Genomic DNA, 72,089 nt, shown 5'->3' with positions numbered 1-72,089 from the left:
CACCCCTGGGATTCTCCAGGCAAGAACACTGGAGTGAGTTGCCATTTCCTTCTCCAATGCAGGAAGGTGAAAAGTGAAAGTGAAGTCGCTCAGTCGTGTCTGACCCTCAGTGACCCCATGGACTGCAGCCACCAGGCTCCTCTGTCCATGGGATTTTCCAGGCAAGAGTACTGGAGTGGGGTGCTATTGCCTTCTCCGTACTCTTTTCTACTTCCCTCCAAATTCCGCCTCCATGTTTCTATTCGGCACTGGTGAACACAGGCTGAGTTTCGGCTACAAGAATAGGTGTAGACCTGGGATTTCTCACTCCAGGCAGTTCCAGGGCAAAACACAACTTCCCAGGAGCCTCCTCTCTCCTTCACAGTGACTGACGCAAATGCCCCATGTGGACGAGATCAGACAGACACTTCTTTCTGCACTGTGCGCTCATTCATCTGAGGGCCAGGGAAGGCCTTCTGGAGAAGGTGACTTGTAGCAAGTTCTAGGAGAGGAGAGAGTGAGCCATGAGGGTCTCTGAGTGAAGGGTATTCCCCCGGTGCAAAGCCCTGAAATGAGAGAAGCTCTGGAACATGCAAGGACAAAGAGGAGGTCAAGTGGGCTGGAGTTAGCTAGGAAGACAATGCAGGAGGTGAGCTTACAGAGGGGACTGGAGGGCATCTGATGCAGGATCACTTGGTTTGTACTTAGAGATGGGAGCCATGGGGGAGTTTTAAGCAGAGGAGTGCTTAGTTGCTCAGTTGTGTCCGACTCTTTGTGACCCTTTGGACTATAGTCCACCAGGCTCCTCTGTCCATGGGATTTCCCAGGCAAGAATACTGGAGTGGGCTACCATTTCTTTCTCCAGGGTATCTTCCTGACCCAAGGATCGAACTCGAGTCTCCTGTGGCTCTTGCATTGTAGGCGGGATTCTTTACCCACTGAGCCATCAAGGAAGCTCTCTAAGGAGAGGAGGGATATGACTTAACAGGAGTTATGAAAGTGAAAGAGGAGAGTGAAAAAGTTGGCTTAAAGCTCAACATTCAGAAAACGAAGATCATGGCATCTGGTCCCATCACTTCATGGGAAATAGACGGGAAAACAGTGGAAACACTGTAAGACTTTATTTTTGGGGGCTCCAAAATCACTGCAGGTGGTGATTGCAGCCATGAAATTAAAAGACGCTTACTCCTTGGAAGGAAAGTTATGACCAACCTAGATAGCATATTCAAAAGCAGAGACATTGCTTTGCCAACAAAGGTCCATCTACTCAAGGCTATGGTTTTTCCTGTGGTCATGTATGGATGTGAGAGTTGGACTGTGAAGAAAGCTGAGCCCCAAATAATTGGTGCTTTTGAACTGTGGTGTTGGAGAAGACTCTTGAGAATCCCTTGGACTGCAAGGAGATACAACCAGTCCATTCTCAAGGAGATTGGTCCTGGGATTTCTTTGGAAGTAATGATGCTAAAGCTGAAACTCCAGTACTTTGGCCACCTCATGTGAAGAGTTGAATCATTGGAAAAGACCCTGATGCTGGGAGGGATTTGGGGCAGGAGGTGAAGGGGACGACAGAGGATGAGATGGCTGGATGGCATCACTGACTTGATGGATGTGAGTCTGAGTGAACTCCGGGAGTTGGTGATGGACAGGGAGGCCTGGCATGCTGCGATTCATGGGGTCACAAAGAGTCGGACACAACTGAGAGACTGAACTGAACTGAACTGATTACACTACTCTGGCTTTGGTGTTGATGATAGATGGACAAATAACCAAAATAGCTAACATGTTTGAACATTTACTATGTACCATCAATTCAATGAAGCCTCACAACCATACAGAGTATTGTGGTAGTACTATTATATCCATTGGATCATAGAGGAGACTGAGGCTCAGAGAGGTTGAGTCACTTTCCCAGAATTGCACAGCTGGGCAGTGGAGGTGCAGGGATTCTAGGTGACTCCAGAGGCCTAGTTCTCAACGGTTGTGCTTTGGTGTTCCATCAGGGAGCTGGCAATCCCAGACCTCCTTGGTTGGGGTGGGGGTCAAGCTATGGATGGATCCAGGAACCTAATACTGAGAGGCCCAGTCTTGCAGCTCTACCTAGGAGGCTGGAAACACCAGCTGAACCCAGAGGATCCATACTCAGCCTGTACCTTGGGCATACGGTATCTCCAGAACTGGGTGTCCTGGGTGATGGCATTGGGCACACTCAGAGGTAAGATGTCAGCAAACCTCAGGATCTCATGGAGGACAGCATTGTGTGTGGCGTCTGGGCCCTGTACCCCTGGCAGGGCCACCTCTCTGGCCCCACTACACGGTCAATCTCTTGCTGTATGAGTTCTGCTCCATTCAGAAAAGGGTGGGAAAAAGGAGGTCCTGACCATGGGAAGGCTTGTCATCCTGGGCACACACCCCTACCCTCAGCTTCCCAGGCTTCAGGCCCAGGATTGCATTAATGGTAGTCATTTTGCATGTTCTAAAATGGATACCCTGTCTTCCCTGGGGGTCCAGTGGTTAAGAATCCAGCTGCCAATGCAGGGGACATGGGTTCGATTTTCCTGGTCCAAGAAGATTCCAAATGACACAGGCAACTAAGCCTGTGCAGCACAACTACTACCTAGAGCCCATGCTCTGCAAGTACAGAAGCCACCACAAAGAGAAGCCCACACACTACAAGAAAAAGGAGCCCCTGCTTGCTGGAGTTAGAGAAAACCTATGCATAGCAAGGAAGACCCAGGGCAGCCAAAAGTAAATTTTTAAAAATGGGTACTCCACTCCACCCCACTCCCCCAGCCTCCAAGCAAGGTGTTATTAGAACTTGATCCTGATACCCAGCTTAACAACATCAGAAGAGAAAGGGCTGGTCCTAACCTGTAAGGTTGGTGGGTACTTCAGGAGGACCAGGAGCCCATATCTGAGGGTGGTGCTGGTTGTCTCCACCCTGGCAAAAAAGATGTCGAGAGCACAACTGAGCAAATTCTCTTCACTAAATTCTGAGTGTGTGTGGGGGGTCCCTTTCCTCCTATATGCAAAAACACAGGATGCTGTAATTAGAGAGGAGCCAAAAGAGACTTTTCAGATAGCCAAAAGATCTATTCAGATCCCTGATTACACTTCTCCTTCTTGACTCTCTGACCACAGCAGGCATCACCAATCAATCACAGAACTCATTGATACTAAACCTCAGAATCCTTCTCTGATGAACAAAGTTGACACCCAAAATGAAGCCGTTTATAGTTCCAGAGCTAGAACAAAGGCTGCCTCATCAGAACTTCTATTTACTGATGGAAAACCAGAGGCTCAGAGACGTGGGGGGAATTGTACCCTCTCACACAGTAAACTGAAAGGCAGAGTGGGAAATCCGGGACCCAAGTCTCTTGAGTCTCATCCAAAGATGAGACCCTCAGACCCCAAGACCCTCAGCTCCGATAGATCCCAGAATGCACTTCATCTTGCTCCAAGTCTCACCTGCTGCATGTGAGTGAGGAAGGCATCCATGAAATCCCGGGGACTGAGCTGGGTCCAAGGAGACCTCATGCTTCCTCAATTCTCCAGCCACAAGCTCCTCCTATTTCTCAAAGACCTCAAAGAGGCAGTGTGGACCAGGAAAGTGGCTCAGAAAAGCAGGGAAAAGGCTACATATCTTGGGGGGAAAAGAGGCCCTGGAGAGAATGTGTCTTGGCACATGCTATTCCCTCTGCCTGAAATCCTGTTCCCCATCCTTCCTCTCACTTTTGCTGGCTTACTCCTGTTCATCACTGAGGTTTCACGTTGGATGTGATCTCCTCCAGGAAGCCTTCCCTGACCTCCAGACAATAACAAGCAGTTCTGTGCTGCCACGGCTGCGTGAGCATCAGCTACCCCCGCCCCCCCACCCTCTGACATGTCACTGTCTGGTGACTGTTCCATCTCCCCCTCTGGGATGAGAGTTCTGTGAGGGCAGATCCCAGTGAGATTGGCTGGGACCTTGGACCCTTTCTTTACTGGAGTGCTAGCTCTTGGACAAACATCTCTGGGAGCAACAGAAAACAAAGAAACTAGCAGCTGCTGAAAATAACTGAACGCATGTGCAGTTGGGGCAATTAAGAAGAAAAAGATACAGAGAGGCCACAAACCAAGGTCCACTTCTGAGGTGCACAGCAGGGTACTGTGCATGATCCGCCCCACCCACAGCACCGCCAAGGGAGTGGATAGACCACCTAAGCTACGCCTCCTGCCCAATCCACCTATCCGCCCTATCCTCACCCCGTTTAAGAAACCAGCTTGCCCCACCTTGGAGAGAGCAAAGGAACTTGTTTCCTATTTTCACTGTTTGGTATTGCAGCCTAGTTCAGTTCAGTTCAGTTCAGTCTCTCAGTTGTGTCCGACTCTTTGCGACCCCATGAATTGCAGCACGCCAGGCCTCCCTGTCCACCACCAACTCCCGGAGTTCACTCAGACCTAAGTCCATCGAGTCAGTGATGCCATCCAGCCATCTCATCCTCTGTCGTCCCCTTCTCCTCCTGCCCCCAATCCCTCCCAGCCTCAGAGTCTTTTCCAATGAGTCAACTCTTCTCATGAGGTGGGCAAAGTACTGGAGTTTCAGCTTTAGCATCATTACTTCCAAAGAAATCCCAGGGCTGATCTCCTTCAGAATGGACTGGTTGGATCTCCTTGCAGTCCAAGGGACTCTCAAGAATTTTCTCAAATACCACAGTTCAAAAGCATCAATTCTTCAGTGCTCTGCCTTCTTCACAGTCCAACTCTCACATCCATACATGACCACTGGAAAAACCATAGCCTTGACTAGACGGACCTTTGTTGGCAAAGTAATGTCTCTGCTTTTCAATATGCTAACTAGGTTGGTCATAACTTTCCTTCCAAGGAGTAAGCATCTTTTAATTTCATGGCTGCAATCACCATCTGCAGTGATTTTGGAGCCCAGAAAAATAAAGTCTGACACTGTTTCCCCATCTATTTCCCATGAAGTGATGGGACCAGATGCCATGATCTTCGTTTTCTGAATGTTGAGCTTTAAGCCAACTTTTTCATTCTCCACCTTCACTTTCATCAAGAGGCTTTTTAGTTCCTCTTCACTTTCTGCCATAAGGGTGGTGTCATCTGCATATCTGAGGTTATTGATATTTCTCCCGGCAATCTAAATTCCAGCTTGTGTTTCTTCCAGTCCAGCGTTTCTCATGATGTACTCTGCATATAAGTTAAATAAGCAGGGTGACAATATACAGCCTTGACATACTCCTTTTCCTATTTGGAACCAGTCTGTTGTTCCATGTCCAGTTCTAACTGTTGCTTCCTGACCTGCATACAAATTTCTCAAGAGGCAGGTCAGGTGGTCTGGTATTCCCATCTCTTTCAGAATTTCCCACAGTTTATTGTGATCCACACAGTCAAAGGCTTTGGCATAGTCAATACAGCAGAAGTAGATGTTTTTCTGGAACTCTCTTGCTTTTCCATGATCCAGTGGATGTTGGCAATTTGATCTCTGGTTCCTCTGCCTTTTCTAAAACCAGCTTGAACATCAGGAAGTTCACGGTTCATGTATTGCTGAAGCCTGGCTTGGAGAATTTTGAGCATTACTTTACTAGCATGTGAGATGAGTGCAATTGTGCAAATTTGGCCTTGGAATATGGAATGAAGCAGGGCAAAGACTAATAGAGTTTTACCAAGAAAATGCACTGGTCATAGCAAACACCCTCTTCCAACAACACAAGAGAAGACTCTACACATGGACATCACCAGATGGTCAACACCGAAATCAGATTGATTATATTCTTTGCAGCCAAAGATGGAGAAGCTCTACACAGTCAACAAAAACAAGACCGGGAGCTGACTGTGGCTCAGATCATGAACTCCTTATTACCAAATTCAGACTTAAATTGAAGAAAGTAGGGAAACCCCTAGACCATTCAGGTATGACCTAAATCAAATCCCTTATGATTATACAGTGGAAGTGAGAAATAGATTTAAGGGCCTAGATCTGATAGATAGAGTGCCTGATGAACTGTGGACTGAGGTTCGTGACATTGTACAGGAGACAGGGATCAAGACCATCCCCATGGAAAATCAATGCAAAAAAGCAAAATGGCTGTCTGGGGAGGCCTTATAAATAGCTGTGAAAAGAAGAGAAGTGAAAAGCAAAGGAGAAAAGGAAGGATACAAGCATCTGAATGCAGAGTTCCAAAGAATAGCAAGAAGAGATAAGAAAGCCTTCCTCAGCGATCAATACAAAGAAATAGAGGAAAACAACAGAATGGGAAAGGCTAGAGATCTCTTCAAGAAAATTAGAGATACCAAGGGAACATTTAGAAAGCATCACTACGAACAAAGCTAGTGGAGGTGATGGAATTCCAGTTGAGCTATTTCAAATCCTGAAAGATGATGCTGTGAAAGTGCTGCACTCAATATGCCAGCAAATTTGGAAAACTCAGCAGTGGCCACAGGACTGGAAAAGGTCAGTTTTCATTCCAATCCCAAAGAAAGGCAATGCCAAAGAATGCTCAAACTACCGCACAGTTGCAGCCTAAGCCCCCCAAAAAGCCTTGCCTGAAATTCTCCTCTGGTCTCTAGTCAATTTATATTGATTAACAAGTTCAAGGTTACTGGTCAGGGCCACTATGGCTATCTGGGCCACCCTTGTGTCTTCTGCAGGTTGGTCAGTGCATGTTGGCACAGGATAGCAGGTTCAGTGAGCATGGACTGAATGATTGTTAAATCTGTCATGGTCCTGATCCCTCTGGGCTATCAGGTTTGGTGACATGTCTGTCTACCCCACTGGACTGTGGCCCCATGATGACACAGCTAGGTATATCTGGCTCCTGGTGTGTCTCCAGTATCCAATCAAGAGCTGAACATGCATACAGGCTTATTTATGTTGGCAGACGTTTGAACTGAAAAAAGAGACTTTGGAGGAAGGGCTGTGCGATTGGGGTTGGGGTGGCTTCAGCAGGCACCTTCACCCAAAAATTGTCCACCTGCTGCAGGTTTTCAGCAAGCAGCCCTAGGAAGTCTTCATCCTGGGAGTCAGAACAATGGTCAAAGATCATGGAACAGATGATGTTGGAGACCAAGCAGCAAATCAGGAAGGTAGGGTGGAAGGATGTATCTGTGCCAAGGTCAAGAGAGGCAAGCTGTTCTCCCAGCCACTCTCCACTTGGTAGCCAGAGCGCGATCCCTTCCAAGCACACATCTGACCATCTCACTCTCCTGCTCAAAGCCATTCCACGGCTCCTAGGTCCTTCCTCAGGAATTTGTTGTTGTTGTTCAGTCGCTAAGTTGTGTCTGACTCTTTGTGACCCCATGGACTGCAGCATGCCAGGCTTCCCTGTCTTTCACTGTCTCCTGGAGTTTGCTCACATTCATGTCCATTGAGTTGGTGATGAGAACCAACAGGGGTCTTATGCATGAATGTCCATCTCAGGGTCACTTCCCATGGACCCAGCCTGCAAAGTCCTGTGTAGTATCTCCCCACCTTGTGCCAAGGATCTCTGTATCCTAATCTTTACAACCTGAGAATATGTTAAAATATCTTTCATTGCATAGGGGGCTTTGCAGATGGGATGACATTAAGGATCTTGAGGTGGGGAGATTAACCTGGATTATCTGGATGGACCCAATGTAACAGTAAGAGTTTTTATAAGAGGGAGGCAGAGCAAATTCCCTGGTGGTCCAGTGGCTGGGACTCCATGCTTCCACTGCAGGAGGCACAGGTTCTATCCCTGGTTGGGAAACTAAGATCCTGCAAGCCATATGGTGTGTCCCCCTGGGGGGAAAAAAAAGGAAAGAGGCAGAAAAATCAGACACAGAGAAGATTTAAGGACAGTGGCAGAGGTCAGAGAAGAAAGAAGATGCTACGCTTCTGGCTTTGAAGACTGAGGAAGGGGCTATGAACCAAGAGATGCAGCATCTAGAAACTGAAGACGTGTAAGATAATAAGAATAAATAAAAAAGCTGTAAGATGATACAGCTAAATAAATAAATAAGCTATAAGATAATATGTTTGTGTTATTTGAAGGCACTGTGTTTGTGATCATTTTTTATATCAGCCATAGGAAACTGATATATCATGTGACTTTCCATCTAGGGTCATCCCAGTCTATATTAGTTTGATAAGTCTGCTGTAACAAGGATCATGGAGTCATCAGAGTTGATTCCTTCTAAAAGCCATGGGAGAGAATCTATTCCAGGCCTCTCCCCTCGTGTCTGGTGGTTTGCTGGCCATCTTTGATGTTCCCTGACTTCTAGAAGCATCATCGTGATCTCTGCCTTCATCTTCCCATGGTATTCTCCCTGGGATATGTCTGTGTCCTGAACTACCCCTTTCATAAAGACACCAGTTGAGCCAGATTGGGGCCCACACTAAGGACCTCTTTTTAACTTGATTACATTTGCAATGAATGAATGCATCTTCAAATAAGGTCACATGCTGAGGTACTGGGGGTTAAGGCTTCAATTCAGTTCAGTTCGATCTCTCAGTCATGTCCGACTCTTTGCGACCCCATGGACCGCAGCACACCAGGTCTCCCTGTCCATCACCAGCTCCCATTTACTCAAACTCATGTCCATTGAGTCGGACTTCAATGTATCAATTTTGGGGGTGACACAGTTAAACCCCAGAAAATTGTTATTCATGTCATAATATTCTTCTGGGCCCCTGCCATGACCCAAACACCCAACTGGGCACTGGAAACACCAGACACATTCAATCTGTGCCCTACAGGGACTGGGAGTTACATATCGTAGACTCTTCTGCTTCCTGACCTTTGTTTCCTGTTGGTCTTATTGTGGTGCATTTCAACACAGGGGTGAAACATGCACTTTCCTGACCTTGGAGAGGTGCCACCATGGACTTTCCTGACCCCAGGTCATGGTTCCTACTGTGCTGTGTGACCTGTGTGATTCATTGAGTAGCCACATTCTTGATGTAGTGTGTATAAGCAATTTTAAAATGCCCCATTTTAGGAATATTACTCACTCATAAAAGGAATGCATTTGAGTCAGTTCTAATGAGGTGGATGAACTTAGAGCCTATTATACAGAGTGAAGTAAGTCAGAAAGAGAAAAACAAATGTCGCATACTGACGCATATATATGGAATCTAGAAAGATGGTACTGATGAATCTGTCTGTAGGGCGGCAGTGGTGATGCAGGCATAGAAATGGACTTGGGGACGTGGGGGTGGGAAGAGAAAGGTGAGGGTGGGGTGAATGGAGAGAGTAGCAAGGAAGAATATACACTACCACATGTAAAATAGATAGCCATTGGGAATTTGCTCTATGACTCGGGGAACTCAAACCTGGGCTCTGTAACAACCTAGAGGGGTGAGATGGGGGTGGGAGGTGGGAGGGAGGTTCAAGCGGGAGGGGACATAGGTATATCTATGGCTGATTCATGTTGATGTATGGCGGAAATCAACACAATATTGTAAAGCGATTATCCTTCCATTGAAAATAAATGAATTTTAAAAACGATGAGAAAAAAATAAAAATTCCCCATTTTACAGATGACAAAATGGAGGCCTAGGGAAGACAGTCACTTGTTAAAGCTAATATGTGCCAGAGACAATGTTGAAATCCAGGCTTACAGGACTCCAGGGTCTAGATTTGAAGCCTCTAGACCTGGAAGTCTTTAATTGAGGTCCAGGCACCCCTAGATTTCAGGGGCCCCAGGAACTTGGATGGAAAACAAAAATTGCATCTTTTTCACTAAACTCATTCTGAAATTTAGCCTTTTTCCCAATTATGAGGGCAGACTGCAGTCATGTCAGCAGTAACAGTGGCTTTGTCACTAGTGGAAACCAGACATTTTCTTTTCTTTTTGGCCACACCCTGCAACATTTGGGATCTTATTTCCCCGACCTGGAATGGAACCCATTCAATCCTGCTGCAATCCTGCTGCAGTCCTAACCACTGGACCATCAGGGAAGTCCCCAGAAACCACAGATATTTTCACAGCATGTTTCAATTGCAGCTCTGGAAATATCATTTAGACTCGTCACCAGTCTAAGATGATGCCACTAGACTTTGTTTTTGAACACGTTTCTGAGAAGAATGCACTATATCACACATTTGGTTTATTTTTGACTTTTAATAAAATTGATTTTTATAGGGATCTTATGAATTAAGGTTTTTTTTTATCATGGTAAAGCAAATATAACATGAGATTTAGTATTTTTAAAAGTACAATTGAGTGCATTAAGTACACACATGATGTTGTAAAACCATATCACTGTCTAGTTCCAGAACCTTCTCATCACCCCAAAGGAAAACCCTGTATATATTAGGTAGGCACAGCCCATTCTCCCCTCCCATAGTCTCTGCCAACCACTGATCTGCTTGCTGTGTCCACAGATTTGCCAGTTCCGGATATTTCATGTAAATGGAATCATGTGCAATGTGTGACTTTGTGTGATTGACTTCTTTTTCTGGTTTGACATTTATTTATGCTAAAAAGACTTTATAATGGTATACAAAGAATATTAGATATCCTAAAAAGTGCCTTTTTTTTTCTTTTGAACTTTATTTTGTATTGGGGTATAGCCAAATAACCAGGAGGGCATGGCAACCCATTCCAGTATTCTTCCCTGGAGAATCCCCATGGACAGAGGAGCCTGGCAGGCTACTGTCCACGGGGTCGCAAAGAGTCGGACACGACTAAGCGACTAAGCGTAGCACATAGTTAATTAACAACGAAGTTGTTAATAATCATTTAACAGGTGGACAGCAAAGGGACTCAGCCACACCGTGTGCTTGGCTTCTTTAAGGAATTTAACCTTATGCAGTTAAAAGCATTATTCTGAAACCATTGTGCACCTTCACGTGTGAATGGGCAAAAGAGGATTTGGAGCAAACCTCTCGATGTATCAATTGACGTTAGCAGGAAAATAAGTGTGTAATGGGTATTAAGTGCTAGAATCTATCTACGTTGCTTTTTCTTTTTTAAAAAGTATTTCTACTTTTTATTTATTTGGCTGTGCTGGGTCTTAGTGGTGGCACGCAGAATCTTTAGTTTGCAGCATGGGGGATCATTAGTTGCGATATGTGGGATCTCATTCCCTGACCAGGGATGGAACCTGGGCCCCCTGCATTGGCGGTGCAGAGTCTTAGCCACTGGACCACCAGGGTATATAACAAGTGTAGGTATAACACCTGACTGAAGTCTCACAACATCCCTGGGGATGGGGTTGGACATTATCCCCATTTTACAGGTGAGGGAAGAGAGGCACAGAGGGGTTCGAGAACCAGCCAGCATATAGACAGTGCTGGTGGGGCTGGGGTTTGAACTCGGGTCCTCTGGCTCCTGACATGAAGAGCCAACTCATTAGAAAAGACCCTGATCCTGGGAACAACTGAAGCCAGGAGAAGGGGATGACAGAGGATGAGATGGTTGGATGGCATCACCGACTCAATGGACATGAGTTTGAGCAAACTCTGGGAGATGGTGAAGGACAGGGAAGCCTGGCATGCCTCAGTCTCGGGGGTCGTAAAGAGTTGAACACGACTGAGCGGCTAAACAACAACAACCTCTGACTCTAGGGCCTGAGCCCTAACTTAATGACTGGGCTGAGCTGCATCTTGCAGGCGGCCTGCTGGGTGTGAAGTGACCCCTAAGCCGGGCGCCCCCACCTCACCACTGACCCATGGGATCCTCTGGGCGATGGCTGTGCCCAGTGTGCCCAGTGAAGGCATCCACTTCTCCAGCAGGGCCTCACACTGCCTGGTAGCCACACAGCGATGACCATGGGCATTGGGCCCAGGTTCCCCATGAACACTGGCCCCTGCCAGGCCCTCAGCTGTGGCGACAGGGTGTGGCCCGAGAGACCACCACCCATCTGTCTCTCCATCGTGGTCTCTGGACAGGAGGTTGTCACTGTGGCTGCCCTGGGTCCCCATCGCACGGTGTTGCCCTCTTTTCTGGGTCTCTCTGTGTCTCTGTGTTCCTATGTCTCTGATCCTGAGTGTCACCTTGCTTTACCCTCAGCCTCTCAATCTGCCTCAGGCGGCCCCTGACTTTCCCTTCAGAATCTCACCAGTTCCATCAGCTCCTTGCTAGTTCTCCGAGCCCCTTGTAGGTTCCCTCAGCCCAGAGCCCCTCCTTCAGCCCCTCACTAGTCCTGTCACTAGTCCCCTCGCTAGTTCCCTCTCTAGTCTCCTCAGCTTCTCACCAGTTCTCTCAGGATACACGTCTGTCCTTTGCTGTCTCTTAGTGTGCCTTCATTTAGGGCTTCCCTGGTGGCTCCGTGGTAAAGAACCCGCCTGCCAATGCGGGAGACATGGGTTTGATCCCTTTGCCGGGAAGATCCCCTGGAGAAGGGAATGGCAACCCACTCCAGTGTTCTTACCAGGAGAATCCCATGGACAGAGAAGTCTGGAGGGCTAGAGCCTGTGGGGTCACAAAGAGGTGGACATGACTCAGGAACTAAACAACTACAACAACAAGTGCCTTCATTTCTCCCATGTTCATGTCTGTCTTTCTGTCCTTCTGTCTCCGGGCTTCTGTGTTTCCCTCATCATGTCTCATTATCTCTGTGCCTGCCTCTTGGCTATACCTGTCATTTCACAATCTCAGGTATAAGCATTTCCACCTTTGTGCCTCTTTCCTGACAATAAAACTTGTCAGACTCCCAGGGTGATTATCAAACTACCATGTACCCAGTGTAGGTGGATGCTGATCAAACAGAATGTGCACAGGTGATAAGACAACCAGGAAGGACAGCCCAGGGCTTGATGCCTGTGTATTACCTGTCACTATGTGAATTTACTGAGTGTATCACCATTTTATTGTTATCTGACCCTCCTGCTAGAATGTAAGCTCTGTGAGAGCGACGATATCCATGTTTTGTTCACTGCTGTGTCCCCAGTGCCTAAAACAGGGCCTGGCACACAGTAGGTACCCAATAATTGCTTACTGAGTGAGTGAGTAAATGTTTGCTGTGTCCTTTGAGGTCTCACCATAGCCTTGTCTTGGGTGTCTCTCTCAGTCATGTCTCAAGTCTCTCTTTCTGGGTCTGTCTCTCTGCCTTCCTCAGTCTTGGTCTCTGAGTCTCCGTGTCTCTCTCTGTGGCCACAGTGCATTCATAGAACACTTACTATGGGCCAGGCCCCCTGCACATTTGGTCTCATTTTCATTCTCATAAATATCCTATAGGCTAGGTATATCCACATTTGCCTGATGAGCAAACCTGAAGCTCAAAGAGCAGCAGACACTTGCCCAAGAGATTGTGATGTGTCCTCCAAATAGACTGGGAGCTCCTGTCAAGTCCCCTCCCCTCTTGATGAGTTATTGACAGCTCATGTTAGCAATCTAAGGGCTCTAAGAAGTCCTGTAGGAAAGAAAGCAGTTTGTTTAACCAAGATTTTCCCTTGCTTACTTACCCAGAGAACTCGTTCCCTTAGAACATTCTGCCCTCTTCTGCCTCTCACCCTTTCTGTTTCTTTTTCATTCTGCTTCTCTCTGTCTGTTATCTCACTCTGCATCTCTGTCTCTCTCTCAGAAAGGCAGCCTAGTCAAATGGTTGGAAGAACAGACTCTGGAGCTAGACTGTCTGGGTTTGACTCCTGAGGCTACCACAGGATGGCTGTGTGACTTTGGGCAAGATCTTAACCTCTCTGTGATTCACTCCATTAACTGAGTGAGGATCAGGTGATTTCCTCTATGTAAAGCATTTCATGTCTCCCCATCAGTGATTCCTGGGCCTGGAATAAGGACCCAAGTTCAGTGCCAGTTCACACAGCACAGCAGAACCCAGGACCTGGGTTGAGGAAAGTTCATGGTGGCTTCTCTCCAAGTTCAGGAAAGTACAGGTCCCACCTCTTCAAGAGATCAAGGGACACTGGGTTGGAGGAGTCTGACTCAACCGCTGGGATCAGAGTTTTGGGTCCTCAAGAAGTTTGCCTAACATTGCAAGAAAGAGACTGCCACCAACCTTCTAAAGAGGAGAGACAGAGAGAGGTGGAAAGCCAGACCCAGGCCACGACAAGTGGACACAGACACAATCATTAGCATATTTGGTAAATACAAATGGAGCCTGCCAAAAGCTCAGGGGAATTCTGGAGACAGGCAAGCTCAGTGGGCATTGATCAAACTGCACGAAGTCTCTGTGCTCCTGGAGCTCAGAGTTTAACGAGTGAAACAGAGACACGGAGACAGAGAGAGATAGCAGGAGAGAGAGAGACACACACACACATATAGACTATCATCGAGGGACAGAAAAAAGTCCTGCAACTGTGAAGACAGAGCAGGAGGCAGGGAGAAAACTCAGGGCAATCAGAGATCTGAAGACCCCAGAACTGTCTCTCACCCCTATTGTTTTTTCTCTCCTGCCTCTCCCATCTATGGCTCTCACAGAAGGGAGGGTGAAGGAAGCGGGGCTGGAGAGATAAAGGCTGAGTGTCTGCAAGACCTGAAGTGACAGGGACTGTCTGATGCAGACACACACACACACAGACACATACACGGACCCACCCCACCACTACCACCACGAAAACACAGACACACCTTCAGGTGTGAGACACCACATAAATACATAGAAGTCCACACACGTGCAGAGACACATGCGTAAGCACACTCACACTCATGTACAGAAACACACATGGGCATGTTCACATAAATACAAACCCTCTTTCATGTGTAAGAATCACGCAAGCACACACACGCAAGCAGGTATGCACCAAAGTATGTAAACACAAACCCACTAACACAGCTAAAGCAAGGAGACAATGGGTGCTCCCCATACCCACTAAAGTAAACAGGCTTATGCGGACCTTGTTATTGCTACCGTGGTGTCTCTGCCAGCATCTAGGGAGGGGCTGTAGAGGTATCAGGGGAGCAGGTCAGCTGACTGTTGGAGCAGGAACTATGTGCTCCTTCTCTTTTGAGTTCAATCTCTCGAAGGATGCCAGGGAATGGATGATGTTACATAACTGGGTGTGGGCGCAGGCTTAGTATAAAAGGCTCAGTCAGAAGCCCAGTGGGTTGGAAGACTGTCAGACTTCGGCCATGGAGCTCAGCGTGCTCCTTCTCTTTGCTCTGCTCACCGGACTCTTGGTCCTCCTGGCCAGAGGCCGCCCAAAGGCCCATGGCCGCCTCCCGCCTGGCCCCCGTCCTCTGCCCTTCCTGGGGAACCTTCTGCAGATGGACAGAAAAGGCCTGCTCAAATCCTTCCTGAGGGTGAGACTCAGGTGGGCGGGATCTGAGGGTGGCTCCTTGCCTCCATCCTTGGGGGTCATTCACTAGTAGATGTGAGGCATCCTTTCAGGCTCAGGGGTGGGCTGTGGGAAGTTCGGTGAGGAAGGGATGTGGAGCTGCAGTGTGGTGGATGGCGATCAGGTAGTCAGGCGTGTCCCTTGCTCAGGTGGAAGTGTGTGGGCACTGTCCCTGGAGAGGGCAGGCGGGCATGAAGAGGTGTCTGGGTGTAAGCCAGGGGTATAGAAATCCCTACTCCTCTGTCCCCTTCTCCTGAGTCCCTGCCTGGCACAGGGAGAGAGGGAGAAAAGGGGTGGTAGTACCCGTCAATAGGTTTCTCCTCTGCCAACAAAAGCTGTCAAAGATTAGTCCCAGCCAGCGCCAGACAAAGAGGAGGAGGGAGGGAGAATGGAACAGGAGGCCAGGTCCAAGGTTCTTACTAATCATAAACATTAATGTGCAATGAGTAGCTGACACTGGAGTGTTTACCAGGTCCTGTATCACTGTTTTCTAGGCATGATTTCATGATTGATGATCTATTTATGTATTAATAATGTAATCCATGGGCTTCCCAGGTGGTGCCGTAGTAAAGAATCTGCCTGTCAGTGGGTTTGAATCCTCGGTTGGGAATATCTCTTGGAGTAGGAAATGGCAACCCACTCCAGTAGTCTTGCCTGGAAAATTTCATAGACAGAGGAGCCTGAGGGGCTACAGTCCATGGGTCTGCAAGGAGTCAGACATGACCGAGCAACTGAGCACACGCACCATGTAATCTACACCCGTGAGCCCACTCCCCAACAGGTTAGGCTTAGGGAACACTTGACAGTAACTTCCAGCAGCCCCAGGTGCCTCTCTTCCTTCCCCGCAACGCTGCAGTGACCACACTCCTGAGTCTTGGGCTTGTCATCTGTTTAATTTTTGTTGTTGTTGAGCTCCGCTGGTTCTTTGTTGTGGTGTGCAAACTTCCTCTAGTTGTGGTGTGCCAGCTTCACTTGCTGTAGCCCATGGGCTCTAGAGTGTGCAGGCTCAGAGCTCGAGAGCTCTCTAGTTGCAGCCCTCCAGTTTAGTTCCTCTGTGGCATGTGGGATCTTAGTTCCCCGACCAGGGATCAAAACTGTATCCTCTGCATTGGAAAGTGAATTTTTAACCACTGGACCACCCTTTGATTTTAAGGGAGAGTGTTTTATCACAGACGTGGAGCCCCCAAGTGGGTATTATTTCGTTTTCATCACAAGGGTAAACACCACGACTTTTGTGGAAACACCTGGACTTAGTTTCTTCACTCAGAACTATGTGGCTAGGATTTACTTGTATTCTGGAGGGAATTCATCAGGTCTCGGTTACAACACCTCGTGGGCCAGAAGAGGTGTTGCCCTCACCTTAGAGAAATAGATAGTGAGGGCAGCCCGGGGAAGGCACTGGTCCGTACTTACACCCTGGGACTTCACAGAGGGGACGTGCGAGTCCAGCATGGAGGCCTTTTCTTCTCCTTCATAGACGGAAGCTGCCTAACACTTTGTTATTTTATTTATTGTTATCACATGCATACTCAGTTGTGTCCAACTCTTTTTGACCCCATGGACTGTAGCCTGGCAGGCTGCTCTGTCCATGGGATTCTCCAGGCAAAAATACTGGTGTGGGTTGCCATGCTCTACTCCAGGGGATCTTCCCCACCCAGGGTTCAAAACCCCTTCTCCTGGGTCTCCTGACAACTTGGGGATCACTAAATCCTTTGGGAGTTTAAGGCACGGTGGATCCTCTCCCCTGCAAATATTCACAGACATTTTGCATAAATTTTTGCTAGCTCCAGACCCCCTAAATCTCTTCTATAGTCCTTGCAAGGATCCTCTGTGTGTCCGTGACCCTCTTTTTTTCCAGTCATGTCATGTGGCGTGCGGGATCTTAATTCCCCAACCAGGGACTGAACTTGTGCCCCCTACAGCGGGAGCTTGGAATTCCAACCACTGGACCACCAGGGAATTTCCCCATGATCCTCCATTCTCATTGTGTCTTTGGAGAGAGAGAGAGAGGTTGAGAGAGACAGATGGAGGGAGGGAGAGAAAGAGGTCGTAGGTTAGTAGATGTCATGATTTATTTCCAAATCCTCTGGAGTCAGACAGATGAGGGTTTGTGTTCCAGATTCAACTCTTACTCCTTGAATCTTAGCTTCTCTTCAGCAAGATGAGGTCGTGATGATAAGAATGCCTGCCTCATAAGAGAGTTGTGAGGACTAGATAGTGCATAGAGCTTGGTATACAGTAAGTGCTCATTAATACTCGATCTATTCATTCATTCAATGGTAACTTACTGGGCACCTTCTGTGTGCCAGAAAATGTTCTGGGCATTGATGGTATGGCGTTAGGGCACACAAACAGAGAAGGACATATTAGGTTGGTAAGAACTGTGATTAAAATAAAGCAAGGTGATATTTTCAAGAGTGGCAGGAGATACAAACCAGGACTCTGTGACAACCTGGAGCACTGGGATGGGGCGGGAGGTGGGAGGGAGGTTCAAGAGGGAGGGGACATAGGTGTACCTACGACTGATTCATGTTGACATATAGCAGAAGCCAACATAATGTTGTAAAGTCATTATCCTCTGATTAAAAATAAATATATATATTTTAAAAGTGACAGGAGTTCCTTGAAGCTACTTTAGAATGAGTGGCGAAGGAAAGGCTCCATCTTGCCTTGTTGCTGATCAGACACCCTGAAAGATGCCTGTGGAAGATATCAATGAGTGACAGGTATCAGTGCCAGAACTCAGAAGCAGGAGCAAGCTCAGCATGTTTGGGGAGCCATAGGGAGCCTGGATCTGTGTGATCAAAGGATCTGTGTGTGTGGGTGGAGATATCAGAGGGGTAATGGGGCAGCATCATGTAGGGCTCTGTCCACCATGGGGAAACTTCAAGTCTTACTCTCAGGGTAGTAGGAGTGCTAGATGGTTTGAAACAGGTTAGGAATATTAATTAATTTATATTTTAATCAGATAGCTCTGGTTTCAAGATAGAGTGGGGTGTGTAGTGAAAGGATTGTGGGTAGCACAGGAAAGGAAGTAAGGAGACCAGCAAGGGGGGTTTGCAGAGATCACTGTGAGAGAGTTTTCAATACACTTAACCTTTTTATAATTTTAAGTCAACTTTTTAAATCAATTTTTGAAATTGCAGTATCGTTGATTTACCAAGTTTTGCTGATTCCTGCTGTACAGCAAAGTGATTCAGTTGTACATATATATGCATTCCTTTTTAAAAATCTTCTTTTCCATTATGGTTTATCTCAGGATATTGAATATAGTTCCCTGTGCTATACAATAGGACTTGATTGTCTATCCATTCCATATGTAAAAGCTTACATCTGCTATGCCCCACCTCCCACTCCATTCACATGGCCTCCCCCTCGACAACAACCAGTCTGTTCTCTATGTCTGAGATTCTGTTTCTGTTTCCTAGGGATGTTCATTTGTGTCATATTTGTTTCATTTGTGTCACTTTTTCTTTTTTTTTACACTGTGTTACCTTAATTTAATTATTATTTCTTTGGCCACGTTGTGCAGCATGCAGAGTCTTAGTTCCCTGACTGTGTCATAGTTTAGATTCCACATACAAGTGATATCATATGCTGTTTGTCTTTCTTCTTCTGTAGGTCAATTTGTAATTGAAGTTTAACCTTTAGGGTAAAGTACACAAATCCTAAGTGCTCAGTTCAGTGAATTTTCTCAAATGAACATACTAATAGAGTTGACCTACAGATATGTAACAACTTGGCTCATGCCCAGAAACCTCCTTCAGTCCCACTTCTAGTCACTACCCTCCTATTATTCTGACACCATAAGTTCCTGTTATCTGTTTCTGAATTTCATATAAATACAACTATGACATAGGAACTCTTCTGGGTCTAGTTGCTTTCACTCAACATTACATCTGTGAGTTTCATCTTGTTGTTGGTTGCAGCAGTGGTTTGTTTGTTTTCATGGTTGCATAGTAGTCCACGATATGAATTCATCACTAGTTGTTTATTCCCTATGTTGCAGAGCATTTTATTATAAGGCATCTATGAATCTCCTTGTGTTTTATTTTGCTGAGCACATGTATGCATTTTAGTTGAGTGTGTTTCTGGGAATGAAGTGGCTGAGTTACTCAGTATACATGCCTCCAGCTTCAATAAATACTGTTGAGCTGTTGGCCCAGTGGCAAGACTTGATGTTATGACTTTTTCAAATTTCATGATAACCCCCAGAAGGCCATCACTTTACCTTCATGCCTCCCAGGTGGGTGGGTGGTTCTCTGGGGAAATTGCCAGGAGGCAGATGGGGGTTGAAGGTGGGTCACAAGAAGGATGGTTTTTTAAAAAATAATTTATATATTTTGCTTGTGCTAGGTCTTAGCTGTTCTTCATTGCAGCATGCAAATGCTTAGTGGGATCCAGTTCTCTGAGCAGGGATTGAACATGGGCCCCTGCATTGGGAGCTCAGAGTCTTAGCCAGTGGACCACCAGGGAAGTTCCAAGATGGATGATTCTTTAGTTGAGATGCCAGGGAGATCTCACCAGATTCAACTAATATCACCTGCTGCTGCTAAGTCACTTCAGTCGTGTCCGACTCTGTGTGACCCCATAGATGGCGGCCCACCAGGCTCCCCCGTCCCTGGGATTCTCCAGGAAAGAACAATGGAGTGGGTTGCCATTTCCTTCTCCAATGCATGAAAGTGAAAAGTGAAAGAGAAGTCGCTCAGTCGTGTCTGACTCTCAGCGACCCTGTGGACTGCAGCCCACCAGGCTCCTCCGTCCATGGGATTTTCCAGGCAAGAGTACTGGAGTGGGGTGCCATTGCCTTTTCCACCTGGGCTTGGGTGAAATTATTAATAGGAATATTTAACCATCTGTGCTTCTTAGAGGGCTTTCCAGGTGGTGCTAGTGGTAAAGAACCCACTTGTCAATGCAGGAGATGTAAGAGACATTGGTTTGATCCGTGGGTCAGAAAGATCCCCTGGAGGAGAGCATGGCAACCCACTCCAGTATTCTTGCCTGTAGAATCCTATGGATAGAGGAGTCTGGCGGACTATGGTCCATAGGATCGTAAAGAGTTGGACACAACTGAAGTGACTTAGCACACACATGCTGCTTAAGACACCAACCAAGCCAAACAGTGTGGACTGGGCTGGGTCATGGGTTAATCTTTTAATCGCTGGGTTCTGGGAAGCAAAAAGGCAGACTAGGGTGTAGTGTCTTGGGGCAGTGGCTAGTTATCAATCTATATGCAAGTGTTTAATTACCAATCTATATATAAGTGTTTTAGGGCTTCCCTGGTGGCTCAGATGGTAAAGAGTTTGCTTGCAATACAGGAGACCCAGGTTTGATCCCTGGGTTGGGAAGATCCCCTGGAGAAGGGCATGGCAACCCACTCCAGTATTCTTGCCTAGAGAATTCCACAGATAGAGAAGTCTGGTGGGCTACAGTGTATGGGGTCACAAAGAGTCAGAAACAACAGAGTGACTAACACACATACACACACACAAGTGTTTTACTGGTTTAAAAATGGAGATGGCAACAGAGATGCATACTGACTAATAGCAATGCTGGCTGTGGGTGTGCTTGGCAGTTACAACAGAAATATGGGGATGTCTTCATGGTGTACCTGGGTCCAAGGCCAGTGGTCATAATATGCGGGACAAAGGCCATTCGGGAGGCCCTGGTGGACCAGGCCGAGGTCTTCTCTGGCCGAGGGAAGATCGCCGTTGTTGACCCAATTTTCCAGGGACACGGTAAGAGCCTCAGGGCCACTGGGAAGGGACAGGGGATGGAGGATGGGGATTGGGGTGCATGAGGCTGGGAAGGGAAGGGTAGGGGTGGAGCGGGACCCAGAGTCTCCTTGAAAATTCCTCTGCAACCCAAGCCTCTCCTAACCCCCAGGTGTTGTCTTTGCCAATGGGGAACGTTGGAAGGCCCTTCGGCGATTCTCTCTGGCCACCATGAGGGACTTCGGGATGGGAAAGCGGAGCGTGGAGGAGCAGATTCAGGAGGAGGCTCAGTGTCTGGTGGAGGAGCTGCGGAAATCCCAGGGTGAGCCCTGGGGCGGGGGTGGGCAGGAGAGAAACACGGGAAGCTGCGAGAGGACTGTAGCCCAAAGACAGAGGGTATAGTTGGGCAGAGAGAGAGATGTAGAGACAGAGAGGAGACAGAGCTTGGGAGACCATCGGAGGAGCAGGGACAGAGAGAGGGGCAGAGAGAAGGGGCAGAGGTGGGTAGGTGAGAAATGCAGGGGCAGGAGAGATACGGAAGTGTAGTGTCAAGAGGAACTCGAAGACGACTTAGACAGTAAATAGCACGTTAATTGCTTGTGTTCAACGGAACCAGTTCATGGTCTGATTGTATCTGTCAAGGGCCAAAATGTGACTTCAGTAAAAAGAAAGTAAAGAGAGAAAAAGAGAAAACTACAGATTTTTTTTTTTTTTTTAAAAAGGACAAACTGTGTTTTCCTTTCTTTGGGTGAACAACTGGCAGTGAGCAAGAGGGGCAGTCAGGGTTTTCTGCTCTTAGGAAGTCAGGTGGACACTTCCGGTGGGTTTAGGATTCCTCAGAAACGTGTGTCTGAGACATAGAGGTGACAAGATGCTTTCTTAAGAGATTTTGAGACATAAATGGAGAGTCTGAGAGGAAGAGGCAGAGCCACAGGGAGCCATAGAGGTATAAGGATGGAGGGACTCAGAAGGGAGACCAGAGGAGACAGAGGGATTCAGATGGAGACACAGAGAGGAAGAAAGAGACAGAGATGGAGGGACTGAGCCAAAAAGAGAAGAGACTCAGAGAGGCAGGAAGGAGCAACGGCAGAGAGAAACTGAGGCACGAAGGTTAGAGAGAGACAGACAGGCTCAGAAAAGGGTGTGCAAGGGAACTAGAGATGGTAGCCAGGCGAGACCCAGGGAGAGAGACTGCACTGACCTGACACTCCTGGGTGCACAGCCCACCCTCCCTCTGACTGGGGCAAGCTTGGCACATCTAGACATCAACAATCAAGTGCAGAACAGTTCCTAAAAGACCAGAGAACTCTAGAGGTGGACAAAAAAGATGGGTGGGAGGGGAGCGCGGGGTGGACAGTTAAGGACCCAGGAGAACAGAGATTTGTAAATGGCACATGCAATTGATTGAACACCTGCTCTGCACCTTCTTCACAGGACTGAGATGAGAATTTAATACAATAATATGTGAAATGCTTAGAATAGGGCCTGGCACAACTTCCAGGCTAGCGAGTGTTGGCTGTTATGATGCGGGTTTTTTTTTTTTTAATTTTTATTCATTGTGACTGAGTGATAGAGGAGAGTCACACAGAGACAGCTCCCCAGGCATTTGAATCTGTGCCCTGCGACCCACTCCTTTCCCTCTAGGAGCCCTCCAGGATCCCGTCTTCTACTTCCACTCCATCACCGCCAACATCATCTGCTCCACTGTCTTTGGAAAACGCTTTGACTACAGAGATCCTGAGTTCCTGAGGCTACTGGAGTTGTTATTCCAATCTTTCGTGCTCATCAGCTCCCTGTCCAGCCAGGTCTGAGAGGGCAGAGCTCGGGTGGACATCCAGGCAGGGGAGAGGGGTGATTTGCTTTTGTGAACCGGAAATGCAGCTTCCAGCCAGAAGAGGGGCAAAGACAACACATAGAGAGAGAGAGAGAGAGAGACAGGGACACAGAGACCTGGGGGAAGGGAGAGATGGTGAGACAAGAACTGAGAGAGTAAGAGGAAGAAAAGGGAGTAATGGAGAAGGGAGAAACAGAAAGAGGAATCAAAGACACACACATGAAATGCTCCTCTTTTAAAACAAAATGATAAAGTTTGTCTTTCCCAATTAACGTAGAAATACCCCTATTGTGAAAAGTGAAAGTGTTAGTCCCTCAGTCGTGTTTGACTCTTTGTGATCCCATGGACTGTAGCCCGCCAGGCTCCTCTGTCCATGCAGTTCTCCAGGCACGAATGCTGGAAGGGGTTGCATTTCCACCTCCAGGGGATCTTCCCGACCCAGGGATCTAACCCAGACCCTGGCATTGTAGGCAGATTCTTTACCTTCTGGGCCACCAGGGAAGCCCCACCCCTATTGTATGTTAAGTTAAAAAGTGAAACTTCAGAAAAGTCTTCCTGGCTGTTGTTCTCAACCGAGAGTGCAGGTCAGAGTCACAGGAATGAATATCGAAAATACAAATTCCCATGACCTCCTAGTGGAGAGTCAGGCCTGGAAAATCTGGAAGGAGGTTCAGATGAGTACTTGCACAAGTCCAACATGGGGTTTCAATTTTCTCCTCTCACAGAGAACCACAGAGAGGGGAAAAGTCTGAAAGGAGATCTGCCGAACAGTTAACCATGTTATCTCTAGAAGGATAGGTGAAGGAGGAATTCCACATTATAATTTACACTATCCTGCATTTTTTGCAATTGTTGGCAACAAGTTAGATGTTACATTTCTCATTAGGCAAAGCAATAGACATATGCTCCCAAATAGTCAGCAGCTTCATTCTGTGTAAGCATCATGATATCAACGCCTGACACAGCAAGGATGATGCAACAGGTGGAAAGAGAGAGAGGTTTGAGCAGAACAGATAAAATGGCTGGGGTAGGCAGGGACAGGCCAGAGGGTGGATGAGCAGGAGACCCATGGAGATGAGGAGAGGTGGAAAGGAGAGAGAGACAGGTGGGCCAGAGACTAAAAAGAAGACACAAGGAGAGGGGGAAAGATGCAGAAAGAGAAAAATGTGATCTCTTACACAAAGGAGACACAGAAGCAGTGAGTGAGGGGCTCAGATACAGAGTAAGAGCTGGAGGGAGAGAGAGACTGAGAGGTGGAGAGAGAGACAGAGACAGGGAGACCAAGACACCCCAGAGAGGCAGAGAGAGATGGAGAGAGAGACAGGAAAACAGAGATCCCTTGTGAAGGTACTGGGGGCCAGAAGGACTGTCCCTCCCTGTGACTGGCTAGCTCAACCCGGCAAGGGCCTCACAGCCCCTTCTCTCCTGCAGCTGTTCGAGCTCTACTCCAGCATCCTGAAGTACTTTCCTGGATCACACAGGCAAATCTACAAAAACCTGCAGGAAATCAACGTCTTCATTGGCCGCAGTGTGGAGCAGCACCGTGAGACTCTCGACCCCAATGCCCCCCGGGATTTCATTGACTGCTACCTGCTCCGCATGGAAAAAGTGGGATTTGGGAGAGGGAATGGGGGTGGAAGGGAGGAGAACAAAAGATGCAGAGTGAGAAGGGACGGGAAAGGAGTAGAGCAGTGGCGGGAGGGAGAGGGAAGGGGAGATTCGGAGGGGGGAGCAGAGGGAGAGAGGAAAGAGCGGGGAGATGGTAGCGAGGAGACAGAGGTACGGGAAATACAGGACAAGGGGGAAAACTACAGCAGCTGGTGAAAAGAGTCACAGAGGCAGAAAGAGACTGGGAAAGGAAGGGGGACAAACACACCAAAGAGATGCAAGATGATTGAAACAGAGCAAGACAGAGCGAAGAGTGATTGAGACCGAGATAGAGGGATGGTGGGACACACAGAGCATAGAGGAAGGGGGAAGGGCCAGACGGTGTGAGACCCAGAACCAGGTGGAGGGACCCGGAGAGAAGAGGGGTGGGCAGCAGGGCCCCCGGTCTCCCCTGATGTGAACCCCACCCATCTGGTTTCAGGATAAGTCCAACCCCCAAAGCCAGTTCGATCATCAGAACCTCATCATGTCTGTTCTGTCTCTCTTCTTTGCTGGCACGGAGACAACCAGCACCACACTCCGCTATGGGTTCCTGCTCATGCTCAAATACCCCCACATTGCAGGTGGGCGAGCTGGGGGCAAACACTGGGGAGGGGGTTCTGACCCCTTTGCAGGTACAGAAATGGGGCTAGAGGTCTTTGGTGAATGAGAGAGGCAAAATCCCCCTCTTATACCAGGAGCCCTGTAGGTTGTTTTTGTTTTTCTTTTTCTCTTGGCCCCTGACCAGGGATGGAATTTGCACCCCATGCTGTGGCAGTGTGCAGTCTTAACCACTGGACCACCAGGGAAGTCCCCCCGAGCAGTGCAGGTCTTGAATGATCTACCCAACTAAGCCAGCCCTGTTGGTGGATAGATGAATGAAGAATCTGTCAATTTGGGGAGTTCCCTGGAGGTCCAGTGGTTAGGACTCAGTGCTTTCACTACCATGGCCCTGGGTTCAATCCCTTGTCAGGAAACTAAGATTTGGCAAGTAGCTCAGCGTCACCAAAAAAAAAATATCTGTCAATCTGTTTTCCCACTGTTTCTCCTATCACTTAAAGATTGACCCATCATTTAGCCATCTGGCCTTTCAACTCATCAATCAACCTGTGCACTCAGATTCTTTCATCTATGACTCATCTAGGATATATATATATCCATGCTTTATTTGGACAAACTGATTCATCTGTTGATCATTTGAAATAGCGATTCATTGAATGAACTGTTTGTCACTGATTCATCTGTTCCTTCATTCATTCATGCATCCATCTGTTTTTCTAAAACTAGTTTACCTATCTTAATCCTTCCATCGCTTATTTTTCACTTCATCCTTCATCCATCTATCTTTTCATTTATTTATTTAATAATTCACTCATTTATTCACCTTGATTTATACATCTATCATTCAGTCCATCCAACCACCCACTTATTCCTCTGTTTACCTGTTCCTTTAAATGTATTCATTCACAATGTTCTTCCATAAATTTAGCCATCCAACCATTCATATGAGTTATTGGTTCATCAAGTTCATTTATTTATTTGTCTATGGATCGTTTAGTAATAAATTAATCTTTGATAAGTTAATAATACATCCATTCATTAGCATTCTTCCATTTACCAGTCTTTCCATTCATGAATTGATCTACTGATTGATGTACTCATTTATTTATCCAGTTGTTCATGGGTTAATCCACTGATGTGTTTTACAATTATATTTCTGAGGACCTAGCATAGTGCCTCATCTATAATATACACACAACAAATATTAGTTCATTTTCTACTCATCTTAGAGGAGGAACTTTGATAGGTTCTTAGCTTTGGGTTTTTAGTCTGAAATTCTGAGCAAAACTGGGGTTCACGTGTGTGTGTATTTGCTTGTGTGTGTTGGGAGAAAATCCATAATATTCATTAGATATTAAAGAGTGAAAATTCTTGTAGTTTTCCCATTGCTCCTCCCACCCCAAGCTGGTTACTCAGAGGGGTGTCAATGACCTATTCATCTCCTATAGGTTTTCTGGGCTCATTGGCCTGGAAATGAACAGACCAATGTTCATAGAACATTGAACTGTGTTCCAACATAGAAATATAAATGAGGTTCACTGGGCCCATTCTTCTGTGCAGAGAGAATCCACAAGGAGATTGACCAGGTGATTGGCTCATATCGCCCTCCAGCCCTGGATGACAGAGCCCAAATGCCATACACAGACGCAGTCATCCATGAGATTCAGAGATTTGCGGACCTCATCCCCATTGGTGTGCCCCACATGGTCACTAAAGACACTCATTTCCGAGGGTACATCCTTCCCAAGGTATAGCACCTCACTGGGCTCCCATCTCTACCTTGTGTGGGTCTCCTGGGTTCCCTTTCATCTGCCAACCTTGACCTCTTTTTGGTTTTATCACTCACCCTTGGTTCATTATGTGCAGGGGTGGGTTGGGGAGGAAATGGCGATATCTTTCAATCTTGTGACCCTCCCTCAGGGCACAGAAGTCTATCCCATCCTGAGCTCTGCTCTCCACGAATCGTGTTACTTTGAGAAACCAGATGACTTCAACCCTGACCACTTTCTGGATGCCAACGGGGTAGTGAAGAAAAATGATGCTTTTTTGCCCTTCTCCATAGGTAAGCTGGGCCTGCATTCCAGGCTGCAGGTGCCATGACCTCTTGAAGACAATTAAAGAGAGGTCTTTGTTCATTGAGCAGTTTATTTGTGCCAGTTGCTTTACCTGTATTAACTCATCTCATCTTCACACCAATGCTAGAGGGGGCTTGAGAACCAAGATCACATCCCAAAGGCACAGCTCTGTAAGGGACACAGTTACACCTCTCTACACACAGGTATCAAATCTGTTGAGCACCACTATGAGCCGAACATTTCATCAGAGGTTGAAGATAACGCATCAGACAAGTCATGAAGAGACACAGTTCCTGCCCCAGGAAGTTTACAGTCCAACAAAGGAGATAAGCATGGGTCATAAGGTTACAGAAAAATCTATAATTAAATGAATAAATGTTGCAGTGGGCTTAGAACTCCTTGACTAAAGTAAGTGTTCAGAGGCCAACTCTTATTCATGTAACGAATCATAATTATGATAACTGCTCTAATGGGGGTTTTGGGAACATCAAATAGGGAATACTGACCACTCCTGGTGGGTCTGTGAGGAAAAGCTTACCCTAAACAGTGTCTTCTAAGCTATGACCTCATGCGGGAGTATCAACCTGCCACTGGAAGGCATGTTCTCTCAGAGGGAGAAGCAAGGGCAGAGCCTGAAGGTGGAGATGGCATGGCTCATCTGAGAAAGAACTCAGGAAGACTGGGATGTGGGTTACAGAAGAGAAGGGCAAAGAAGAGATAAGTGAAGAGGAACTAAAAAGCCACTTCATGAGGGTGAAAGAACATTCAAAACATGAAGATCATGGCATCCAGTCCCATCACTTCATGGCAAATAGATGGAGAGAAAGTGGAAACTGGTAGATTTCATTTTCTTGGGCTCCAAAATCACTGCAGATGATGATTGCAGCCATGAAATTAAAAGATGCTAGCTCCTTGGAAGAAAAGCCATGACAAACCTAGACGGTGTATTAAAAAGCAGAGACATCACTTTGCAGACAAAGATCCATATAGTCAAAGCTATGGTTTTTCATTAGTCATGTATAGATGTGAGAGATGGACCATAAAGAAGGCTGAACACTGAAGAATGGATGCTTTTGAATTCTGACGCTAGAGAAGACTCTTGAGAGTCCCTTGGACTGCAAGTAGATCAAACCAGTCAATCCTAAAGGAAATCAACCCTGAATATTCATTGGAAGGGCTGATGCTGAAGCTGAAGCTCCAATACTTTGGCCACCTGATGAAAAGAACTGACTCATTTGAAAAGACCCCGATGTTGGGAAAGACTGAGGGCAGGAGAAGAGGGCGACAGAGGATAAGATGGTTGGATAGTATCACTGACTCAATGGACATGAGTTTGAGCAAACTCTCAGTGATGGTAAAGGATAGGGAAGCCTGGCATGCTGCAGTCTGTAGGGTTGCAAAGAGCTGGACACGACTTAGCAACTGAACAAGAAGGGTGAAGAGCTCAGCTGGGTGGGGCCTTGAAGACTAGGAGGAGTCTGAATTTGTTCTGCTGGAACTAGGGAGCTAGGGAGGGTCTTGACCTGCTTTGATTTCACTCTCTCCCTATTCTCTGCTCTTTGACTCCAACCAGAGGAAATCCCAATGCCCAGGTTCTCCTCCTTGGGGAGGAAGGCGGACCCCAGCATCAAGTCCCTAGTTTTGAATCTCACCGGTGACTCCAGTGACTCAGGGCCTCTAGCTCTACCCAGTGCAATGGCTTCCTCTCTCATTTCTTTCTAAATTTTTGGCTGCCCTGGGTGTTGTGTTGCAGGGGCTCTAGAGCATGTGGACTCAGTAGTTGCTGCGCAGGCTCGATTGCGGTATGTGGGAATCTTATTAACAGTTCCCCGACCAGGGATCGAACTAGTTACCCTGCATTGGGAGCTTGGAGTCTTGTCCACTGGATCAGCAGTGGTGGCCCCTCCCTCCTTAGTTCTTCTTCAGTGAGAGCCAGGGGACCTGTGGGGTCTGGGCAGTGGGTGAGGGTCAGTTTCTCCATTAAACAGCCTTGTCCTAAGTTTTAAGAGAGGCAGAGATGTGGCAAACAAAAACAGAGACAGACAGACAGATAAGGATAGAGTGAGTGAGAAACAGAGAGAGAGACAGAGAAAGACAGGAGAGATAACACTAGAAAGAGACTTAGAGTGAATATGAGGTAATAGAGGGAGGTGGAGAAAGAAGAGGCTGAGAAAGAGTAAGAGAGAGAGAGAGAGAGGAAAAGAGAGAGTGACATAAGCAGCAAGGAAGAAACACTGAAGGAGAGGAAAGGAGAGATTGTGCAGGGAGACTGAAAAAACCAAGAACACTGCAGGGAGAATCAGACTCGAATAGACAGAGAAAAGGAGTTACATAAGATTCAAGAAGGCGGAACAGGGAAGAGAAAAAGAAAAATACAGTGCCTGGCAGAAGGTATAGACAGAGAAGAAGACTGAGGCAGATGGCCATGGGCAGAGAGAAAGAGCCAGAGCGTGTCTAGTTGCAGAGCCTGAGGAATGGGAAGGAGTGGGTTGGAGGGAGCAGGAGTCAGACTGTTCTTGGAAGAGCCCTGTTGCAGAACCAGTTACAGGAGAAGAATCAGCTGGGAGCACCACTCTGAGTATTGTTATGCTTCTGTGTCCTAACTTCTAAATGAGCCTAGAAGATGTAGACCCTTCTCCAGTTACCTCCAATGGGCATAAAGTCTAACCACTTAGAAGACTTGAGGGGGAATTCCTTGGTCATCCAGGAGTTGACTCTGGGCTTCCACAGCAGGGACTAAAGGTTCGATTGTTGGTCAGGGAACTGAGGTTCTCAAAGGCCGCTCGGTGCAGCCAAAAACAATCAAATCAAATTAAATTTTTTTTAAAAAGAGAGAAGCTGTCAGGGTCTCAGCCTTTCTTCTGGCTCCTTCCGTTCTCACTTCCCTCCAAGTTCATGGTTTAGAACTGTGGTGGGGGGATCCATATGCCTCTGAGAATCTCGTGGAAGCTGTACACTCACATCCCATGACCATCAGTCCTGCACACAATGTTACATACTTTTTTTTTTTTTTTTAGAACTCCTGGAGCCCATGGATCCCAGGCTGAGATAAGGAGAAAACACAGAGACATGTAAATACACATAGGGCCAGAGATACACCTGGCATACAAACTCCCCACTACACACACCCAGAAACCAACACAGGCACTCACTACATTTGCCTTTAGTAACAGTCCATCCTAAAGGAGATCAGTCCTGAATATTCATTGAAAGGAGTGATGCTGAAGCTGAAGTTCCAATACTTTGGCCACATGATGAGAAGAACTGACTCATATGAAAAGACCCTGATGCTGGGAAAGATTGACGGCGGGAGGAGAAGGGGTTGACAGAAGATGAGATGGTTGGATTGCATCACCGACTCGATGGACATGAGTTTGGGTAAACTCCGGGACTTGGTGATGGACAGAGAGGCCTGGCGCACTGCAGTCTATGGGGTTGCAAAGAGCTGGACACGACTGAGTGACTGAACTGAACTGAACTGAACTGGTCAGGTCTTTTAAAAATTTTAGAAAACACTAACTTCTTTATCTTCAAAAGAGCCCTACTAGATAGGTACCATTCTTCCCATATTAGGTATGACAGACATGAAAAATAGTAAGTCAGAAATATGCACCAGTTTGTATGTGCAGGCAGATGAACACACACATACAGTCAAGCATCCTTCCATTCTCTGGAGCCACAGAACTCTCTGGAAATCAAACAGAAGCTTACAAACTCTGTCCCAGAAAAATGAGCAAGGTACATTCACCCCACAGTTGTCACTGGCTTTCAGAGAGCTTTGAAATCCCCTAAGAGTCTACCGTGACTACAGGTTAAAGGCTAATCCCACACAACTTTGTTGCAATGAACACGGGTGTCTGGGCTTTGGGGTGTGACAAGGCAAAGTATGTTCATCTGCTCCCGATGCACACTGTGATCCGAGATTCTGTGCCTTGTGCCCACATTGTGAACCTCTGTTCTGTCCTCACAGGGAAGCGTATCTGTCTTGGCGAAGGCATCGCCCGCGCCGAATTATTCCTCTTCTTCACCACCATCCTCCAGAACTTCTCCGTGGCCAGCCCCGTGGCCCCTGAGGACATTGACCTTACTCCCCAGGAGAGTGGGGTGGGCAACGTGCCCCCAAACTATTGGATCCAGTTCCTGCCCCGTTAAAGAGGCTGAGGGAAGGCGATCAAGAATACCAGGGTCACGTGTGTCCCCACCTCTGCAGAGAGTGGCTCCTGAACTCTCTCCCTGTCTTCCTGCCTCTGGACAGGCTGTGCTGTGATTCAGCATCCCTCCCCTCCATGGATGCCACCTCCATGGGAAAGTCCCATCTGCAGCTCACCTCCTTCCGTCCTTCTGCAGCTCTTCTAAACTCAAGGAGGTGTCTTCCTTTCACCTATTAATAGAATTCTACAAGTGATGTATACATATATATATATATTTGGCTAAATAAATGAGGCAAAGAATGAAAACTTGCCTCAGTATCTCTCGGCATTTCTGCCTCTGAGGCCAGAGCTTACCCAAGTGACTATTCCCCTCTTGAGAATAACCACAGTCTCCCTTTCTCCACACCTTGGGCTCCATGATCTGTGCATCCATGAGCTCACTTGAGTCCTTCCAGTAGCCCTATGCAGTGAGTACAATGATCATGCCCATTGTACACATGAGTAAACAGGCCATGCAATGGCCAGCATGGTCTGAGGTGACCTGGCTAGTGAGTGGAGAAGCGAGATTCACACTCTGGGTCCCTGGCTGTTGAACCCAAACTCTTCACACAGCTCCTCTCTGTCCCCAAGATAAAGTTTAAAATGAAGATGAAGTTCATATCTTGTAACTAACCAATCTCAAGTGTGTCACAAGGTGGCACTTAGTTCATTCACAATCCTGGCCATCACCATCATCTAGTTTCAAACATTTTCATCACCCAGAGGAAAGCCTGGTACCCTTTAGTAGTCATTCCCCATTTTCCCTTGTGCTCAACCCCTGGCAAAATCAAATGCTTGCTGTCTCCATGAATTTGCTATTCTGCACATTTCATATAAATGGATCATGCAGTGTGTGTTCTTTCGTGTCTGGATTCTTTCACTTAGTGTGGTGTTTTTGAGGTACATCCATGTTGTAGACCATGGGTTACACAGAGTGGTCCTCCTTCTTATTTATCTTCCTGCTTCTCCCACCCCCTTCCTTCCATGAAGGACCTCAGCCCACGGCCCCTGAGCTGTGTGGCTCTATACAGGAGTCTTGGATTCCCTGACATCCCCCCTCCAATGCCCCGAGTTGCAAATAAACATCAGAAACCTGACATCCCTTGGTCCGGTGGTGATCCCTGCCAGTTTACAGACGACTCATTGATTGTCAGATCACTGGAGATCATTCCAGAAGGTGAGAACTGCTTCATCTCAATGCCTGTTCCTTGAGGGAAAACCTATTGTCTTGTTTAACACTCTACCGTCAGCACTTGAGGCAGTGTGGTAGGCGACAGGTATCTACAATATTTGCTGATGGATGAATGAAAAAAGCGATGAACCCCTAAACCCAGACCACACAGAGTTAGGTCTTCCATCAGACCCCGCCTACTCCTCTACACCTCATGCTCCACAGATGCGCATGCTCCCCAGTGGACACAGGAGGCCCGCTTCTGCTGGCCAGCTAAGTTTAATCTCTTATGTTCCAATGCAACTCACGGATAAAATGTCTGAGAGCCGCCCTTGCAGGGCCACCACCCTAAGTGCAGCCCCCACAAATTCCTTCAGCTGGCACCACCCCTCTTCCGTGGGGGACGTGCTCTCTGTTCAATGGCATCGCCTACCAGGACAACTCCAGCCCATCAGAGGCCCGTGGGGAGCTGGCTTGGGATCTGCTGAGATGATAAAACTTCATGACCTCTGCAACTCCTGCAAATTTTGGGCTCTGTCTTGTCTCTGGAGAGTTAGCAGGAGTTCTGCCAAGGCAGGATCCTGATACAACCTCCACACCCATCAGGCAAAATAACAAAGAACAGAGACATCTACATTTTTAAAGGAAAGTCAAGATGGAAGATAGGCATGGACCATGGCTCTCTCTGCCATCCTGCTCCTCATTCTCTTCACTGGCCTCCTGCTCCTCTGGGGCTACCCTGCCTCCCGGGGCCACCTCCCCGCTGGACCCTGACCTCTGCCCTTCCTGGGAAACATTTTGCAAATGAACCCCAAGGATTTACTCAAGTCATTGTAGGCAGTGAGATGGAAGGGGCACCAGGGGTTGGAAAGCAAGAGGTGGATGAATGGGAAACAGCTCCCAGTTAGCAGGGAGCTAGGGGAGGCAGGTCAACTTTGGATGGGGTTCCCCAGACTCCCTTGCGAGCTGTCTTCTTCTAGCCATGATCTGGCCCTAGATGTGGGATAGAGAAGCTACCAGAATTCCTATGAGAAGGAGTGGAGGATGGGTTGAGTGAAGAAAGAAGTATCTTTGTTTTTTTTAATTAAAATAGTTTATTGGAGTATAGTGGATTTACACTCTTGTGTTAGTTTCAGATGTACAGAGAAGTGATTCAGTTAAACATATACATATATTCATTCTTTTCAAATTCTTTGCCCATATAGGTTATTACAGAATATTGAGTAGAGTTTCCTGCTATATAGAGGTCCTTGTTGATTACCTGTTTTATATTAATATATAGATGGGTGTGTATGTTAACCCCAAACTCCTAATTTATCCTGTCCCGCCTCTCTGCCTTATATTTTCTCTTCAGTAACCATAAATTTGTTTCTACATCTGTGACTCTGTTTCTTCTGTTTTGGAAATAAGTTCATTTGTATCATTTTAAAAAATTGTATTCCACATATTAACAACATCATACGATACTTGTTCTCTTTCTTACTTCACTTCATTTGATAATCTAGGTCCATCCACGTTGCTGCAAATGGCATTATTTTGTTCTTGTTTATGGCTAAGTAATATTTCACTGTATACATACACCATATCTTCTTACCCAAGCCTCTATCAATGGACATGTACTTTGCTTCTGTTTCTTCCTTATTGTGAATAGCGCTGCAGTCAACATTAGGGTGCAAGAATCTTTTCTTTTTAAAAAAATACTTTTAACACAGTTCCCTGTACAGTTTAATAACAAGTGCCAAATGGGTTTTCAAAAAGTAGTCATAGTAAGGATAGATAATGATCATTAGTACTTTGGAAGGTGCAGTGAAAGAGTTGCTTCTTAAGGCCTTCTTTTTTAAACAAAATTTTTAAAATTTTTGGTCGAGCTGAGTCTTTAAGGCTGCTTGTGGGCTGTCTTTAGTTGCAGAGAGCAGGGGCTACTCTTTAGTTGAGGTGTGTGGGCTTCGCATTGCGGTGGTTTCTCTTGTTGAGGAGAACGGGCTCTAGGCACACGGACTTCAGTAGCTGTGGTACATGGACTTAGCTGCTCTGTAGCATGTGGAATCCTCTCGGGCCGGGGATCAAACCTGTGTCCCCTGCAGTGGCAGGAGGATTCTTATCCACTGTACCACAGAGAAGTCCTGTATCATTTCTCTAATTCACTTTATATTGGAGTATAGTTGATTTAGAATGTTTTGTTAGTTTCTGCTGTCTAGCAAAGTGAATCAATTATACATGTAGATATATCCACTCTTCTTATGGTCTTCCCTAATGGCTCAGACAGTAAAGAATCTGCCTGCAGTGTGGAAGACCTAGGTTCAATCTCTGAGTTGAGAGATCCCCTGGAGAAGGGAATGGCAATCCACTCCAATATTCTTGCCTGGAAAATCCCACAGGCAGAGGAGCCTGGTGGGCTACAGTCCATGGGATCACAGTTGGACATGACTCAGTGACTAACACACACACACTCTTTTTAAGATTCTTTTCTCATATAAGTCACTATAGAGTATTGAGTAGAGTTCCCTGTGCTGTACAGTAAATTCTTATTAGTTATCTATTTTATGTCTATTAATGTATATGTGTTAATCCCAATCTCCCAAGTAATCCCTCCTTTCTTTTATCCTTGGTTACTGTAAGTATGTTTTTTTGTGTGACAATTTCTGTTTCACAATTTTAATTAATTTTTTATTGGAGAATAGTTGATTTCTAATGGCATGTTGGTCTCTGGTGCAGCAAAGTGAATCAGCCACACACACACACACACACACACACACACACACACACACATATATCCACTCTCTTTTAGACTCCATTCCCGTATAGGTCATTACAGAGAACTGAGTAGACTTCTCTGTGTTATGCAGTAAGTTCGTATCAGTTACCTATTTTGTATATTATCCTGAGTATACGTCAAACCAGTCTCCCACGTTATCCTTCCCCACTTTCCCTCTAGGTAACCATAAGTTTGTTTTCTACATCTGTGACTCAATTACTGTTTCTATGTGTTTTAGCACCATTTTTTTAGATTCCACATATATGTGACACCATATATTTGCCTTTTCTATCTGCCTTCCTTCACTCAGTTTGACAATCCCAGGTCCATCTGTGCCAGTGCAAATGGCATTACTTCATTCTCTTTTATGGCTGAGTAATTGTCCATTGAATATATGTGCCACACTCTTTTTTCATCCACTCCCCTATGGATGGACATTGCTTCCGTGGCCTGGCTATTGTAAATAGTGCCACAGTAAACACTGGGGTGCATGTATCTTTTTGAATTATGGTTTTCTCCAGACATATGCCTAGAAGTGGGATGGCTGGGTCATATGGAGACTCTATTTTTAGTATTTCTGAGGAACATCCAGTCTATTCTCTACAGTGGCTGCACCATAGTGGCTACACCAGCAGTGTAGGAGGGTTTCCTTTGGAGAGAGAGATTCTGATAGACTTGAGACATTGACCTGTGGCTCTGTGTGGGTTGAGAAGGAGAGATTCTATAGCTTGGATGTGGGAGTCTCTGTAATTCTTAAAAGCAAAGCTGGGAGGGCTCTTGGAAAAGCCAAGAGAGGAGGATGCTCGGGGTCAGGTGATATATGTGAGGCTCGGAGGAGATCACAGAGTTCCAGTCTCTGCTCTTCCCTGATGGGGCTGCAGCCTGCAGGGTAGGCTAACTGGGAGGTGTGATCCAGGGGTGAGGTGGAGATCCGTCTCTTGAGTTAGAGAGTGAGACCTGGACTCTGCCCCCACAGCTCCAGGAGAAATACGGGGATGTCTTTACCATCCACCTGGGGTTTCAGCCTGCTGTCATCCTGTAGGTGTACGAGGCGATGAGGGAGGCCCTGGTGGATCAGGCCGAGGCGTTCTCTGGCCAAGGGCAAGTCACCATCATTGACCCTGTCTTCCAGGGAACAGGTGAGTGGGGGACGAGGGTGAGGATTAGGGAGGGGAGGAGGGAACATCCCATGTGCCTTCAAAACCTTCCTTCCATGCCCCACCATCAGGTGTGGGTTTGCCAGTGGAAAGTCTTGGAAGGTTCTATGGTGATTCTCTGTGACCACCATGAAGGACTTCAGGATGGGGAAGCAGAGTATTGAGGAATGAATCAAGGAGGAGTCTCAGTGTCTGGTGGAGGAGCTTCGGAAATCCCAGGGTGAGTGCGGGCTGGGTGGAGGTGGCGATGAGATGGGGACAGAAAGAAGGAGAGAGAGATGCGGAGACAGGTTCAGGAATAGAGAGAAGGAGACATAGACAGAAAAACAGAAAATGGTAGAGAGAGAGACAAAGTGATACTAGCAGAGACAGAGAGAGAAACCAACAGAGAAAGCAGCCAGAAGCACAAGAGACCAGAGACAGAGAGAAAACAAAAGACAGAGATACTGAGGACACTGGCAAAATGAATCTGGGAGCAGAAACTGCAAGAAAAAGCCATACAAAGATAAAGGTAAAGAGAGATACAGAGTCAGAGGAACATGGAATGTCAGTGAGGTCAAGGAGAGAGGCCATAAGGGTAGATGGGGAGTTGGAGAGAGAACAGAGAAGAAGGGGTGAGCTTGAAATAAAGAGTCAAAGGTAAGACCAGAGAAAGTCAGCCCAAGACAGAGAGCAAGAAAAACTACAAGAGACACAGATGTGGACATTCCTAGAAAGAAAAATAGGAGACAGAGAGGAACAATGAAAGCAAAGAAAAAAAGAGGAAAACCATCAAACAAGCTAGGCTGGCACCAGTCAGGTCAGTCTCCAGGAAGGACAATTCAGGGCACCCCCATGACAGACCTCTCCTCCTCAGGGTCCTACCTGGATCCCCACTTCCTCTTTAACTCCATCCCTGCGAACATTATCTCCTCCATTGTCTTTGGCGAGCACTTTAATTACCAGGCCCCTCAATTATTACAGCTCCTACATTTAATGAATGAAGGCTCTGTCATTATCAGCTCCTTCCATAGCCAGGTGAGGCTAAAGATTCCACGGTGGGCCAGGAACCAGGGTGGGTAGACCCTGGGAAGAGGTCAGATGCTTTCTGTCCTGATCACCAAAGGCAGAAGGCATTGAGAGATCAGTTTTATGTGCACACTCCAAGCCCTGACCCCTCCCTGGTGAAGCCATCCGTCAGTCTGGGTGTCAGAATCAGGCGTTGGACAAGGATGGGCTTCGAGAGAAGAAACCTCAGCAGATGAGACAGTGACTGGGGCTGGATGCAGAGGTCCATGCAGCACTGTGTGTGTGTGTGTGTGTGTGAGTGTCAGTGTATGTGTGTGAGTGAGTATGTGTATGTAAGTATGCTCAGGTGGGAGGCACACCCTCCAAGTCTGCAGGGTAAATAATAGCCTTTGTTGTTGTTGCTATACATGCAGCTCAGAACATCAACACTCACAGAACCAGTCCAGCGAGTATAATGGGTTCTGGGACCTTGTCTGTACCCTGTAGGTGTTTGAAATCTCCCTGGGCATTTTGAAGCACTTTCCTGGCACACACATGTGCTTGTACAGCATGATTCAAGAGGTGAAATATTTTATCACTGAGAACAGGGAGAGGCACCAGAAAATGCTGGATCCCAGTGGCCCTAAGGACTTCAAGGATTCCTTCCTGCTTCACATGGACAAAACAAGACCTGCCCCGGATGGGCGTTGGGGATGGGAAATGGAGTGATGGAAACCGTACTGACATTGAACTAATATCTTTGGGTGTGATTACATGTTTTTTAAATGTTGAAATATTTCCCTAAGGATTAGCAAGAAAGCCAAGATCCATAGTCCCCCACCATTTTTTCCTATGCCTCCCCAAGCCTTCCTCCCAGCAGCCTTTAAAGAACTGGTAATTAAGCAGTTAACATGTGTCCAGTAAGCTCTCTCTGAGACACAGCTCACTCCTTCCCCAGTTCTGAGAGTCAAGTCTGTTCTGATTAGTCAGGCTCCACGTATATGCAGATTGATAGAGACCAGTGTCTGTTCTGATTGGTCTGGCATGTGCCATTTGCTGTGCTGTGTTTAGCGGCTCAGTCGTGTCCAACCCTTTGTGACCCCATGGACTGCAGCCCACCAGGCTCCTCTGTCCACGGGGCTTCTCCAGGCAAGAATACTGGAGTGGGTTGCCATGCCCTCCTCCAGCGGGAATCCTCCCAACCCAGGTCTCCAGCATTGCAGGCAGATTCTTTACTGACTGAGCCACCAGGAAAGCCCAAGAATGCTGGAGTGGGGAGCCTATCCCTTCTCCAGGGAATCTTCCCTACCCAGGAATCCAAGTGGGGTCTCCTGCATTGCAGGCAGATTCTTTACCAGCTGAGCTACCAGGGAAGCTTGGCAGTTGTTAAATGTCTTCATTCGCATCCCTGGAATGTCAGCTGCAAGGGCCAAACAGGAGTGCAATGACACCCAAAGACAGAAAAACAACAACACGAGAACAACAATATCAACAATTTAAACTCTACATTCATTGAGCTTGAAAGTAAAAGTGTTAGTCGTTCAGTTGTGTCCAACTCTTTGTGAGCCCATGGACTGTAACCTGCCAGGCTCCTCAGATTGGAATTCTCCAGGCAAGAATACTGGAGTGGTTGCCATTTCCTTCTCCAGAGGATCTTCCTGACCCAGGGATCAAACCCAGGTCTCCTGCATTGCAGGCAGATTTTTTGCCATCTGAGCTACTAGGGAAGCCCATTGAGCTTATTATACATTATATCATGACAACCCACGTGATAAACTAAGCACATAGAATTTTTATTTCTTGCACAAAGGCACACAGTAGGACCTGAGTTTTAAATCCAGATATTTGGCTCCAGAGCTCACCCTTTTAGTATCTTATTGGCCTTGGCTAGAGAAAAACAGATCAGGAAAAAGAATGATGGGCACAGAGGAATGTGGTGCTGGTAGAGAGGGAAGAAGACTCTAAAAAGTGAAATCTTTGCAAGGCGAGACATTAAGAAGTGTCCATCACTGTCTCTAGGAGCGCTCAGATCCTGAGAGTGAGTTTCACCAGAAAAATCTCCTTAACACGGTGCTCTCACTGTTCATTGCTGGCACAGAGACCTCCAGCGCCACTCTCAGCTATGGGTTTCTACTCCTTAAAAATCCCAATGTCTTTAGGTGAGCTGGGCTTATGGGAGGTGGGGACAATGGAGGGCTGAGTGTCCCTGAGGCCATACAGGAAGGTGGTTGTCTGATGAACTAAGACAGATAACTTTTGTCCTGAGTAGTCTGAAAAATAAAAAATCACTGCTATTGGGGCTTATAATAAAAGCACAAAACATTTGAAGTGGATTACGCCAGTCTACGAAAGTACATGGTTTTTGACAGGTACTCTTTGAGTTTGACAAAAAAACTTGACTTTCTGAAGTATATTGCCCATTTACAATTAATTAAAGAGCCCCTCCATTCAAGTTAATGGTCTGCAGATCAGACTTGGAGATGCTCTCACCTTGTCAGACACTGTTATTTCACAAGAATGAATTTAAGGCCAGAGTGGGGAATGACGTATATAAAATTACATAGCATGTGAGTGGGACAAAAAGAGATGACACCAGTTTTACCTGGAACTGATTTTTAGCTGAAAAGAAAAAAACACATCCTGAAGTGTTGAATGAATTTCCACCCACCCATCTTTATCCAAGTTATCCTCATGTTATAACTTGAGTGGAAACATCACACAAGACTTCCCTCAAAGAAGCTTCTAACTTCCTTTTTGATGCTTTCATTAAGAAGGAATGGTAGCCTAACATCTTTAGTAAAGAATTTACAAGATCCTCCCATCAGGCTGCAGGTCATTTTTAGGTCACTTGGTTGAGTCCACTGTTATGGGTATTTATCGACATACCCTCCTCCTACCCTAACCATCCTCAGAGGAAGTCCAGGCAGAAATCGACAGAGTAATTGGTGCACACCATCTCCCAGCACTGGAAGATCGGGTAAATATGCCTTATACAGATGCTATCATCCATGAGATTCAGATTCATTGACTCTGTCCCACTTGGCCTACCCCACTCTGTCATCAGGGACACTCACTTCTGGGGATATTATCTCCCATAATGAGAGATAATTATTATCTCTCATTATATATTATTTCTCATTATATATTATCTCTCATTATATATATTATATAATCTGGTCTCAAATAATAATGTGAGACCAGAGGGCCACAGAATATTGGTTGGAAGGTGTTGGCCACCTCCAGTCTTATGGTTCGTGTCTGGTTCGTGACTACAAGAAGAATTCTTATTTCCAGATTTTTGTGGGAGGGAGGGAGATTTTAGAAAGAGAAAAGTCCTCTCCCTTTTGCTCTGTTGTATTTTTTTTCTTTTTTTACCTTTTCAAGATGTTATGTTTGCTGAAAAAAGTACCATGTACTTATTGAAACTTGTTATACAGTTGACTGGTTTTATAATCTGTGTTATAATCTCTCCTTTATATGAACCCATATGTTTATATATACCTATAAACACAATGATTGGTCCCTACTGCATCTGTTACTGTGCAATTTATGTGTCTAGCGTTCATGTCACCTTCCCCTCTGGTGTTTATGTCCATACCAATGTAATTTGTAATTTGTGTGTGTGGCTTTCATTTTGAAATATAACCATACTCTGTAGATATATTTTTCAGGTCAATGCCTATGTTCTAACTCTTATCTTCATCCTTGATTATGTTGCTGAGTATTGGTGTTTCTAGGTGTATCACCTAGATATCTAGGTGATCAGGTGCATCTAGATACACCTGATATTTGTGTATCAAGTTGATATAATGTATCAATTTGCCCAGTGAACAGTATCAAATTGCCCAATGAACAGCACCCATCTGATTATATTCAGGCCCCAGTCCTGGAGACAGCTTCTTACAGGGCTCTGTTGAGTCAGATGTGAACCTTTCAGTCGACAGATCATAAAGAAGACCCAGGGGCCTTGGGGATAAGGAATCAGGGTGGTTGGTGAGGATACCTGGAGGGATGGGACACTATTGACCAAATGGGGCAGATTTATTTCAACATTCCTGCCACCAACTATAGAGCCACACAGTAGGTGAAGCTCCTTATCTGCTGAGGATCCAGCTGCTCTTTGTTGATGGCCATGTGGGCCCATTTGTCTTTGACATCCTCTTGGGGCATTACTGTGTACCCCATCCTGAATTCTGCCGTCCATGACCCACGCCACTTTGAGAAGCCAGATGCCTTCTACCCTGGCCACTTCCTGGATGCGCAGGGCAAGTTCAAGAAGCCACAAGTCTTCATTCCATTCTCCATAAGTTAAGTCATGCTCTTTCTCCCCCATGGGAATGTCTGCTCACTCCCACTGTATGACTGTATGTGACTGTATGTGACTGTCTGTCTGTATGTGACTCTCTCTCTTGATCCAACTCCAAACCCTGTGTGAACAGTTTGGGAAAAGATTAGGAGTCTAAAGGGAAGAGAAAGCGAGACATCTTCAGAGATAAGAATAGTGTGAGGGGGAAGGATAGGGATGACGTATGATGGGGAAGGAAGACGGAGACTCAGTCAGCGATAGAGATAAAGCGAGAGGCAGAGAAACGTACTTGCATACAGAGAACAGACAAATAAATGATCCAGTACTGAGCACCTCCTATGTGGCAAGAATGGGGAAAGGTGTTTACAATTTTTCTTTCAAAATTAAATAGCAACATTTCTCTCATTTTTATACAAAAAATGAGGTATGAAGTAAAAGTGAAAATCATCCATAATTCACCACTAAACCTGACCTATTAGTACTACAGAGAATGTCCTTTAATGGTTTTATTAATATTTGCTCACACACAAAGGTAGGTGGTGGATAGGTAAATAGATAATAGGTAGGTAACTTAATTAAAAGTAACAAGAAAGGAAGGGAACAGAAAGGAAGAAAAAGAAAGAAAACTCCTTAATTTGTTTCTTGTTAGCTGATTTCGTATTTAAAAATACAAGTAAGACTAGAGTGAGATATATGAGACACTTAAGGCACAGAAATGTAAGGAATATTCAGTCCTAGGTTAACCCTGATTCAACATGCATTCCTAGGATTATTCTGTTATCATCACTTATGATATAATTCAGTTTTAGCCACTGACTTGAAATTCATCATATTTGAAGTGGTTATTCTCCTCAGGTCTATTTCTGTTTTGGGGTTCTTTTTTTTTTTTTGGTAATAATCCATATCCACACTGATTCTCTAATCTGTCTTTTTAAGCTATATAATATTCTTTGAATTATCAATATTATACCTGTACATATATTTTAACATTTTCCAGGGGACATTACTCTTCCTTCTTTTTTTTTTTTGTAACACATTTTATTTTTCTTGAGTGTATTTTAGAATTATTTTATCAAAGTCCCAAAATATCCCACTGGGATTCTACTAGGATTAACCTAAATTTGTATTTTGATTCTGATCCTTTGCCAAATCTCCATTTTTGATAGTAATGGTTTAGTCGCTAAGTCATGTCCGACTCTTGCAACCCTATGGACTGTAGCCTGCAAGGCTCCTCTGTCCATGAGATTCTCCAGGCAGGAAGACCAGAGTGAATTGCCATGCCATTCTCCAGATCTTCCTGACCCAGGACCCAGGGATCTAACAGGTGTCTCTTATGTTTCCTGCATTGGCAGATGGATTCTTTACCATGAGCACCACTTGAAGCCCATTTTTGTTATGTCCTAAGCAGCAGCAGCAGCAGCAGATAAAAGATAGTGTGTTCATTTAGTCCTTGTACCACTGGTGGCATCTTGAACTTTTTTAAAACTAGGTTTTGCATATTTTTTGCTAAATTTATTCCTAAGAAACATGGGAGAAGATTGTGGCTATTGTTTGTAGGGCCTCTTTGTCAGCTCAGCTGTGGGCTGCCATAACAAAATGCCGTAGACTGGGTGGCTTAAACAAAATAAATTTATTTTCTCACAGTTCTGGAAGCCACAAGTCTGCGATCAGGGAGCCAGCATGGTCAGGTTCTGGTGAGGTCTCTTCCTGGTTTGCATGCGGCCGATATCTTGCTGTGGACTCGCATGCAGCCTGGGAACCATGGTCTCACTTCTTCTTCTAAGAATGTTCTCCTCTCAGGGAGACCCCACCCTAATGAGCTAATTTAAACCTAATTACCTCCCAGATCCCTTCTCAAGATATCACCGTGGGCATTAGGACTGCAACATATAAATTTGGGGAAGATAGGCTTCAGTCCAGAGCACTCTTCCAAAGGCATTTCAAATTGTTTTACTAAGTATATCAGAAATCCACTCATTTTTTGGGGTGTGTTTTTCTGTCATAATTGAACAAATTCCTTATATTACTTTTATACTTAACAATGTTTCGTTTTATTCTCTTGGATTTTCCTAGTAACTGATGTTAGCAGCTGTAAATGATGATATTTTGACTTAATTGTTTCTTATGTTAAGGTCACGTCATGTTTTCCCTAATATCAAGGATTGCTGCTGCTGCTGCTAAGCCGCTTCAGTCATGTCCAACTCTATGCGACCCCATAGATGGCAGCCCATCAGGCTCCCCCGTCCCTGGGATTCTCCAGGCAAGAACTCTGGAGTGGGTTGCCATTTCCTTCATCAATGCATGAAAGTGAAAAGTGAAAGTGAAGTCGCTCAGTCATGTCCGACTCTAGCGACCACATGGACTGCAGCCTACCAGGCTCCTCCGCCCATGGGATTTTCCAGGCAAGAGTACTGGAGTGGGGTGCCATCACCTTCTCCATATCAAGGACTAGCACTTCTGAAATCAAGTGAAGCAATAGCATGGATAGTGAGCAATCTTGTCCAAATCCTAACTTAAAGGAGAATATTTTTATTTTCTCTATGAAGCTGAATGCTGGCTATTGCCTATTCCAGATATTTTATGGCTACTCTACCATATATTTTTCTCAACTGTAAATCAAACTAAGGAAATGTTTTTTTCTCCATATTTTACAGTAAATTCTTTTTAAATTTTTAACCAAGATATTACACTGAGTATTCTCAATAATCTTTTCAGCTCCTGTCAAGAGGATCAAATTGTCTTCCTCCTTTGATCACTTAAAAAATAGTTGCTGTCTCAGTGTTGAATCATTCTCTGTTGTAGAAGTGGAACAAGAGAGGCTGGCAGGGTGAGCAGGTTACTTGCTCAAGGCCCAGTAGGAGGTCATGTTCTGTGGAGGTCAGGGCCGGGGCTAGGCTGTAATAAATAATCTGAACATCTCAACAACTTAAAATTAAAAGGTTATTATTTTCCTGCTCATGCTACATGCCCATCCCTGACCATAACAGTCATGTAGAAATGGGGGCTAGTGGGGACTCTCTCCTGACATATGAAGAAACAGGGAAAAATGCATGACATGCATAAGTTTAGACCTCATTTCACCAGATAAAGGAAATCTCATCCAAGTTCAATGTGGCAGAGAAGTTTATGCACCAAGAGATGTACTGGGAATACTTAATGAATGAATAGTAGTGAACTTTGCCACACACACAAGGCAGCTCTCTGGGCTCCTTTCCTTCCCATGAGACTGTGGGTCAACAAGATGCAGTTGAAACCCTTGCTCAACCCAGGAACATGCTGGTCCCTCTCTTGGATACTCCAGTGGACACAACCTGTGCTGAAGTCGGTCAAGGATATTCAGGGCTCCACCTAGATGGACCCATTGGTGATAGTTGACCCCGTGTGGCAGGACGATGTGAGGAGTGGTCATGAGAGTCAGAAAAATGGGTGCAAAGGTGGGCAGGGTGTTATTTAAAGTCTCTATCAAGCATGATGTGGGCATGACTAGACAGTACCTCCATGAGTTGGGGTGTAGGGATTGAGTCTGGGAGGCTGACTCTGTTGACTGCTGATGGTGGGCAGGACCAGGGTGCTGGGAGGAGGGTTGAAGTGACAAGATGAGTGTGGACACTCAGAAGCTTAGAGCAAGCACTGTGTATCCACTGAGTAGAAGTAGGTCAGTATTTGATCAGCCAAGTCCCCACCTACACCAGGGCGGGCCAGAGGTTTCTGCTCCCCTCTACCCCTCTCTGGGAAGGTCCTCTGGAGGAGGAAATGGCAACCCACTCCAGTACTCTTCCCTGGAAAATCCCATGGACAGAGGACTGTGGGGTTGTGAAGAGTTGGACACAACTTAGTAACTAACCATCACCAACATAGAATCAGAAGTACTTGACATGTAAATCTATGTAAATGAACATGCAAATATCCTTAGATTTTCTCGGTGGGGCAACCAAGTGCTCTGCAGGGCTCTCCTCATTGACACTCTCTCCCTTACACCCGCAGGAAAATGCCTCTGTCTGGGTGAGAGTTTGGCCCGCTCCAGCCCTTCCTCATCTTTACCTCCTTGCAGCAGAACTTCTCCTTGGGGTTTCCCAAGGCCCCTGAGGACATTGACCTTACACCAAGGGTGAATGGGCTGGGGAGACTTCCCCCTGTGTTCCAGGTCAGCTCCCTGCCCTGCAGGGGAGGGGGAAGGCAGGAAGAGGCTCAGATCCCCTCTGAGTCCTTGCATGCAGCCCCTCTCTCTGTCCAGAATTAACGCATGCAGGCTCCTGACTCCTCCCTGCTCACTCTCTCCTGTGGAAAGTCCCTTCTGTGGTCTCTCCATCATCCAGCCTGCTGTAGTCACCACTCATCCCCAGATGGCCTGTTTTGTTGAGGATATTTCAGGGTCAAGAAATACCTGCAATATATTAGTGTTACCACCCCGCTAGCACAGTCTGGATAACTGAAGCCCCAGAGGAGGACAAGATTTAGACCCAAGCTTATCCAGAGCAGCAGCAGCAGCACCAGGTTCGCTGCCTCCCCTCTTTGTCTCATTTACTCTGCTCACCCCTGCCCTCTTCCTCTCTCCTTAAACTGAAATCCCTAGTCCAGCCCTCAGTGCTATTTTCCTGTGTGACTTCAAAATATCTCCCTCCCCTCTTTGATTTTATCCTTTAAAACCCGTGAGACCAAAATAATGTTCTGTTCTCTCTGGCCAATGGCTATCTGTGCTCCCTTTGCTCTCTCTCTTTTAGGTAAATTCACATATCTTAACATTAACCATAACAATTTTAAGGTGTACACCTCAATGGTATTTAGTACAATCATGTTGTGTAACCATCAATTCTATCTGTTCTGAAACATTTTCATCACCCCATAAAAACCTCCATGCCATTAACATGTCAGTCCCCAATTCTCTCCTCCAATTAACCCCTGACAACCATGACTATGCCTTTGGCTTTTATTTTTCAGATGAATTCATCAATTCTGGAAATTTCATATAAATGGCATCATACATGAAGTGATTGTTTTGGCTTTTTCATTTAGCTTAATGTTTTTAAGTTTCATTCACATTTTGGCAGGTATCAGTACTTCATTTCCTTCATGGCTGAATAGTATTGTGTTATGTGGAAATACCACTTTTATGTATTCCTTCATCAGTGGATTGATGTTTGTTTCCACATTTTGGCTATTGTGAATAGAGTTGCTAGGAACACTCGTGTACGCACTGCCCCATTTTTGTTTCACTCTGTATTGGGGTAATAGAAGGGAGGTGTTCTTCCATTTTTTTTTCCAGCAAGGCTTTACTGGGGCTCCTCCTGCAGTATGGGGGACTGGGAACAAGTAACAGGTTCCCTTGCTGAACTGCTGACTAAGTGGGGCGAGCTTGTTCCTTATATGGGGTGAGGGTAGGGGTGTGTCCAGGGGTTAGGTTGTAGGGTTGGTTTAGGTGGTTTGCCAACCCCTCTGGTGAGAGTTGGATCATAAAGAAGGCTGAGGGCTGAAGAATTGATTCTTTTGAATTCTGGCACTAGAGAAGACTCTTGAGAGTCCCTTGGACAGCAGGGAGACCAAATCAGTCAATCCTAAGGGAGTGAAGTGAAAGTCACTCAGTTGTGTCTGACTCTTTGCGACCCCATGGACTATACAGTCCATGGAATTCTCCAGCCCAGAATACTGGAGTGGGTAGCCTTTCCCTTCTCCAGGGGATCTTCCCAACACAGGGATCAAACTCAGGTCTCCTGCATTGCAGGGGATTCTTTACTGGCTGAGCCACAAGGGAAGCCCAAGAATACTGGAATGGGTAGCCTATCCCTTCTCCAGAGGATCTTCCCAACCCAGGAATCAAACTGGGGTCTCCTGCATTGCAGGTGGATTCTTTACCAACTGAGCTATCATGGAAGCCCAATCCTAAGGGAAATCAACCCTGAAAATTCATTGGAAAGACTGATGCCGAAGCTCCAATACTTTGGCCACTTGATGCAAAGAGCCAACTCATTGGAAAAGACCTTGATGCTGGGAAAGATTGAGGGCAAGAGGAGAAGGGGGTGTAAGAGGATGAGGTGGTTAGATAGTATCATTAACTCAATGGACATGAGTTTGAGCAAACTCCCAGAGATAGTGAATGACAGGGAAACATGGTGTGGTTCAGTTCACGGGGTTGCAAAGAGTCAGACGTGACTTGGTGACTGAACAACAAATAGGTACTTTGTATTTTATTGCTGGAGGAGAGGTGTGCCCGGGTGCAAGCCCTGAGGTGAAGAATCCAGATCCCAGCTCGTCCTCATCTCCCCTGACCCACTCTAAACTGTTGTTCGTAAGGGGTCAGGGGTTGACTGTCTCCTCTTCTGAAACTTCTTTCTGCTGGAGAGACCCTAGCCTTCCCTAGCTTGTAGAATCCCTTTCTGAATATTCTCAGACCTGTAGGGACCTGGACCACTCTGCTGGAATGGGTTGATTTTCTTGAGTCATCATGAGGTTTAGTTCCAACTATTGGAGCCTGGAAGACACAAACTTAACCTAGCCTTTAAACAAACAAGGGCTGAAAAGGAGAAGAACAACAATAGCCTTGAAGGGTCTAGAAAGGAAAGGAACCACATTAACATTGGAAGGGCTTCCTTAACTGTTGACCAGATGGGGAGGCGATGTCACCCCTTTCAAGAAGCCACTCTGCTTTGGTATATATTTTTGTTAATCTCCAAATTCAAGTTTAATATGTTTCTCTATTTTTATAATGGAAGTTCTGGACCTATTGGTCCCAGATGTCCTTATTGGACCAAAAATTCTTAGTCATAGGTTGACCACAGTAGGGTAGAAAACAGAGCACGAGACATACGTAGTAATATGAATGTGTATGACTGGAAAAAAAAGGGTTATAAGAAAATGAAAACCTCCTGCCAGCAAGTTTGTTAAACCTCATAGAATCCTAGAGAACAAAGTAGAGAATCAGTTTCTAATTTTCTCTCCTATATTAAATAACAAGATTGGTGGTTATTTGTCTGCTGAAGCCTAGCAGCTTGTTGTCAAATTTTCTCCATGTTTGTTTCCACTGATAGCTGAGTCAGGAAGATCCCCTGGAGAAGGATACGGCAACCATTCCAGTATGCTTGCCTGGGAAATCCCATGGATAAGAGGAGCCTGGAAGGCTGCAGTCCATGGGGTCTCAAAGAGTTGGACATGACTCAGCAACTAAACACACACACACACACACACACACACACATCTTTAATGGTCATCAGGTCTGTGGCTGTTTTCTTTGCCTCCCGATCTGCCATTTTTTGTTCCCCTGGGTAATTTGTGAATTTTCCTTTTGGTGTCCACAGCAGGGAATAACTACTACTAGTTTTGGCTTTTGAGCCCTTTCTGTGAGCTATAAAATCGCAGGTCCATATTTTACAGGAGATTTTTTTGCATATAAAAATCCTCTTTCTTTTCAGATGGTAGCATGGGCATGTATAAGACAAGGAAGGCATATTTTGAGTCTCTGTATATATTTATAATCTTTCCTTCCCCTAAGGTTAAGGCTCAAGTTGGGGCTATTAGCTCAGCCCTTTGGGATGAAGTATTACTGATAAAGGTTTTGCTTTTACGAAGTATAAGGGTTCATAATAGCATGGCCTGCCCTCCCAAAGGAGAAGGCAATGGCACCCTACTCCAGTATTCTTGCCTGGAAAATCCCATGGACGGAGGAGCCTGGTGGGCTGCAGTCCATGGGGTCGCTAAGAGTCGGACACGATTGAGCAACTTCACTTTCACTTTTCACTTTCATGCATTGGAGAAGGAAATGGCAACCCACTCCAGTGTTCTTGCCTGGAGAATCCCAGGGATGGTGGAGCCTGGTAGACTGCCCTCTATGGGGTCGCACAGAGTCGGACACGACTGAAGCAATTTAGCAGCAGCAGCCCTCCCAACTCTATCTTTAAGGCAACTACTGACATAAGTAAACCATTCCTCCTCAGGTTTTTCTATGGCCTGGTCAGTAAGATCAGATCCATAGGCATAAACCTAGTCAAGGGTTTCAAGGCAGGAATGTCTTAGTTCTGGGGCCTGAGTAGGCGTTAGTGTTGCTGGGTTGAGGGTGTGGCAAGTTTTGAAGGTTACATCTGGGAAGTCAAGGAGTAAAGCGTGGTATTTAGTAAGGTGGCCTCCAGCTAACGAATGGTGGCCTTTAATTTCCAGAATCCCTTGTCCTCGATGAGGGGTCTGGACTTTCGGTGGCTGTCCACAGGTGGGCTTGTTTGCTTCTTCCACTAATAAAGCAGGGGCAGCTGTCACCCAGATGCAGCCAGGCCACCCTCAGGCCATGGAATCCAGTTGTTTGGGAAAAACAGCCAATAGGCTTAGGAACTTCTAGCTTTCATACAAGGACCCCCAGAGCAGTGCCCTGTTTTTCAGCTTCATACTAGATAAATGGCTTTTTAAATTGGAGAGTGCTATATCTTTAAAAAAAAAATCTCCTGGGGACTTCCCTAGTGGTCCAGTGGGTAAGACTCTGTGCTTCCACTTCAGGGCACAGGTTCAATCCATGGTCAGGGAACTAACATCCCATACAAAATTTCCTCCCAGATTATAAAGCAACATGCTCCTCTTTTAAGGCAAAATAATAGGGACTTCCCTGGTGGTCCAGTGGTTTAGAAGCCACCTGCCAATGCAGGAGACATGGGTTCGATCCCTATTCTGGGAAGATTCATATGCCTTGGGGCAAAGAAGGCAGTGTGCCACAACTATGGAGCCCTGGCGCTACAACTACTGAGGCCAAGCTCCTGGAACCCGTGCTGCACAACGAGAGAGGCCACCACAGTGAGAAGCCTGAGCACCGCAGTCAGAGAGTAGCCCCGACTTCCCGCAACTAAAGAAAAGTTGGCGCACAGCATGGAAAACCCAGCACCACCAAAAACAAAGAAAGAAATAATAAAAATAAAACAGAGTAATAAAGCTTCTCTTTCTCAACTAACCTGGAAATACCTCTATGGTACATTAAGCTAAAAAATAAACTTGAAAAAATCTGACTGGCTGTTGTTCTCAACTGGGAGTGTGGGTCAGAGTCACATGAATGAATGTTGCAAATGCAAATTCCTGTGACCTCCTAGCGGAGAGTCAGATCTGGAAAAGCTGGAAGGAGGTTCAGGTGAGTATTTGCACAAGGCCAACAATGGTTTCATTTTTCTCCTCTCACAGGGAATCAAAAGTCTGGAAGGAGATCTGCCAAACAGTTAATCGTGGTTATCTCTAGAAGGACAGGTGAAGGAGGAATTTTACATCCGACATTATACAATTTTGCAGTTTTTTTTGTTGCAATTGTTGATGTTAGGTACTACATTTCTCTGTAAGCCAAACACAGAGATATGCTCTTAAATACATAAATCATCTTAAGTAGTCAGCAAATTTATCCTGTGTAACCATTAATGCGCCCCCCTACTTCCACCCCGCTCCTCCCAGACTTCATCGACTCCTGCCTGCTCTGCTTGGATACAGTGGGATGCCAGAGAGGCAATGGGTGGCGGGAGGGGAGGAGAAAAAGACGCGGGGTGAGAAGGGAGGAGAAAGGAGTAGAAGAATTGGGTGAGGGGAGATTCTGAAGGGGAAAAACATTAGCAAGTGGTGAAAAGAGCTACAGAGGCAGAAAGAAGCTGGGAGAGGAAGGGGGACAAATCCACCAAAGAGATGGAGAGACGGATTGAACCAAGCAAGGCTGAGGCAGGAGAGAGATGGTTGAGCATAGAGGAAAGGAAAAACGGCCAGATGACGTGAGACCCAGAAAGAGGTGGAGGGACCCAGAGACATGTATGTGCAGCAGGGCCCCAGTCTCTCCTGACATGAACCCTCCGCCTCTGGACCCAGGAGAAGTCCATCTTCAACAGCAAGTGCCACGAGCGCAACCTCATTGTCACTGCTCTGTTGCTCTTCTTCCCTGGCCCTGAGACCACCAGCACCACACTCCGCTATGGATTCCTGTTCATACTCACATACCTGCACATTGCAGGTGGGCGGACTGGGGACAGCCACTTGGGGGAGGGGCATTCTGACCCTTCTGGGGGCTGCAGAAATGGGTCTAGTGGTCTTCTGTGAACCAGAAAGGCAGTGTTCCCCTCTTATACCAGGAGCACTGTAAGGTTTCTTTCCCTCTTTGGCTGAACCCTATAGCAAGAGAATCATATTTCCCCCACCAGGGACTGAACCCATGCCCCCTGCATTGGAAGCTCAAAGTCTTAACTACTGGACCACCAGGGTAGTCCTGGAGCACTGGAGGTTCTGAATGACTCCAAAACTAAGCCAGCCTAGTTGATGGATGGATGAATGAAGAATCTGCCAATGTAGGGGGTTCCTTGGTGGTCCAGTGTTTAGGACTCAGTGCTTTTACTGTCTTGGCCCCAGGTTCAATCCCTGGCAGAGGAACTAAGATCCTGGAAGCAGAACAGCATGGCTAAAAAGAGAGAAAGAGAGAGAAGCTGTCAATGTCTTTTCCTCCATCACTTAAGGATAGACCCATCCATTTATCCATCTGTCTATTCTTTCATTCACCAATTAAACTAATTCATCATCTGATTCTTTCATCTATGATTCATCTAAGAACATACACTTCCATTCTTTATTTGGATAATTGATTCCTCTGTTGATCTTTTAAAATAATTATTCACTGAATGAATTGTCATTGATACATTGGTCCCTTTATTCATTCATTCATCCACATAGTTTTCTAAAACTAGGTAACATACCTTAATCCTTCCATCATCCAGTTTTTCAATTCATCCTTCATCCAATCTATCTTTTGATTTATGTACTTAGTAATTGACTCTTTTATTCACCCTTTGTTTATATATCTATTATTCAATCCAACTAACGACCCACTTATTCCTCTATTTATTCCTTTAAAACAATTCATTCACTTTATTCTTCCATAAATTTAACCATCCACCATTCATGTGGTTTACTGGCTAATCATGTTCATTTATTTATTTGTCTATGGATCATTTAGTAATAAATGATTAATTGATCTTTGATAAGGAAATAATATATCCATTCATTAACATTCTTCTATTATCAGTCTTTCCATTCATGAATTGACCCACTGCTTGATTGATTGATGTATTCATTTATTTTTTCCAGTTGTTTGTGGGTTAATTCACTGATCTGTTTTATTATTATATTCCTGAGGACCTAGCACATTGACACATCTATAATACACTCACGGTAAATATTAGTTCTTCTTAGAGGAGGAGTTTCTACAGGTTCATACCTTGAGTTCTCAGTCTGAAATTCTGAGCAAAACGTGGGTGCACATGTGTGTGCATGCTTGCCTGTGCATGTTGGGAGAGTATCCATAACATTCATTAGATACCAACGGATGAGAAATCTTACAATTTTCCCACTTCGCCTCCTGCCACAAGCTGGTTACTCAGAGGGGTGTCAATGATCTAACCATTTCCTATAGGTTTTTCCGGTTTCATTGGCCTGGAAATGAATGGGCTCATGTTCACAGAACATTGAACTGTGTTTCAACATAGAAAGCAGTGTTCCTGGAGAAATGTCTCTATAAACAAGGTTCACTCGTCCCATGCTTCTGTGCAGAGAGAATCCACAAGGAGATTGACCAGGTAATTGGCTCATATTGCCCTCCAGCCCTGGATGACAGAGCCCAAATGCCATACACAGATGCAGTCATCCATGAGATTCAGAGATTTGCGGACCTCATCCCCATTGGCGTGTCCCACATGGATACTAAAGACACTCATTTCTGAGGGTACATCCTCCTGAAGGTACAGTACCTTACTGGGCTCCCATATCTCCTCTGTGTGAGCCTCCTACAACAACTCTTTTGGTTGGATCACTCACTCTTGTTTCATTATGTCTGGAGGTGGGTTGGAGAGGGAATGGAAGTATCTTTTAATCTTGTGACCCTCCCCTCAGGGCACAGGAGTCTATCCCATCCTGAGCTCTGCTCTCCATGATCCGGGTTACTTTGAAAAACCAGATGCATTCAACCCTGACCACTTTCTGTTTGTTTGGGTTTGTTTCTTAAATTTTTGGGCCACTCTGTGGGGCATATGGGATCTTGGTTCCCTGACTAGGGATTGAAATGGCACTCCCTGCATTGGAAGTGTAGAGTCTTAACCGCCAACAAGGTCCCCCTGACCACATTCAGGATGCCAATAAAAGTAGGCTGGACCTGCATTCCAGAGTACAGGTGCCATTGTCTCCTTGAGACAAACAGAGGTCTTAGTTCATGGGGCAGTTAGCTTACACCAGTTGCTTTACCTGTATTCACCCATCTCATCTTCACTCCAAGCCTAGAGGGGGCTAGAGAAGTGAAATCACATCCTAAGGCACATCTTGGGAAGCTAGATCTTGGGCAATTACTTTTAACCTCTTGATTGGTATGTTGCCATTTTCTCTTTCAGGGTATCTTCCAGACACAAGGATTGAACCTGCATCTCTTCTGCATTGGGCAGGCAAATTCTTCATCACTGAGCCACCTGGGAAGCTCCACACACATTGGTATCAAATATCTGTTGAGCACTATGCTGATCCCAAATATTTTATTGGGGTTTGAAGGTAGTGCAGCAGGTAAGTCACATAGAAACACAGTTTTTGCCCCAGGAAATTTACAGTCCAGTAGGGAAGATGAGCATAAGTCATGGTCACAAAATAACCTATAATTAAACGACTGCTTGCAATATGCTTAAAACTGCTTGGCTAAAGTACGTGCTCAGAGGGCAACTCCTTTTTTTTTTTTTTAACTTCTCATTTTTTAAATAATAATTTTCTTTCTTTCTTTCTTTCTTTTTTTGGCCATGCTGGGTCTTCTGTTGATGCCCAGGCTTTTCTCCAGTTGCAGCGAGCAGGGGATAGCTGCAGTACTCGAGTTTCTCATCGTGGTGGCTTCTCTTGTTGCAGACCGTGTGCTCTAAAGTGCATGGGCTTCAGTAGTTGCAGCACGGTGGGCTCAGTAGCTGTGGCTCCTGGCCCATAGAGCACCGGCTCAGCAGTTGTGGTGCATGGGCTTCGTTGCTCCAAGGCATGTGGGATTGTCCCAGATCAAGGATGGAACCCATGTCTCCTGTGCTGGCAGGCAGATCCTTTACCAGTGAGCCACTAGGAAAGACCAAGGGCAACTCTTATTCAGATAATTAATCATAATTGTGATAAGTGCGCTAAAGCTGGCTTTAGGAACATAAAATAGGAAGTAATGACTCCCCCTGGTGGGTCGGTGAGGAAAAGCTTACCTGAAGCAGGGGCTTCTAAGCTATGACATCATGGGGCAGTATCAACCAGCCACTGGAAGGGGTGTTCCTTCAGAGGGAGAAGCAAGGGCAGAGCCTGCAGGTGGACACAGCATGGTTCATCTTAGAAAGTAGAACTCTGGAAGAGCCAGTTACAGAAGTCGTGTCCGACTCTTTGCGACCCCATGGACTATAGGCTACCAGTCTTCTCAGTCCGTCCATGAAATTTTCCAGGCAAGAATACTGGAGTGGGTTGTCATTTCCTTCTCCAGAAGATAGCAGTGAAGAACTCAGCTGGGCGGGGCCTTGACATGGGGAGGAGTCTGGATTTGTCCTGCCTGCCAGGGAGGGGCTGGAGAGGGGGGGGCTGGGGGGGGGCTGGAGGGGGAGGGGGGGCTGGAGGCAGGGTGGTGGGGATTATCGGGGGAAGTTGGGAGAATCTTGACCTGCTCTGGCTTCTCTCTCTCCCCATTCTCCACTCTTTGACCCCATCCAGAAAAAATCCCGATGCCCAGAGTCTTTCTCCTTGGGGAGAAAGGTAGACCCCAGCATCACGTCCCTAATCTTGAATTGCACAGGTGACTTCAGTGACCGGGGACTCCTAGCTCCTTGCAATGCAATGGCCTCTTCCCTCATTTCATCTTCATGAGAGTCATGCGACACGTGGGGTCGGGGAGCTGAGGGTCAATTTCTCCATCCATGAGTCCTTTCTGAAGTTTAGAGAGTGACAGAGATGTGGCAAATAAACAGACACAGACAGATAAGGACAAAGGAGTGAGGAACACAGAGAAAGACAGGAGAGATGATGGCAGAAAGAGAGTGAATATGAGATAATAAAAGAAGGTGGAGAGTGAAGTGAAGCGAAGTGAAAGTCGCTCAGTCGTATCTAACTCTTTGCGACCCCATGGACTGTATAGTCCATGGAATTCTCCAGGCCAGAATACTGGAGTGGGTAGCCTTTCCCTTCTCCAGGGGATCTTTCCAACCGAGGGATCCAACCCAGGTCTCGGGCATTGGAGGCAGATTCTTTACCAGCTGAGCCGCAAGGGAAGCCCGAGGTGGAAGGTGGAGGAGGGATAAAAGGTAGAGAAACAGAGTAAGACAGAGAGAGGAAAAGAGAAAGTGATATAAGGAGCAATGAAGAAACACTGAAGGAGAGAAGAGGGAACTATACAGGAATACTGAAAAATGAGAGCACTGCAGAGAGAATCAGACCCGCACAGACAGACAAAGGGAGTTAAACAAGATTGGCGAGGATAAGGAAGAGGAACAAGAGAAGACAGACAGAGGAACAGTGCCTGGCAGAAAGTATAGCCATATAAAAATACTGAGGAGATGGCCATCGGCAGAGAGAAAGAGCCAAAGGGTGTCCAGTTGCAAAGCCCCAGGGATGGGGAGGACCGATTAGGAGGAAGCAGAAGTCAGGCTGTTCTGGAAAAGCCTGGTTGCAGAAAGAGTTACTGGAGATGAAACAGCTGGGAGCTCCATTCCAAATATTCGTGAGCTTATGTATCCTAACCTGTAAAAGTGCCTAGAAGATGTGGGTTAAGTGTTACTCGAAAAATTTTGACAAACACTAACTTCTTTACCTTCTTAATAGCCCTACAAGATAGGTGCTGTTCTTCACACATTAGACATGACAGGCATCAAAAATGTCAAGTCAGAAATATGCACCTGCCTATATGTGGAGGCTTCCCAGGTGGCACAGTGGTAAAGAATCAGCCTGCAAATGCAGAAGATGCAAGGGATGCAGGTTTATCCCTGGGTTGGGAAGATCCCCTGGAGTAGAAAATGCAACCTGCCATTTTCTTTTTTTTTTTAATTAATTTATTTTAATTGGAGGCTAATTTATTTACAATATTGTAGTGGTTTTTGCCATACATTGACATGAATCAGCCATGGGTGCACCTGTGTTCCCCATCCTGAACCCCCCTCCCACCTCCTTCCGCATCCTATCCCTCAGGGTCATCCCAGTGCACCAGCCCTGAGCACCCTGTCTCATGCATCGAACCTGGACTGGTGATCTGTTTCACATATACATGTATACATGGTAATATACATGTTTCAATGCTATTCTCTCAAATCATCCCACCCTCGCCTTCTCCCACAGAGTCCAAAAGTCTGTTCTTTACATCTGTGTCTCTTTTGTTGTCTCACATATAGGGTCATTGTTACCATCTTTCTAAATTCCATATATATGTGTTAATACTCTGTATTGGTGTTTTTCTTTCTGACTTACTTCACTCTGTATAACAGGCTCCAGTTTCATCTACCTGATTAGAACTGATTCAAATGCATTCTTTTTAATACCTGAGTAATATTCCATTGTGTATATGTACCATAGCTTTCTTTTTTTTTTTAATTTAATTTTATTTTTTACAAAATTGTATTAGTTTTGCCAAATATCGAAATGAATCCGCCACAGGTATACATGTGTTCCCCATCCTGAACCCTCCTCCTTCCTCCCTCCCCATACCATCCCTCTGGGTCGTCCCAGTGCACCAGCCCCAAGCATCCAGTATCGTGCATCGAACCTGACTGGCAACTCGTTTCATACATGATATTTTACATGTTTCAATGCCATTCTCCCAAATCTTCCCACCCTCTCCCTCTCCAACAGAGTCCATAAGACTGTTTTATACATCAGTGTCTCTTTTGCTGTCTCGTACACAGGGTTACTGTTACCATCTTTCTAAATTCCATACATATGCTTTAGTATACTGTATTGGTGTTTTTCTTTCTGGCTTACTTCACTCTGTATAATAGGCTCCAGTTTCATCCACCTCATTAGAACTGATTCAAAATGTATTCTTTTTAATGGCTGAGTAATACTCCATTGTGTATATGTACCACAGCTTTCTTATCCATTCATCTGCTGATGGACATCTAGGTTGCTTCCATGTCCTGGCTATTATAAACAGTGCTGTGATGAACATTGGGGTACACGTGTCTCTTTCCCTTCTGGCTTCCTCAGTGTGTATGCCCAGCAGTGGGATTGCTGGATCATAAGGCAGTTCTATTTCCAGTTTTTTAAGGTATCTCCACACTGTTCTCCATAGTGGCTGTACTAGTTTGCATTCCCACCAACAGTGTAAGAGGGTTCCCTTTTCTCCACACCCTCTCCAGCATTTATTGCTTGTAGACTTTTGGATCGCAGCCATTCTGACTGGTGTGAAATGGTACCTCATAGTGGTTTTGATTTGCATTTCTCTGATAATGAGTGATGTTGAGCATCTTTTCATGTGTTTGTTAGCCATATGTATGTCTTCTTTGGAGAAATATCTATTTAGTTCTTTGGCCCATTTTTTGATTGGGTCATTTATTTTTCTGGAGTTGAGCTGTAGGAGTTGCTTGTATATTTTTGAGATTAGTTGTTTGTCAGTTGCTTCATTTGCTATTATTTTCTCCCATTCTGAAGGCTGCCTTTTCACCTTGCTAATAGTTTCCTTTGATGTGCAGAAGCATTTAAGTTTAATTAGGTCCCATTTGTTTATTTTTGCTTTTATTTCCATTACTCTGGGAGGTGGGTCATAGAGGACCCTGCTGTGATTTATGTCAGAGAGTGTTTTGCATATGTTTTCCTCTAGGAGTTTTATAGTTTCTGGTCTTACTTAAAGAAACTGGTCTTACTGTAAAGAAACGTCTTTCTGGTCTGATCTGTTTAGATCTTTAATCCATTATGAGTTTATTTTTGTGTATGGTGTTAGAAAGTGTTCTAGTTTCATTCTTTTACAAGTGGTTGACCAGAGTTCCCAGCACCACTTGTTAAAGAGATTGTCTTTAATCCATTGTATATTCTTGCCTCCTTTGTCAAAGATAAGGTGTCCATATGTGCATGGATTTATCTCTGGGCTTTCTATTTTGTTCCATTGATCTCTATTTCTGTCTTTGTGCCAGTACCATACTGTCTTGATAACTGTGGCTTTGTAGTAGAGCCTGAAGTCAGGTAGGTTGATTCCTCCAGTTCCATTCTTCTTTCTCAAGATCGCTTTGGCTATTCGAGGTTTTTTGTATTTCCATACAAATTGCGAGATTATTTGTTCTAGCTCTGTGAAGAATACCGTTGGTAGCTTGATAGGCATTGCATTGAATCTATAAATTGCTTTGGGTAGTATACTCATTTTCACTATATTGATTCTTCCAATCCATGAACATGGTATATTTCTCCATCTATTAGTGTCCTCTTTGATTTCTTTCACCAGTGTTTTATAGTTTTTTATATATAGGTCTTTAGTTTCTTTAGGTAGATATATTCCTAAATATTTTATTCTTTCCGTTGCAATGGTGAATGGAATTGTTTCTTTAATTTCTCTTTCTGTTTTCTCATTATTAGTGTATAGGAATGCAGGGGGTTTCTGTGTGTTGATTTTATATCCTGCAACTTAACTATAGTCATTGATTAGTTCTAGTAATTTTCTGGTGGAGTCTTTAGGGTTTTCTATGTAGAGGATCATGTCATCTGCAAATAGTGAGAGTTTTACTTCTTCTTTTCCTATTTGGATTCCTTTTATTTCTTTTTCTGCTCTGATTGCTGTGGCCAAAACTTCCAAAACTATGTTGAATAGTAATGGTAAAAGTGGGCACCCTTGTCTTTAGAGGAAATGCTTTCAATTTTTCACCATTGAGGATAATGTTTGCTGTGGGTTTGTCATATATAGCTTTGATTATGTTGAGGTATGTTCCTTCTATTCCTGCTTTCTGGAGAGTTTTTATCATAAATGGATGTTGAATTTTGTCAAAGGCTTTCTCTGCATCTATTGAGATAATCATATGGTTTTTATTTTTCAATTTGTTAATGTGGTGTATTACATCGATTGATTTGCGGATATTGAAGAATCCTTGCATCCCTGGGATAAAGCCCACTTGGTCATGGTGTATGATCTTTTTAATGTGTTGTTGGATTCTGATTGCTAGAATTTTGTTAAGGATTTTTGCATCTATGTTCATCAGTGATATTGGCCTGTAGTTTTCTTTTTTTGTGGGATCTTTGTCAGGTTTTGGTATTAGGGTGATGGTGGCCTCATAGAATGAGTTTGGAAGTTTACCTTCCTCTGCAATTTTCTGGAAGAGTTTGAGCAGGATAGGTGTCAGCTCTTCTCTAAATTTTTGGTAGAATTCAGCTGTGAAGCCGTCTGGACCTGGGCTTTTGTTTGCTGGAAGATTTTTGATTACAGTTTCAATTTCTGTGCTTGTGATGGGTCTGTTAAGATTTTCTATTTCTTCCTGGTCCAGTTTTGGAGAGTTGTACTTTTCTAAGAATTTGTCCATTTCTTCCACGTTGTCCATTTTATTGGCATATAATTGCTGATAGTAACCTCTTATGATCCTTTGTATTTCTGTGTTGTCTGTTGTGATCTCTCCATTTTCATTTCTAATTTTATTGATTTGATTTTTCTCCCTTTGTTTCTTGATGAGTCTGGCTGATGGTTTGTCAATTTTATTTATCCTTTCAAATAACCAGCTTTTGGCTTTGTTGATTTTTGCTATGGTCTTTTTTGTTTCTTTTGCATTTATTTCTGCTCTAATTTTTAAAATTTCTTTCCTTCTACTAACGCTGGGGTTCTTCATTTCTTCCTTTTCTAGTTGCTTTGGGTGTAGAGTTAGGTTATTTATTTGACTTTTTTCTTGTTTCTTGAGGTATGCCTGTATTGCTATGAACTTTCCCCTTAGGACTGCTTTTACCGTGTCCCACAGGTTTTGGGTTGTTGTGTTTTCATTTTCATTCGTTTCTATGCAAATGTTGATTTCTTTTGTGATTTGTTGGTTATTCAGCAGTGTGTTGTTCAGCCTCCATATGTTGGAATTTTTAATAGTTTTTCTCCTGTATTTGAGATCTAATCTTACTTCATTGTGGTCAGAAAAGATGCTTGGAATGATTTATATTTTTTTGAATTTACCAAGGCTAGATTTATGGCCCAGGATGTGATCTATCCTGGAGAAGGTTCCATGTTGCACTTGAGAAAAAGGTGAAATTCATTGTTTTGGGATGAAATGTCCTTTAGATATCAATTAGGTCTACCTGGTCTATTGTATCGTTTAAAGTTTGTGTTTCCTTGTTAATTTTCTGTTTAGTTGATCTATCCATAGGTGTGAGTGGGGTATTAAAGTCTCCCACTATTATTGTGTTATTGTTAATTTCTCCTTTCATACTTGTTAGCATTTGTCTTACATACCACGGTGCTCCCATGTTGGGTGCATATATATTTATAATTGTTATATCTTCTTTTTGGATTGATCCTTTGATCATTATGTAGTGTCCTTCTTTGTCTCTTTTCACAGCCTTTATTTTAAAGTCTATTTTTTTCTGATATGAGTATTGCTACTCCTGCTTTCTTTTGGTCCCTATTTGCATGGAAAATCTTTTTCCAGCCCTTCACTTTCAGTCTGTATGTGTCCCCTGTTTTGAGGTGGGTCTCTTGTAGACAACATATGTAGGGGTCTTGTTTTTGTATCCATTCAGCCAGTCTTTGTCTTTTGGTTGGGGCATTCAACCCATTTACGTTTAAGGTAATTACTGATAAGTATGATCCCATTGCCATTTACTTTATTGTTTTGGGTTTGAATTTATACACAGTTTTTGTGTTTCCTGTCTAGAGAATATCCTTTAGGATTTGTTGAAGAGCTGATTTGGTGGTGCAGAATTCTCTCAGCTTTTGCTTGTCTGAAAAGCTTTTGGTTTCTCCTTCATACTTGAATGAGATCCTTGCTGGGTACAATAATCTGGGCTGTAGGTTATTTTCTTTCATCATTTTAAGTATGTCTTGCCATTCCCTTCTGGCTTGGAGAGTTTCTATTGAAAGATCAGCTGTTATCCTTATGGGAATTCCCTTGTGTGTTATTTGTTGTTTTTCCCTTGCTGCTTTTAATATTTGTTCTTTGTGTTTGATCTTTGTTAATTTGTTTAATATGTGTCTTGGGGTGTTTTGCCTTGGATTTATCCTGTTTGGGACTCTCTGGGTTTCTTGGACTTGGGTGATTATTTCCTTCCCCATTTTAGGGAAGTTTTCAACTATTATCTCCTCAAGTATTTTCTCATGGTCTTTCTTTTTGTCTTCTTCTTCTGGGACCCCTATGATTCGAATGTTGTAGCGTTTAATATTGTCCTGGAAGTCTCTGAGATTGTCCTCATTTCTTTTAATTCGTTTTTCTTTTTTCCTCTCTGATTCATTTATTTCTACCATTCTATCTTCTAATTCACTAATCCTATCTTCTGCCTCTGTTATTCTACTATTTGTTGCCTCCAGAGTGTTTTTAATTTCATTTATTGCATTATTCATTATATATTGACTCTTTTTTATTTCTTCTAGGTCCTTGTTAAACCTTTCTTGCATCTTCTCAATCCTTGTCTCCAGGCTATTTATCTGTGATTCCATTTTGATTTCAAGATTTTGGATCAATTTCACTATCATTATTCGGAATTCTTTATCAGGTAGATTCCCTATCTCTTCCTCTTTGGTTTGGTTTGGTGGGCATTTATCCTGTTCCTTTATCTGCTGGGTATTCCTCTGTCTCTTCATCTTGTTTAAATTGCTGATTTTGGGGTGTCCTTTCTGTATTCTGGCAGTTTGTGGAGTTCTCTTTATTGTGGCGTTTCCTCGCTTGTACCACAGCTTTCTTATCCATTTATCTTCTGATGGACATTTAGGTTGCTTCCATGTCCTGGCTATTATAAACAGTGCTGCGATGAACATCGGGGTACACATGTCTCTTTCAAGTCTGGTTTCCTTGCTGTGTATGCCCAGCAGTGGGATTGCTGGGTCATATGGCAGTTCTATTTCCAGTTTTTTAAGGAATCTCCACACTGTTCTCCATAGTGGCTGTACTAGTTTCCATTCCCACCAACAGTGTAAGAGGGTTCCCTTTTCTCCACACCCTCTCCAGCATTTATTGTTTGTAGATTTTTGGATAGCAGCCATTCTGAGCGGTGTGAGATGGTATCTTATTGTGGTTTTGATTTGCATTTCTCTGGTGCTAGAGAAGACTCTTGAGAGTCCCTTGGACTACAAGGAGATCCAACCAGTCCATTTTAAAGGAGATCAGCCCTGGGTGTTCTTTGGAAGGAATGATGCTAAAGCTGAAACTCCAATATTTTGGCCACCTCATGAGAAGAGTTGACTCATGGAAAAGACTCTGATGCTGGGAGGGGTTGGGGGCAGGAGGAGAAGCGGACGACAGAGGATGAAATGGCTGGATAGCATCACCGACTCGATGGACGTGAGTTTGAGTGAACTCTGGGAGTTGGTGATGGACAGGGAGGCCTGGCATGCTGCAATTCATGGGGTCACAAAGAGTCGGACACGACTGAGTGACTGAACTGAACTGAACTGAACTGATAATGAGTGATGTTGAGGTTGTTTTCATGTGTTTGTTAGCCATCTGTATGTCTTCTTTGGAGAAATGTCTGTTTAGTTCTTTGGCCCATTTTTTGATTGGGTCATTTATTTTTGTGGAATTGAGCTACACGAGCTGCTTGTATATTTTTGAAATTAATTCTTTGTCCATTGCTTCGTTTGTTATTATTTTCTCCCATTCTGAAGGCTGTCTTTTCACCTTGCTTATAGTTTCCTTCGTTGTGCAAAAGCTTTTAAGTTTAATTAGGTCCCATTTGTTTATTTTTGCTTTTATTTCCATTACTCTGGGAGGTGGGTCATAGAGGACCCTGCTGCGATTTATGTCAGAGAGTGTTTTGCATATGTTTTCCTCTAGGAGTTTTATAGTTTCTGGTCTTACTTAAAGAAACTGGTCTTACTGTAAAGAAACGTCTTTCTGGTCTGATCTGTTTAGATCTTTAATCCATTATGAGTTTATTTTTGTGTATGGTGTTAGAAAGTGTTCTAGTTTCATTCTTTTACAAGTGGTTGACCAGTTTTCCCAGCACCACTTGTTAAAGAGATTGTCTTTTCTCCATTGTGTATTCTTGCCTCCTTTGTCAAAGATAAGATGTCCATAGGTGTGTGGATTTATCTCTGGGCTTTCTATTTTGTTCCATTGATCTCTATTTCTGTCTTTGTGCCAGTACCATACTGTCTTGATGACTGTAGCTTTGTAGTATATTCTGAAGTTAGGCAGCAACCTGCCACTTTCTAATGATATTCATGCCTGGAAATGAAATGGTATTCATGCCTGGAAAATCCCATGGAGAGAGGAGCTTAGTGGGCTACAGTCCATGGGGCTGTGAAGAGTTGGACATGACAGAGTGCACACACACCCCTATGTGCAGGCAGATGCGTGTGCATGCGCATGCGCATGCGTGCGCGCACACACACACACACACACACACATATGCAGCAATATCTTCTTATATTCTATGGGGCCACAGAACTCTTCAAAAATTGAACAGAAGCTACAAACTCTGTCCTGGAAAAATGAGCAAGGTGCATCACCCAATGACTTTCAACTGCTTTCAAAGGATTTGGTAGTCCTCTACCAGTCTACTGTAACTGCAAGTTAAAGGCTAATCCCATACAAATCTATTGCAATGGACAGAGGTGTCTGGGTTTTGGGGTGTGACAGGGCAAAGAATGTGCATGCATCCTGTGTCCACATTGTGAACTTCTGTTCTGTGCTAGTGAGGGCATCGCTTGCACAGATTTATTCCTCTTCTTCACCATCACCCTCCAGAACTTCTCCATGGCCAGTCCCATGACCTCTGAGGACATCAACCAGACTCCCCAGGAGAGTGGAGTGGGCAAAGTGTCCCCAGTCTACCAGATCCAGTTCCTGCTCTGTCAAAGAGGCTGAAGGAAGGCGGTCAAGGATACCAGTGTCATGTGTGTCCCCACCTCTGCAGAGAGTGGCTGCTGGACTCTCTCCCTGTTTTCCTGCCTCTGAGGAGCCTGTGCTGTGATTCAGCATCCCTCCCCTCCATGGATGACACCTCCATGGCAAAAGCCCATCTACGTCTCACCTCCATCTGTCTTTCTGCAACTTGGCTCAGGATCTCTCTGCACTTCTGTCTCCAAGGCTACAGCTCACCCTGAGTGACTTCTCCCCTCTTGAGAATAGCCACAGCCTCCCTTTCTCAATTCTTGGGCTCCATGATCTGTGCATCCATGAGCTCGCTTGAGTCCTTTCAGTAGCCCCATTCAGTGGGTAAAGTGATCATGCCCATCATACAGATGAGTAAACAGATGCCATGCAATGGCCAGCTTGGTCCGAGGTCACCTGGCTAGTAAGTGGAGACGCGAGATTCACACTCTGGGTCCCTGGCTGTTGAACTCAAACTCTTCACACAACTCCTTTCTGTCCCCAAGATAGAGTTTAAAATGAAGATGAAGTTCAGTTCTGGTAACAAACCAGTTTAAAGTGCATAATGAGGTGGCATTTAGTTCATTCACAATCCTGGCCATCACCAGCCCTATCTAGTTCCAAACATTTTCATCACCCAGAATAAGACCCAGTACCCATTAGTAGTCAATCCCCATTTGCCCTTGCGCTTAGCCCCTGCCAACACCAAATGCTTGTTATCTCCATGGATTTGCTATTCTGCACATTTCATATAAGTAGATCATAAAATGTTTGGTCTTTCATGTCTGGCTTCTTTCACTTAGTGTGGTGTTTTTGCAGTACATTGACACTGTAGACCATAGGTGTACACAGAGTGGACCCCCCACTTATTCATCTTCCTGCTTCTCCCACCTCCTTCCATCCATGAAGGCCCCATCAGCCCATGCCCCCTGAGCTGTGTAGCTCTATATAGGGATCTTGAGTCCCTGTCAGTTCAGTTCAGTCGCTCAAACTCATATCCATTGAGTCAGTGATGCCATCCAACCATCTCATCCTCTATTGTCCCCTTCTCCTCCTGCCTTCAATCTTTCTTATCATCAGGGTCTTTTCCAATGAGTTAGTTCTTCGCATCAGGTGGCCAAAGTATTGGAGCTTCAGCTTCAGCATCAGTCCTTCCAATGAATATTCAGGACTGATTTCCTTTAGGATTGACTGGTTTGACCTCCTTGCCTATATTTCCCTCCTAATGCCCTGCCACCCAAATATTCTGAAGCCTGACATCCCTGGGGCAGGTGATGATCCCTGCCAGCTTAGGTGTGAACCGTTTATTTTCAGGTCACTAAAGAGCCTCAAAAAAATAAGAATTCTCTTTCACACCTCCATGCCTGTTCCTTGAGGGAAAACTTGTTGTCTTGGTCATTACTATACTCTCAGGACCTAGAGAAGTGTGTAACAGATGACAGGCATCTAAAATATTTGCTGAGTGGGCTTCCATGGTGATCCAGTAGTTAAGATTCTATGCTTCCACTCTAGGGAACTGGGTTACACCCCTGGCTGGGGAAAATCCCACATGCCGTGATGTGCGGCAAAATAACATAAGATAAAATAAAATTTTCCATGGGGAAAAATGAATGAGTTAAGAAACCCATTGGGGCTTCCCTGGTCCCTCAGTGGTAAAAGAATCTGCCTCCCAATGCAGGAGATGTGGGTTTGATCCCTGGTTCAAGGAGATCCCACAATCTCCTTGGTGGAGCAATAAGCCTGTGCACCACAGCTACTGAGCCTGTGTTCTAGAGCCCAGGAGCTGCGACTACTGAACCCACGTATCACTGCTACTGAAGCCTGCATGCCTCAAACCCGAGCTCCCCAACAAGAGACGACACTGCAGTGAGAAGACCCCTGCACTGCCACCTCTGCCCCTCAACCCTTGCCCCTGCTCACTGCAACTAGAGAAAAGAAGTGCAGCAATGGATCCAGCACAGCCAAAAATAAATAAATAAATAAAAGTATATACATATTAAAAAATACAACCCTCCAAACCCAGACCACACAGAGTTAGGTCTCCCATCAGACCCTACCTCCTCCTCCACACCTCACTCTTTGCAGATGCCCATCCTCAGCAGGCACAGGACACCCCACTTCTGCTAGCCAGCTAACCTCCGTCCCTCATGATGCAATGCCACAAACCCATAAAACTGTCTGAGAGCTGCCCTTGTGGTGCCACCACATTGTACCCAGCCTCCACACGTTCTTGGAGCTGACACTGCCTCCCACCATCTTGGGGGATGTGCTCTCTGTTCAAGGGCATCACCCACCAAGACACTTCCAGCCCGTCAGGGGCCCGTGGGGAGCTGGCTTAGGATCCGCTGAGATGATAAACTTCATGGCCTCTTCAGCTCCTGCAAACTTTGGGCTCCCTCTTGTCTCTGGAGAGTTAGCAAGAGCTCTGCCAAGGTAGGATCCTGGCACACCTTCCCCACCCATAGGGCAAAATAACAAACAATGGAGCAGACTACCTTTAAGAGAGACAGCAGGATCAAAGGCAGGCACGGACCATGGCTCTGTCCACCATCCTGCTCCTCATTCTCTTCATTGGCCTCCTGCTCCTCTGGGGCCGCCCTGCCTCCCTGGGCTGCCTCCCTCCTGGACCCTGACCTCTGCCCTTCCCGGGAAACGACTTGCAAATGGATCAGAAGGGCCTCCTCAAGTCATTGCAGGCGGTGAGATGGAAAGGGCGGGTGGGGGTGGGGGGAAGAGGAGGTGGGTGGATGGAAAACAGCTGAGGCAGCAAGGGAGCTGGGGGTCAAGTTCGGGTGTGACCTCCCAGGCCCCCTTGGGGACTGTCTTCTTCCAGCCATGATCTGGCCCTAGATACACGATAGAGAATCTACCAGAATTCTTATGAGAAGGAGTGAAGACAAGGTTGGGTAGAGAGAGAAATTAAAATTATTTTTTCTTTAATTATTTATTTTTGTTTGGAGGATAACTGGTTTACAATATTGTACTGGTTTTATTTTACAAATTTATTGTAGTATAGTTGACTTACAGTGTTGCATTAGTCAGGTGTACAGAAAAGTGATCCAGTTATATATATATATGTCATATATTTATTCTTTTTCAGATTCTTTATCCATATAGGTTATTACAGAATACTGAGTCGAGTTCCCTGTATTATACAAGTAGGTCTTTGTTGGTGATCTATTTTGTGTATAGTAGTGTGTATGAAAGTATATTTTAGTGTGTGTATATTAATCCCAAGCTCCTAATTTATCCCATCCCACCACCCATGTTTCCTCTTCAGTAACCATACATTTGTTTTCTATATCTGTGACTCTGTTACTGTTTGTAAATAAGTTCATTTGTATGATTTGTTAAAAAAAAAGAGATTCTATATGAGTGCTATTATACATTTGTCTTACTGTATCTAACTTCACTTACTATGATAATCTCTAGGTTCAACCATGTTGTTGCAAATGGCATTATTTCTTTTTTTTTTTTAATGGCTGGGTAATATTCCACTGTATATAAGTAACATATCTTCTTTACCAATCTTCTGTCAATACACATTTAGGTTACTTCCCCGTCTTGGCTATTGCAAATATTGCTACAATCACATTGGGGTGCATGTATCTTGTTCTTTTTTTAAAAAAAGACTTTTAATGTAGTCCCCAGTACAGTTTAATAATACATGCCAAATGAGTGTTCAAAAGTAGTCATAATAAAGATAGATGATAATAATTATCAATACTTTGAATGGTCTGGTGGAAGAACTCGTCCTTAATGCCTCTTGTGCAGTATTTTGTAATTGATTTTTATTGAAGTATAATTGATTTACAATGTTGTGTTAGTTTCTGCTGTACAGCAAAATGAATCACTTATGCGTACACATATATCCATTCTTTTTAAGATTTTTTTCCAAATAGGTTAGGTTATTATGGAGTATTGAGTAGAGTTACCTGTGCTCTACAGTAGTTTCTTATTAGTTATCTATTTTTATACTAATGTGTATATGTTATATTTTATTGAGGTATAGTTGACTTACAATGTTTCAGGTGCACAGCAAAGTGATTCAGTTATACAGACACATATACTGCTTTTGAAATTATTTTCATCATTGGTTATTACAAAATATTGACTATAGTTCCCTATGCTATACAGTAAACTTTTGTTGCTTCTTGCAATCTATTTTTTAATTAGAAATCTAGCATTCTATTCATATTAAGTCAAATAAGTAGAATCAAAATGCCATAAGTTTTTAACTTAGGCAAAAAGTCACAAGTTTTCAAAAATATATACATTATACATATTATACAGATATAACATATACATACAAAAGCTTTTCTACTACACTTGATAAGCTTTTAGAAAAAAGATAAAAAAGGAGATGGAGAAATTGAAGAACATAAACGAAATGAAATGGGAGCACTGGATATGAAATTTAAAAAGTGAAATAAATTAGATAAAAGTAGATCATCATATAGTCCAGTTGTTTTTAAACATGACTGCTCATTAGAAGCATATCTACAGTGGTGTGTATATGTTAATCCTAGTCTCAATTTATCCCTCCCACCTATTATTCCTTGGTAAACATATGTTTGTTTTGTTCTGTGACTCTATTTTTGTTTTTCAATTTTAGGAGTACGTCAAGGCTGTATATTGTCACCCTGCTTATTTAACTTATATGCAGAGTACATCATGAGAAACGCTGGACTGGAAGAAGCACAAGCTGGAATCAAGACTGCCAGGAGAAATATCAATAACCTCAGATATGCAGATGACACCACCCTTATGGCAGAAAGTGAAGAGGAACTCAAAAGCCTCTTGATGAAAGTGAAAGTGGAGAGTGAAAAAGTTGGCTTAAAGCTCAACATTCAGAAAACTAAAATCATGGCATCCGGTCCCATCACTTCATGGCGAATAGATGGGGAAACAGTGGAAACAGTGTCAGACTTTATTTTTCTGGGCTCCAAAATCGCTGCAGATGGTGACTGCAGCCATGAAATTAAAAGACGCTTACTCCTTGGAAGGAAAGTTATGACCAACCTAGATAGCATATTCAAAAGCAGAGACATTACTTTGCCAACAAAGGTCCGTCTAGTCAAGGCTATGGTTTTTCCAGTGGTCATGTATGGATGTGAGAGTTGGACTATGAAGAAGGCTGAGCGCTGAAAAATTGATGCCTTTGAACTGTGGTGTTGGAGAAGACTCTTGAGTGTCCCTTGGACTGCAAGGAGATCCAACCAGTCCATTCTAAAGGAGATCAGCCCTGGGTGTTCTTTGGAAGGAATGATGCTAAAGCTGAAACTCCGGTACTTTGGCACCTCATGCGAAGAGTTGACTTATTGGAAAAGACTCTGATGCTGGGAGGGATTGGGGGCAGGAGGAGAAGGGGACGACAGAGGATGAGATAGTTGGATGGCATCACTGACTGGATGGACATGAGTCTGGGTGAACTCCGGGAGTTGGTGATGGACAGGGAGGCCTGGCGTGCTGCGATTCACGGGGTCGCAAAGAGCCGGACACGACTGAGCGACTGAACTGAACTGATAGTTGATTTATACAATGTTGTATTGGTTTCTGCTGTACAGCAAATGGAATCAGCCATATATACATATATCCACTCTCTTTTAAACTACAGTGCCATATAGGTCATTACCAAGTATTCAGTAGAGTTCCCTGTGCTATACAGTGCGTTCTTATAAGTTATCTATTTTATATCTGTTGTTGTTGTTCAGTTGCCAAGTAGTGTCTGACTCTGTGACCCTACAGACTGCAGCACACCAGGCCTCCCTGTCCCTCATTATCTCCTGGAGTTTGCCCAAGTTCATGCCCATTGAATCAGTGATGCAATCGCTGACTGCACCCAACCATCTCATCCTTTGCCACCCTCTTCTCCTTTTGCCTTTGATCTTTCCCATCATCAGGGTCTCTTCCAATGAATTGGCTCTTTGCATCAGGTGGCCAAAGTACTGGAACTTTAGCTTCAGCATCAGTCCTTCCAATGGATGTTCAGGGTTGATTTCCCTTAGGATTGACTGTTTTCATCTCCTTGCAGTCCAAGGGACTCAAGAGTCTTCTCCAGCACCACAATTCAAAAGCATCAATTCTTTGGGGTTCAGTTTTTTTATGGTCCAACTCTCACATCCATACATGACCACTGGAAAAATCATAGCTTTGACCATACAGATCTTTTTTGGCAAAATGATGTCTTTGCTTTTTAATACGCTGTCTAGACCTGTCATAGCTTTTCTTCCAAGAAGAAAGCATCTTCAAATTTCATGGCTGCAAAGGCCATCCACAGTAATTTTGGAGGCCAAAAAGAGAAAATCTGTCACTGCTTCCACTTTTTCCACATCTATTTGTGGTGAAATGATGGGACCAGATGCCATGATCTTAGATTTTTGAATATTGAGTTTTAAGCCTGCTTTTTACTCTCCTATTTCACTTTCATCAAGAGGCTCTTTAGTTCCTCTTTGCTTTCTGCCATTAGGGTGGTATCATCGACATATCTGAGGTTATTTATATTGAAAGGTTGTTGCTGAGCCATGAAAGACGCTGGGATTCTTGGCCTCTGGAGGTGAGGAATTCAATCCGGGGCCAGGGACAAGGCTTGATCACTTAGCGCTTTTGTGTAATAAAGTTTTATTAAAGTATAAAAGAGATAGAGAAAGCTTCTGACATAGACACCAGAAGGGGGCAGAAAGAGTGTCTCCATGCAAGTCTTTAACAGGAAGTTATACACCTACTGGGCTTCCCTTGTGGCTTAGCTGGTAAACAATCCACCTGCATTGTGGGAGACCTGGGTTCAATCCCTCAGTGGGGAAGATCCCCTGGAGAAGGGAAAGGCTACCCACTCCAGTATTCTGCCTTAGAGAATTCCATGGATTGTAGTCTATGGTGTTGCAAAGAGTCAGACGTGATTGAGCGACTTTCACTTCACTTCACTTCATTTATAAACCTACTCAGTTCTGTTCAGTTCAGTTCAGTCGCTCAGCCGTGTCCGACTCTTTGTGACCCCATGAGTCACAGAACACCAGGCCTCCCTGTCCATCACCAACTCCCCGAATTTACTCAAACTCATGTCCATCGAGTCGGTGATGCCATCCAGCCATCTCATCCTCTGTCATCCCCTTCTCCTCCTGCCCCCAATCCCTCCCAGCACCAGGGTCTTTTCCAAGACCCTGGTGTCCATGAACTGGACATGGAACAACAGACTGGTTCCAAATAGGAAAAGGAGTACGTCAAGGCTGTATATTGTCACCCTGCTTATTTAACTTATATGCAGAGTACATTATGAGAAATGCTGGGTTGGAAGAAGCACACACTGGAATCAAGATTGGTGGGAGAAATATCAATAACCTCAGATATGCAGATGACACCACCCTTATGGCAGAAAGGGTGGCCAAAGTATTGGAGGCCAAAGTATTGGAGTTTCAGCTTTAGCATCAGTCTTTCCAATGAACACCCAGGACCGATCTCCTTTAGAATGGACTGGTTGGATCTCCTTGCAGTCCAAGGGACCCTCAAGAGTCTTCTCCAACACCACAGTTCAAAAGCATCAATTCTTCTTTATACCCTTGGGGGTATAAATTTGGGGAGGACA

At 44.9% G+C, this 72,089-nt stretch overlaps 1 protein-coding gene and 1 pseudogene across 1 annotated transcript; both read left to right on the top strand.

Moving 5' to 3' along the window:
- The first annotated feature begins 14,970 nt into the window (after window positions 1-14,970).
- Window positions 14,971-32,017, top strand: LOC129631650 (cytochrome P450 2B4-like). Its single transcript, XM_055552796.1, has 9 exons — window positions 14,971-15,141; window positions 20,752-20,914; window positions 21,063-21,212; window positions 22,535-22,695; window positions 24,156-24,332; window positions 24,814-24,955; window positions 26,493-26,680; window positions 26,853-26,994; window positions 30,978-32,017. Exons 1-9 carry the CDS (start codon window positions 14,971-14,973, stop codon window positions 31,157-31,159), a joined length of 1,476 nt encoding a protein of 491 aa, XP_055408771.1. The 3' UTR covers window positions 31,160-32,017.
- A 1,026-nt stretch (window positions 32,018-33,043) lies between these two features.
- LOC129630659 (cytochrome P450 2B11-like) lies at window positions 33,044-64,501 on the top strand (annotated as a pseudogene).
- The last annotated feature ends 7,588 nt before the right edge of the window (window positions 64,502-72,089 follow it).

The sequence above is a fragment of the Bubalus kerabau genome, chromosome 17 (genome assembly GCF_029407905.1).
Source record: "Bubalus kerabau isolate K-KA32 ecotype Philippines breed swamp buffalo chromosome 17, PCC_UOA_SB_1v2, whole genome shotgun sequence".
Classification (NCBI taxonomy): Eukaryota; Metazoa; Chordata; class Mammalia; order Artiodactyla; family Bovidae; genus Bubalus; species Bubalus kerabau.
This window is presented reverse-complemented; position numbering and strand designations above follow the sequence as displayed.

Bases quoted from the DNA above. Each gene is read 5' to 3' on its own strand.
- LOC129631650 (XM_055552796.1), top strand. From the start codon at position 14,971: ATGGAGCTCAGCGTGCTCCTTCTCTTTGCTCTGCTCACCGGACTCTTG. The intron at 15,142-20,751 runs GTGAGACTCAGG...TGTGCTTGGCAG, and splicing joins TGCTCAAATCCTTCCTGAGG to TTACAACAGAAATATGGGGA. The intron at 22,696-24,155 runs GTCTGAGAGGGC...TCTCTCCTGCAG, and splicing joins TCAGCTCCCTGTCCAGCCAG to CTGTTCGAGCTCTACTCCAG.